Genomic DNA, 70,854 nt, shown 5'->3' on the forward strand with positions numbered 1-70,854 from the left:
AATACCAATCACTCACTGATTAATGCATTTTACTCCACGCGTTTAATCTGTATTTAATGCGTGAAGTTGGACTTTTGTACGCCATCCTAGCATTCTGAAAGATTTCAATGTTGACGTTCCTCACACACAAAAAGAGGGATTTATTGATTATTTTATAACATGACATTTTGAAGATTGACAGTGGAGGCCCTCCGCTTACTCAATGGGAGCTAATTTTCCCCTCGAGCGGCCCGCTCCTCGCTGACTGCTGCCAGTCGGTTCCAGTCGCTAACCTAACAAGAGGCTGGTGTCAGAAGAAGGAGGGAAAAGGAGGGGAAAAAAGAGAAGCAGCCCAATCAGCAACACTTGTTGCACCTGCGCTACATGGAAATGTAAGAGTTCTGTGTTTGACAAAAATGGAAAACATTGTCTCGTAAAAAAGATTTCAGGGAATATGGATAAGATCATTCAGCTGTGTTCAATCTGCTTCAGGACAAATGCATTTATGAGGCGGCCAAGCGCGGATGGGAGATTCATTTGTAAATTGCACACAGGTCTTTCTCGAGTAAAGCCACTAAAACTCCAGTGGCAAGTTGTCACAGGGCAATGTCTATTTCATTTCACTGTTTTGTTTGGGACTGGGATTGCATTCCTCAGTGGAAATATATATATTTCAGGATATGACACAATTATATTGAAAATGCTTCCCATTGGAAATGTAAAAGCTGCATCTTAATAGTAGCATTGTGATACTATTGTGAACATTTCAAATGTCACAAGAGAATGGACACATTAGTGTGGTACTATTTCATAAATTGCACAATCCCAATAGGCTGTATAGTTCAGTAATCACAACATATACACAGAGCTGAAAATATATTTAACATAGTGAATTGTGTGAATTGGCCACATTTGCAACAACGAGCAAAATGCTTTTTAAGGAGCTAAATCTAGCAATTGTCCTGTACCAAATCCTAAAATGGCCATGAAATATCATCAGAGATAAATACTATCTTCTCCGAAAAGAATCCCACAGCCAGTATGTTCTTTTAATTTCGGTTCCGGGTCAGAATTTTTATTCCTTGTGTTATGATTCTGTATTTTTCCGAGTACCCTGGGTTGCCAGATATGAGACAAATTGGCCCCTCATACACAGCGTGCCGCAGCCATGGATGCAAGCAAACGAACTGGATCTACTGAGATTGCACTAGATTCTACCAGACCTGAAAAGCCTCATCCTCTTTTGGAAGCGCTCCATGTTCGGAGCAGGGCTGAAAGACAGGTAAATCTTGGAGTTGCATTTCAAAGATGGTGACAGTTTAGAGCCTAGAAGGTTTTCAAGACAGATGCCACAAACCACAGCTGCTTTATAATTACAAACAATAAATAAATTGCAATCATATAAATTTGTGGATCGATTACAGTGTAGGACTCGTCAAAGCTTAGTCCAAATAAGAATAATTGCTGTCATCTCAAAAGACAATGTTGTGCTCGGTTTATCTTTTGCTAGTGTTCATTCAGTGTCCACAACCTGGCAACTCTTTGCAAACATTGTAATTTGGATTTCAATACCCATTTTGAAAGCTCTGTGTGAAGGTTACGTATTTTTCCTTTGAGTTACATTTGTTTGGAGGATGGCATGTGAAAAGAAAAAGTATTTAATTTTTTTTGCTGTTTGTGGAAAACTTATAAGGCATTTCATTAATTGATCTTTCATAATCACACACATGAAGGTTTCCCCAAAACCTAGTATAATATATCATAAGTATGTTTTTTTTTAATCTTTATCTGTGAGTGTGACCCACAATATTTTCACTCAACTTTAATAAACATAGTTTGCTTTCATTGCAATTTTTATCCTGGCTCTTTAATGTTTAACTTAAAAATCAGTCTTGCTGGGATTTAAATATGAATTAATTACACATTATAATAGTTGAAAGAGAATATAATTCTATCAAAGTTTCGTTTCATGCCTTATGTTTTTTTTTTCCAGATCCAAAACAAAAGGAAGGACGGTTTTGGTTTTGCTTCGCTGAACATCCGCTACTTGCTTGGATTTGGTGCCATGCCATTGTTGTCTTAAAAAACGCAAGGAAATAGTTGTGAGCTGAGCTGTCCTATAGCTTTGCCGAACAGAATCAGTCTGTACAGTTAATTTGAACATTATTCTTCCCAAATAAACATCCACGTTAAGGACAGGGAGTATACAAGCTGGTTTCACATGCTCAGTGCATTCCTTACCCTAAAATCGGTCACGTTTCACATATCATTTTTAATCATGCCCAGATACACTGCCATTTTGTACAGCATGAAGTAAGGTGAACCGTGCGAGACACTCTATCTTCAAAGGGGAATGCGGAGCATCACTTCCTTGTTGTGCAGCTGTGACAGGAAGTGGCTTCTGTCCTGAGTCCAGACCACTTGAGGCCAACACTGAGGCCAGAGCCAAAACTGGTTTTCGTTTGTTATTGTTTTTTTTGCACAGCTTTCCTGAAGGCGACGGGAACAATGCTGTTAGTAAGTGTGGAAGAATTGCTGTAGCTATAGCTGTTTTGGTGTGAACTCTATGAATCATGCGCTGGTCTGTGGGTCCTACATGTTGCGTGTCATTCCCCAATCTGCGCTCATTGGTTCAGGGTTTTTCAATGTCAAAGTTCCGCATGTTGAATGAATCATTTGGCCATCACTACACAAAATATATATTGACATATTCTCTGTTAAAGTTGTAATTTTAATTTATTCAATTGTTTTGATTGTTTGGGCGACCATTGTCTCGTTATTAATTTCTAAAGAAGTTGTAATTGTCAGTATCCAGCACAGTAAAGTACTGTAGAATGCTTAGTTAGTTGTCACTAATGTGCAAAATGCAATGCATTTTTGTTGTTTAATAAAAGACGAATATGACCGCTGACCGTATAACCCTCCATTGTCAAAGAGCAACACAAGGAATATTATTATCATAAGTAAATATGAGTAGTAATATGAGACTAGAAGTAGTTGAATTATAGAAGTAGCATTATTGCTATATATATATATATACATATATATAAACATACAAATCTATACAATAATAACTTAATAGTCTCCTAATTTGAAAAATTTGCAATCATGCCGGGTAAGATAAATTGCTTTGCTTTATGGTTGTTTTACTCTGGTATAGATGGTCCTACTATAGTATCTACTCTGGCTCCATTTGTGTACTACACCAGATAATCCCCCATAGGTACATCATCCACTCAGCTGCCTTCTCTCTAATGCAATGTTAGTATACTATGCTATGTTGGTACAGTTTGAGGCAATTTACACCATGATGTTAATTGGTACCAAGCATTGCCATCAATTATTCAGGCCGTAACCCACTTTGTCCTACTAACAATAATACATGCCTTGTAATCTAAAAAATAAATATATCTATTTATTAATTTCACCTTTATTTTTTTTCGTATTTCATCAGGGTTTCAAGATACGCGTGAACATTGAATAAATAATGTGTTTTTTCCCTTCTGTTTTCGTTCCAAATGCAAAAACCGCAGGATTGCTCAAACCTTCATAGAAAAAAAATTTACCAAAAAAATTATCAAATCTCAAACTGCTTCGGAGATCACGGAAGAAGTTTGCGTGCTGCGCCTGGTAAAACCACGTCTCCGCGTCTCATACACACACACACACCAGCTGGGCCCTGTGAAACCTGAGCAGCACGCTTGCTTTGTCTGCTCAACCCCTGCGCACTGAAATATTCAGGAGCCCCTAAGTTCATGAGACGATGGCTGCCATCTGTGCCCCCCCCCCCCAGCATCCAGCCCTCCCATCCAGGCTCCCCATCAGGGCCCAACCTCTGAACACATGTGTGTGCAACCCGTCCAAATAACATACATCTCTGGTTTGACTGTATACAGTGTTCTCCAGCTGAAATAGCTCCCCCCGATAGCGTCAACAACGCCTCTTGGTTTTTTTCGGGTGTGTTTTGTTGTTTGCGCGCACCCACAGACTCTCTACCACCACCGCAAAGTGTCTGCCACGGCGTAGAGACGACCACATCTCCATATTCATAAGGGAGGAGAGGGAGTGCAGGGGAAAAAGGAAAAAGGAAAAACATTTACACACGACGCTGCTTTCTCACCGTCTCAAAGAAATCATCACTCCAAGGTGTTTTGATTTTTGCTATTTTACTTTTATTTTCTTCTTACGCCCCGACGTTCGTTACGCCGCGAGCAAGCTGCCGTTACAAGCTTAGCAAAAGAAATGCCTTCAATATAGGAGAGATTTCCTGAGTCAAAACAAAAAAGGATGGAGAAGGAAAGGAGCAATCAGCTCAGGTTTGTTCCAGATAACATCTCCTTCCTTCCTCGTCATCGGGATGGAGTTGTTGGCGTGGGGGGGTTTGGTGTCAGAGAGAGAGAGAGACATTCAGATGTCTCCGGGTTTTATTTCTCTCCACCAATCGCTTTCCCCAGTACAGAAATGCAGAGTAATTCTAATGGCTGGTATTGGGGAGCAGCTGCCCTTTTTCTCCCTAACAGCAAGGCATGAGCTGCTCAATGCCTGCGCTGCCTGAGCAATTCAACCCAGAGCCCCCAAAGGCAGTCACGTTCCACGGTTCAATGCAGGCCACAAAGAACTCTTTCCACCGACCCCACCAACCCGCACCCCGTCCCCCCCACCCCCCCATCCCAGTGGGAACTATTCAAGTGTTTGTTGTGCGGGACAACATGAATGAATCTCCATCACACCTGAATACCTTGTGGTGAGCCTCCCTCGCACCTGAATGTGCCAGCCCAGACGCCCAGTTGTGTCCTGTTGTGTCAGGCAGCGTCTCAGCTCTCCTGGGCTTGTCCTATAGCCCCCTCTTGACCACCATGGCTAATCCACCCTGAACCCAGCTCAGCGTTTAGCCCAATTGTACACAAATTAATATTTATGCTTGTTTGTTTTGTTTTTCGGAAGGGGGAAGGGGGGTGTTGTATATCACAACCTCTTAAAAAAAATATGAGAACGTGTTGTGTGGTTTAATTTCCCTGGCAGTGTCATTGGGGAGCCGAAAAAAAAAAAAGAAGGTGATTCTGAAAAGAGAGAGTGGAAAGATGTGCCAGCAATGTACAATCAACAGCCCTTTGTTGGTTTGTGAGTTATGCTTTTGCACCGTGACGTTTGTTGGAGCAACGACCGACATCCACCCATTCTCATTTCCCAGCCGAAGAATAGGGTCATTACAGCATGGCTGGTGTTGAACTACCCGAAATAAAAAGTGCAGGCCGTGTTGTTTTATTGCTTATCATCAAAGACACAGTGCGCAGTGTATACTCCAACACAAAGACCCTTATCTCTCCCTTGCTCTGGTGCCTCCGTTTTTGGTCACATCACAGCAAATTATTTTAAGCACGCTGATCGAAACGCCATCGAAACGTTGTTCTTTTTGACGTGTTACACACACACACGTGAACACATGGACAAAAACACACACAAAAAATTTTAACAATAGAATTGAACGATATTTGTCCCGAAGTATTTACACAGCGTGGGTCTTTTGAATGCACTTTCAGACCGAGAAAGTAATGTTCGCCAGACTATAAAGTATAAAATAAAAAAGGGAAAATATTGAATAAGTGCTATCCAAGTGTCTTTTGTATTCCCCAGATGTAAAACATAAAAGCCAAACAAAATGGTTGAACTATGTAATTTTTCACTCATTGAAGTGATGGTTATAAGTGCGAGGCCATATTATAGCAGACAGAGAATACATTGCAATTGTGTCTATCCCCTAATGGTGTCTGTGTCTCTCACACCCATACACACACACACACACAAACACTCCCTCACACACACCAAATGTGTGAAGCTGCGACTGGATTTGCATCCAGCTGACAAGAACGCCACCTGAATAACCATAAAACATTACCGCACATCATTCAAATAAGTGTCCAGAGAGAGACATGCAAACGCGGACAGTAAATATAAAACTCACGACTATAACTCTAGAAGTCTGTACTTATTAAACATCACAGTCAATGTCAAACCCTTCCACTTTTTCTCTCCTTCAATTAAAGGGACGAAGGCACATTATGTTTACAAATCTCCTTAAGCCACGGTATATTTTACCCCTCTGGAACATCGACATTGGACAGTGAAGGACACAAAACACCGAGTAATATGTGTGTGTGTGTGTGTGTGTGTGTGTGTGTGTGTGTGTGTGTGTGTGTGTGTGTGTGTGTGTGCGTGCGTGCGTGCGTGCGTGCGTGCGTGCGTGCGTGCGTGCGTGCGTGCGTGCGTGCGTGCGTGCGTGCGTGCGTGCGTGCGTGCGTGCGTGCGTGCGTGCGTGCGTGCGTGCGTGTGTGTGTGTTTGTGCGCGCTTGTGTGTGTGTGCACGTCTACGTGCATGTAGACCATACTGAGGAAAGGGAGGTTTGTGTGTGGGAGTGGGACAGAGGGTGGGGGCTGTCCTTCGGTCAAGTCAGTCCGTCAGTCAGTGTTGTTTTGGCCCAGTGTTTACATAGCCTACTGTACCGCCGACGGCTCCCTGGAACAATGGAACAAGGTTAGCCTGAACATGGCGGAGACCAGAGTCACGTTGCATGTTAAAAACTCTTTATTTTTTGGCCAATTTCAGCCTTAAAAGAAAAAAAGGTTACGAATAATGACGGTGAAATAAAAGTGATCTACAGAGGCCAGGAGTGGGCTCGGGAAACAACGGCGAGAGTTGAATGTTGGGAGGAAAAAAAAAGGAAAAAAAGTGTGTGTTTCAAAAAGAGACTCTCTGTCGTGCTTAGACACCGGCAAGGCCTCCTCATTCTCCCTCTGCTTCTCCTCCTCCGTGTGTGCCTCTGAAAGCTGATTAAAGATCAGGCCAGGAAGGGCCAGGTTTAGGGAAACAGGAAGCCTGATGCGGGGAAGCGGCCCACGTCACCAGCCACACACCCACCCAACCACCCCCTGCTTGCCTCCACTAAAAGTGAAATCCTGAGCCAGCGCAAGAGTATGGACTCCTTGCTCAAGTCCCCGATGAAACTTGTACTTTTAACAGGTAAGGGCTTTTTCTTATTTCATACCACCAAATGATACATTATCCGCATAACACGGTGGGCTTTCAGGTACAGAGTGATGCAAGCAGCTGGGGTTTGGGGTAGTTTAACGTTTTGTAACCAGATGTAACATACATCAAAACACTCCAGGTGGCTTGAAGGAATGGTTTCCCCACTAAGGGCCCAGCTCCCATGATAAAACTGTACGACGACACACTCACAGTGTGACCGTGGAAGAGGAATAGGAACCGATCCTAGGCTGGCTTTCGCGTGTAACCATTGGAGACCAGCTAGGATAGAATTGGCTAGGAGAGTAGCGGCTTATGTCTCTGAATCCATGGGGGCTCGAGAGTTACCGGGTTCGATCCCTGATGTCCGAAGCGGTCCAACCTGACTCTACAGGGGGTCCTAAAGCGAGACCCCCCCCCCCCAGCTGCTTCTTAATGACCTGCATCCCCATCTCACCTTGAGCTCCTTTAGTCAAACTGCTAAGTGAAACTAAACAGCGAACCGGTTCGCCGGATTTCTACCTGAGCCGTGATCCCAAATGCGTCCGTCACCCAAAAATTGAGATGGTGTGTCCCCTCTGTTTGGCTGCGCAGCATGGGTCTACGGTGCGGTGAAACTGTGCCGCGCTGACAACTGCCCCGAATGTCACTTGCTGGCGGTGTGCGAATCCCACAGCGGACTGAGGGGCTGCTACTGCAGACACGGATACACCGGCGACGGCATCAAGTTTTGTAACGGTAAATAGAACCAGCCATTCACCCAGCCGTGACTGCAAAACAACGGCCTTGACACAGACAAACGTCTGGGGCTTGGGGGGGGTGGGGTGGAGTGGGCCACGACTCCCTATAGTCTGTGTGTGTGTGTGTGTGTGTGTGTGTGTGTGTGTGTGTGTGTGTGTGTGTGTGTGTGTGTGTCTGTGTCTGTGTGTGTGTGTGCGTCTGTGTCTGTGTCTGTGTCTGTGTCTGTGTCTGTGTCTGTGTGTGTGTGTGTGTGTGTGTGTCTGTGTGTCTGTGTCTGTGTCTGTGTCTGTCTGTGTGTGTGTGTGTGTGTGTGTCTGTGTCTGTGTGTGTGTGTGTGTGTGTGTGTGTGGATTTACACTACATTGGTGTTTTATGTGAGGATTTGATGTTAGAAAGAGCGATCGTCATTACGCGTGGAGAACTTTATTTCTGAAACATTAGGCGGGAGATGTAATTGGGTTTTGTGTGCGTTTGTGCTCTTTTGTGCGCATATAACCGCGCGAGTTGGCAAAGGAATGACATGTTTTTAGCAAAATGCTTGACTCACAAGGTTGATACATGTATCAGTGGAAAAGTAATTACTTTTAGGCCTGGATGGCAAAAGAAATAGCTTAGCCAGTGGATGATTTGAAATTGCAACAACAACAACAAAAGCTATTGGAAATAGATGCCTTATATCACAATTTTCTCTACTTCTCACATCAATGGATCTGTGGCTTTCGGCAGGTGTTTATCTCTTTAACCAGTTTGAAATATTGGCTTTTCTTAAACTACTTGTTTGCTAAACATAACATGTAAAAAGGTAATAACCACACCTGTTGGGTTTACAAGTGTAGAGAATTAGAAGTGGATTGGACACGTTGCTAAGTGAGAGAGAGGACTTGTGATTCTGCCAGAGTAAACACAGCTTTTTTTTTCAGGAAAAACATGATTAATCTTTTTTCTCTTTTTTCTTCACTGCTCAACACTGCTTAAATTATGAATGTAGCACTGCCTTTTCCAGACATCACATACTCAGTACAACAGTATTACTGCTAGAAGTAGTAGGAATACGCTGGATGGTCCGGTCTATATCCCGATGAGAGTGCGAAAAAAACATCAACACATCACCCTCTATCCTATCATCACTGCACTCTTTCTCCCCATCTCTTTCCCGAATTTGAACTCAAAACCCTCCTCCTGACATTCAAATCCATCTTCGGCACACCACCCTACCAAAAGAAGCCCTCAACACCCCAAACCCCTCCCGCAGTCTGTGGCCTGGCAACCGCCTGCAACTCCTCACCCCCAGGACAAAGCTCCATGGGGGACTGGACGTTTTGCTCTGCCGCCCCCGTCTTTAGAAGGCACTCCCTGGCCATCTGAGGGCACCGTGACCCTGGACCGTTTCAACTGACGTGTTTGTATCGGACAGTCTTTAGTTCGTTTTTCATTAGCGTTTTGTAACCACTTTACAGGACCTCCGTCTCTCCTAAATGATAAGAGCTTTATAAATATTATTATAATTATAATGATGAATAATACTGTTAAAACGATTGCATTGCATGAGGTTTGATCCGTGCACACCATAACAGCTGCGCTGGGGTTATTTTGTAAACGACGTTGTATGAAGTAGCTTGTTGCTCAGCGACTACCAGCTGGCATCCAAACCTCAGTGAGGTCATCTCTAATAAAAGTACGGAGAAAAAAAATGGAAAAGCAAATTAAATAAAAAGATATTCTTCTGTTACTGACCATGAACTTTCGATGGGCCTGTGCTTTCTTTTTTAAGTAGCCGCTACTTAAATCGCGTTCTTGGTAGCTTTTCTAGTTTCCTTCCATCTTTGATTTTAATCACGGTCAGGTTTACACATCTCAGGGGCCTAACAGAAAGGTGAGCAATCTGAGCACGGAGCAGTCGCTGACCTCCAAACAAACGCACAGACCGACGCAGGGGCGGGGTTTGGAGGGCTTCTGTGTATGATTAGTGCTGGGCCGACCTGAATGAAGTGATGTCGCGGCCGTTGCCTCTTTCTTTGGTTCTTTCTTCCTTTCCTTGGTAAATGCTATGCCATGGCGTAGTTCATGGTGTCTGCACCTGTGGGCTTTTCTACTTCAGGCTTACTCGTATCAAGTAATGAGTTGATTCAAGGAAATCTCTCATCGACCCTCGGAGACACTCAATCAATGGATGGGGGCTTGGATCAATCCAAATCACGCCAATTAGAGATTATCTCCTCTAAAAAGCAAACCCCTTTATTCCATTGTTTGTTTTTTTATTGTTTTTTATTCTCGCTTAGTGGATGTTGAATCGAATGGAGCAGAGAGCACATTCTTGTACATTAGTTGCAGTAGGAGAAGACACCAAAGGGGTTTATTTGAGGGTTCCTGTGGGCGCTGTTTGTGTGTGTGCGACAATAACGGTTCAAAAGGTTCTGGAATGTGGTGAAGATATTTCCCCTGAATCCCGCGTCTCCACCCATTCTGGGAGCTCAGGATATCCCTTACTGGACAGGTTTTTATGCACAAAGTACATGGGGGAGGAAGACTGATGTGGCCATTATGGCTCAACTGAAAAGGAGACAACAGCAGAAAGTCTGGGAGGGTCAAGTCCAGCAAAGTGGGACTGGGGGGAAGGTCATTTAAAATGGACGCCTTGACAGCGCCACAGAAGAAGAAAGGAATAGAGGCTTTCTTATTCACTCCAAGTGATTTATTTTACTTCTTTTTTTTTCTCCCTGACGACCAGAACCGATTTGAAAGGTTATTAAAGACCTTTTTTGCACAAAAAATAATGAAGACGATTTGTACAGTGTGGTATGCATCTCCCTCCGAGAGCGATAAGATGAGGAATAATATTCTCTAGGACTTACTAATAATGCAGGCTACCAGAGGACCAAAGGAATACGAGTCAGCCCTGTGATGGCGTCAGCTTTAATGAAGTTGTTCCACAGATTAATGATTTAATTAGTAAATCACATCAAAAACTACCCTGAGATTATACCCAGAGGAGGCCCACCACTTAGCTCATGTCGTTTGGTTGATTCAGAAATGACTCTCGGTATAAAACAAAATGTTTGATATTGTCAGCACACAAAAAAAACTTTGAGCGACACAGAAACCCTGCCAATTGTCTGTTCCCATCTCCAAGTTGTACTTCTGCGTCTGTTGCTCTGCGTCTGTGGCTCTTTAGCAATCTACGTCACTTTAGCGCGGAAGGGACAAAGAAGACGCCCTTTTAAATAAATCCGCAAGGTTTAGTGTTGTCGGGCTATCTGCGATACGGAGAGACGCGTCTTCGGAGCTATCAGATGTAGCACAAAGATAATTGCAAAAACCACCAGAACTATTTTCGGAGACATGACGTTAGGAATAGACGCCGGCCCAGGAACATTGAGATACCACAACCCTTACACCCAACAACCCCCCCCCCCCCCCACCCCCCCTCCTCCCCCTTCCCAAGTAGGCCAGCAGCTTTCGGATTGTTTCTTTTTCCTTCCGCTTCCTCCTCTTCTTTAGGCTTTTCGTTTGCAACTAACCCAGATTTTTTTTCCATTTGATTTCCACGTATACTCCTTCCTCCTCTTCCCGCTTCGCCACAGACGACAACGAATGCAACGGGACCAATATCTGCGGGGAGTGGGCGGGATGCACCAACACCGACGGCAGCTACAACTGCACGTGCGTTCCCGGCTACCATTCCACTGGGCTGAACGGCAGCACAGATTGCACCGGTAACGTCCCTCCCTCAACCTCCCCAACTCCCCCAACCCGCCCCCCCCCCCCCAGCCCCCCTGGGTGCGTGAGGGGAGGACGCTTAAGGACAATCCCGGACTGATTGGTCTGAAATGACAATGGATCGTTTAACAGCTCACTGTTTTGCCTTCATGCACGCGCCGCCAGTGTGGCGTCATTCTCTTCCTAGCGTTTCAAAACTGTGCAACACAATGCGGTGCAATGGAATGCAACCCATTACAATATCGGACACGTACACACAGACACACGCACACAGACGCACACACACACACTCTTAAAATTCCATTACGACACCACATATTTGCATCTCGTTTATATCGACTTTGTGGCTTTTAATCAGAAGGATGGAGCTATAAAGTTGTGCCATAAACACAGCTCTTGTGCTGACCCGAGAATTTAACATCACAACAGATTTCACAAATGCTGGCTAAATGAAATGAAATGACACCCAAAAATATATATTTAAAGTTTAAAAAAATTATCTGTTTTTTGGTTTTTTTTTGTGACCATTTACAACCTGGGCGCTGCGGTAAAGACATTGATGAGTGCGAGGCGGCACAGCGGTGTGGCCCGTATTCCAACTGCCACAACACAAACGGATCTTTCTACTGCACCTGCCAGCGGGACTTCAGCCCCTCCAAAGGGCCCGCACACTTCCAGCCCGACAACGGCACACACTGCCGAGGTATACGCGGGACAATGATGTATATACTTTAGCTCTGTAAATGCTGTGCTTCCACACATTTGCACACACAGGCACACAAAGGCTCACGCACACACAATCGCACACACGCGCGCGCGCGCGCGCAAACACACACATATTCAGACCCACAGAGACCCACATGCACACATAGGTACACACCTAGGCACACACAAATGTAGGCAGATTCACACAAATTCACTCGCAGACCCATACAGATACATAGCAAACGCACACACACACACACACACATTTAGGCCCACGTAGGCCAACATGCACGCAAACTCTCTCTCACACACACACACACACACACACACACACACACACACACACACACACACACACACACACACACACACACACACACATACACCCACAGCATAATAAGAGCTACACAAGTGGGAGCCTCATTGGAAATCATCATGCAATATTCATTTCCCAAAGTTTAAGGCTATTGGGATGATAAAGAAAACTGACACATATTAAGCACCATACAATTTCCAGTGCAATTTAAAAACAATGTGTGAATTTATTTTGCCTGTGAGATCACAAAACCCACTTATCAACCTAACACTTTTACTAATTGTTGCTTTCAGTGCACCCTCAGAAAGACTGCCATGACAGCGCCGGGTGCCTCACACAGACTGTCAACAGAACTCTTGAATACGTGAGTGCTGCTATTCTCAATGGATGGTGCTTTAAAACATAGTCGGACACTGCCCTCTGTTGGTGAGAATGTGTCAAGACATGAATTTTTTTTTTTACAAGATATCTGAATCAAAGAATTCAAAGCATGGGAATTTTACATGCAGTATCATTTTAAGTAGCTTAATGAAAGGTTATTTTGATTTGCTATAATGTATTGCAATGTTATTTGTCGCAGTTAGCGACAAAGTTCTACTTGCCCTACTGCATCTCTCACCATTTCCAGATTTATATGTTGCAAATAAATAGATACATTTATAGCCATATGAATAGGGACATTTTGTTTTCGTCAGCATACCATCCAAATAAAATTCATAAAATTATTGTTCTACACAAAAAAATAAATTGTTCTATATTCTAGCATAAACACCAAAGATATCTTCTGCCTCTATCAAAACGACCATCAACTTCTTGTAGATGATAGCTTTGGGATTCTAAAAAATAAAACTTCAAAGCCCAATCTCTCTTTTTTTTGACGGTGTTATTCCTTTTGAAGATCGCCAACTTGACGGAGCCCAGGAGCATGCTGGGAGAGATCACGGCGAAGACGTCCGGAGACCTGACCTCGGTGGAGGTCATCTCGTACGTGGAGGCCTTGTCTCGCTCGGCCTGGCGCTTCGAGGGGAATCATGCCGTCAGCGAGCCCAGTGCTGTCAACGCCACTCTCACTGTGAGCTCCGTTTTCTAACGTTTTGGAGGATATGCTTGAAAACAGTCTGAGATTAAGATGGTTAATTGAAATGATTAAATGATTAAAATCATTTTAGGAAAACATTTTTCAAGCTTACTCCTTTATACGATTGTTCTATTTATACTACTCATAGCTCACTCAAATAAATGAACGGAAAACAATACAATATCATACAGACAGACAGACATACATGCATACGTATACATACATACATACATACATACATACATACATACATACATACATACATACATAGTATGTACATATGTATATACGGATATATGTCTGTTTGTATGGACATATCGTCTATAAGTATATACATGTATGTATGTATGTATGTATGTATGTAATACATACATACATACATGTATACATATATACGATATGTCCATACAAACAGACAGACATATATACGCGTGTATACATATGTACATACATACATGCGTACATATGTATAGTTATATACAAATGTATATACATATGCACATACATACATACATGCAAACATACACACCTACGTACCTACATACATTGAACGTGCCTTTCATCTTAATTGTTATTCAGAGCACACCTGAAATACAAACCATACCGCCATGCATAAAAACACAAAGCAGTCCCCATACGACACGTATTCATACATTCCTCTGGCGCTGGGGGACAGCAACTGGTGGCGGCGGTGAACAACCTGGTGGAGAAGGAGGAGCTGGTGGCATGGAGCCGGATGGCAGAGGAGCTGAGGGAGAACACCGTGACCAAGCTGCTGCACGCGCTGGAGCAGAGTGCCCTGGCTCTGGCCCGGGGCAGCAGCGGCCCCACCCAGCTGGACATCAGAGCCAGTGAGATGGGTGAGAGGCCCGCCGGGTTATACCTCATACCGGTTCACATGTGGACAGTAATGCTTTACTATGATCCTAATTAATGGCGTGTAGTTATTTAGGTTGGGGTCGTAAGGGTGTTACCGTGAGTTCAAATGCTGGTCATTCGTCACGAGCAGCAGGAAGGGGTGAGGTGTCTTTCTCGGTGGATGCCGCATGGTACTCTGTAGTAATGTGGGATAGGACCCAGGGTTGGGTGTCCAGCCCCTGAGAATCACCAATTTTGGATAGTGTGCATATATATGATTATTAATGAGTTGCATTTTTCGAGATTCTTATGACTATGTTCTTTGCATTCCCTTTCTGACACACAGAGTTGAAGGTGGTGACGTTCGACGCCGATCAGTCCCAGGAGCCGCTGTCTGTGTCCCTAAGTGGAGATCTTATTAAGATTGAACCCAAAGATGGTCTGAAAGACCGCAGTAATGGTGAAATGTTTATTCATATATTTATTTGCACAAAATGTATTTTATTATACCGTTTGTGTGTGTGTGTGTGTGTGTGTGTGTGTGTGTGTGTGTGTGTGTGTGTGTGTGTGTGTGTGTGTGTGTGTGTGTGTGTGTGTGTGTGTGTGTGTGTGTGTGCGTAAGTGCGTAAGTGTGTGAGTTTTCAAGATACACAACGATTTTATTTTATATATAGATTTTTTATTACTTGTGGGTCACAGTCAGTAACCTCCTGAGTCACACGAGTTACGGTAAAAAGCGTCCCCGTCATCGTTTCAGGTCAGCTAATAAAGTCACTTCCTTCCTTCCTCCGCTTCCTCCCTTCTCTCCTCGCCTTCCCGGTCCGTCAGGAAGCGTCTCGGTGGTGTTTGTGCGATATGACAGCCTCGGTGACATCCTGAAGCCCAGTTCGGACCCGGGAGTCACCGACTACTCGCGCTATGCCGGATCGGGGGAAATCACGGTCCACTCCCAGGTGGTCGCGGCCGCCATCAAACCTGCTGACGTCTACCAACTGGAACGCATCACCCTCACTCTCTGGCACAACGAGGTAAAGGGGGACCGCGGTCGCTGATACCTTTAGCTGCATACTGCTGAGGCTAGCTGTACTCGTACGGTTCTCACTGCTAATATAGCGTAGCAACCGTGGTGTGTGTCACTTCGGATCTGAGAGCAAAACTTTAAAAAGTTACGATTTGTTTTGTTTTTACTCGCCTGCCGGCGTTTTTGCGTCTTTTGCACTTCGGCTTGTTGTTGCGCGCTTTTAAAGTCGTTAGTATCTGATTTGAGAGGTCATCAAAAGCCCATCACTCCCATCACTCCACCGTGATGATGACAGATCCTGCTTGACGTTATTGTTATAGAACGATATTGTTATAGAACTACGCAGTGCTTTGTTTTTGTTTTTTTCTTAATAACTCGTGAATATTTTTCCCACTGGAACTATTGGGGAAGTGTTTTTTTATTGCATTATTAATGTCAATTACAGTCAATTACAATATTTGTTCCATCCATGTGTTTATTTGCTTTTTTTGTCACGTGAAGATGCACAACATAATGGTTACTCATTATAGAAAACTGATAATACCTTTAATATTGCTCACGTATAAATAACTAATTTATTCTGAATTGCATGCATGCTAAATCACCGTAAACATTCTCTTACAAACCAACAAGCCTGCCTTGCTTGTTATAGCTGCTGAAAATATTTGTATTTTCTTCTCATAACATAATGTTGTGTTGCCATTCAAATATGAATCATCTCCACGCAACGTTGAACCATTCAAGGATGCATGAGGAATATGCTAAAAGGAATTATACGCAAATATGTACAAAGCCAACTGTGAAATTTTGCACAGCAATGGCTTGGCTGCAGTGGAAGGGGGCAGTTGAACTGACAACTTCTTCCACCCACAATTGTTTCCAATGTGCAATGTTTATGATGAAGACTAGAGCTGCAACATCATTGATAGATTGATTGGTAGTAAGCATCAGGATAAGATAAAAGGATAATAATTTGGCAAAGGAAGGCAAGGCCACTTTATTTATATAGCACTTTTCATACACGAGGCAGACGAGGCAATGAAATAATAAAATAAGATAGATAACTTTAAGATTTAGCAGAAAGCTAAAGCAAACCTACAATATGTTGAAGTAATAATATAAAATAGATACATAAAAGAAAATGCAAAGCCAAAAAAATGAAAGTCCAATGTATTTAAGGTTTAGCAGAAAGCCAAAGCAAACATAAAGTTATATTACTGCATCAATAATATATACAGTGACAAAAGAGTGGTTGTGGTCTACACATAGTCCCTTAGGTTTGCTCTAGAGGTACCACACCCAGCACACCGAAAACAAACTGCATTCTCACACCAACCTCACCCTCCTCTCTTCACCCCGCTCAGCCTATCGACGTGGACGCCGACGTGACCAAGTGTGCCTTCTGGGAGTACGACCCGGACACCCTGCAGGGCCACTGGGCCACCCACGGCTGTACGAGGGAGCAGGTCAACAGCACCGCCACCACGTGCTCCTGCGACCACCTGACCCACTTCGCCATCCTTATGTCCTCCGGGCGGGCCAACGTAAGTACAGAGACGCTCGGACGCGGGATGGGGGTCAGTGGTTCATACTCCCGGTTACGGCTGAAAGATTTGGGCAAATAATCGAATTGCGATTATTTTGTCCAATATTGCGATTGCGATTTAGTGTGCGATTTTTCTTTTTAAAGTTCCTTAGGTTCTGTATTATCTACCAAACAAGCAATAAATCATTCTATAGCAGGGGTCGGCAACCCTAGGAATGCGTGCCACCACTGGCACAGGGCAGCATAATCATTGGCACACTAAAAAGAAAAAAATAAAGTATTTTTTATTTTTATTTTATTATTATTAAAAAATTCACAGCCCAATGCGGCAGCATAATCTTTTTTTTTTTGCACTTTATTCTGTTTTGGGCATTTCCTCCCAGTGCAAATATGTTTAAATTAGTTCCAGAAACCAGTGTTCTGAAATGGGATCAATTAATAGTTTTTAAACCTATGTAGTGAGTAATAGAGAAAATATTGTCGCAAGTGGCCTTCATGCATCGCCTTCATATGGTCTTGCAAAGCTGTACATGTTTTAAAGATATTGATGTGGATGGTTCCAACATTCTCATATATTCTCGTTTTTTACATTTCTATAGTGCAAATATGTTTTTGAATGAGTTTCTGAAAATGGTGTTTCAAGATGGGACATATGTAATTAGAATTTGTAAGCCCATGTTGCAAATATAACAACCAAAAGAACATTTAAAATGTTGATGCATAATTGTGGACTATATGGAAATAGTACAATTCCAGGTCTTCTGGAAATGTTTTTGGTCGCTGTGTCATGATTCAGCTCAATTTTATATATATTGTTGCGGCACACTAATTAACGAGGAAATGTCAAACTGGCACTGCATGTTGAAAAGGTTGCTGACCCCCCTGTTCTATAGTATGACCAACACAACATTGGAAGCAGTCAACATATAAACTGCTCTTTCGGGCTTATGTGGGGGGATGAATTAATGCATGGATTGATATTATAACATCTTTATTTAACTTTTGATTCCTAGCCTTAATTGTTCAGCCCTACTCCCGCTGTCACATGACTGTACGATATGCATTGCCCCTTATATGGTCACGTGTGTTTTGGAGCACTCTGAAAGAACCTTTCAATGAGAGCTAGATTAGTAAATACTAAAATACTAAATAGATTCAGGGAACTTTGGATGGGCACAAATGAAAAAATGAAGTAAAAGTAAGAGGATTATATTTGATAAAAATGTAATTAGACCGTATCATTGTTGTAAAACAAAGTAAGCCCTCACTCTTCCTTTCTTTTATTGTCTTACTTATTTTACACAGACCTTATGGGTGGTTAGCCTTCAAATAATTGATTGCCCTTGATAGTTGCCTAAAACATTCTAGAAATTCGATTTTCTATGAATTCCCTTAAAACATATGAACTAGAAATGGCGAGAAAAAGATCTAACACACTCGCCCACGGTTCAATCCAACCAGGAAATTTCTATCTAAAAATCGTTTTATTCTTGGCACTTTTGGCCCTTTCACCTACGGAAAGGAAAATCTACGCATCCTCTCTGAAAATGTTTAAATAGCTGTAGCCCATAACTCAGCCACTAGAGGGTGCTGATGTGAAAACGTACACAGTGCAGGCCCCAATCCCAGCCATCAGCGTGCAGCTGCGCCGGCCCGCTATACCTTGTAACTGTCATCAGCATTTTGCTTGCTGCTTTTGCGTAGCTCAGCGCCTCTTTTTTCTGGCAGTGAGCGCCTCGTGTTTTTTGGCAGAGCGCCCCAGACGCCCCGAGTTGAATAAAATGTCAACTCAAGAAAAAAAACGCCAACGTCACTGCACATTTAGACTGTACATACTGGAGTTGTTACATTGTTACAGCTTCGCTCTGCTTTTTTCCCAGGCTTCAACAGCAAGGCAGTGCAGTGCGCCTCACGTTTTACCGCCTGCAAACGTTTTAGTTTATCGCCCGCCTCGAGCTGACAAACGGCTTTAGACCGCTGTTGTGTTTTGGGTCCTCATTTGATTCATATTGATGCATTTCCTCACAGAATTTCACAACCAAAGCTGTATGAATCAATCTCTCCGTGATAAACGACCCCAACGTGTTTTTAACATATTTCCTCCAGCTGGTTGCCCACTCCAACGTCCTGATGCGCATCACCCAGCTGGGCATGGTCATCTCCCTCATCTGCCTCTCCATGTGCATCTTCACCTTCTGGTTCTTCAGCGGGATCCAGAGCACCCGCACCACCATCCACAACAACCTCTGCTGCAGCCTCTTCATGGCCGAGTTCATCTTCCTGGTCGGCATCAACATGAACACACACAAGGTAGCCGCGCGTAGGAGGAGGAGGAGGCCGGAGAAAGGGGGGGGGTGTGTGTGTGTGTGTGTGTGTGTGTGTGTGTGTGTGTGTGTGTGTGTGTGTGTGTGTGTGTGTGTGTGTGTGTGTGTGTGTGTGTGTGTGTGTGTGTGTGTTAGTGTCTTCATACCATTATAAGTACAATTACACATTTGGAGATGGAGATGACGGCAGGCAAACACACACTCACTCATTCACACACGGTACCATGTTGTTGGACAGAAAGCGTGTGCGTGGTTCATGAGTGTGTACCAATAAACCTACCATAAAACACATGGAGATTACCTAAACAAATACGCCACACACACACACACGCATACGGCACCACGTTGATAATAACATTATTAGCCAGGATTAGTATGTTTTCTCATTTTTCCTCACTCGCTGCAATGTTATTAAATTCCACTAATTTAATTTGTCTGCAAATTCCAGTTCAAAGTAAACAGGCTTTATTGCTTCAATCAAGGGTCTCTATTTCCAAGGCATTGTTTTATTTCCACAAAGATGATCAAAGTAACGCATGCTCATTAAATGCAAACGGCAATTCATTTAAACCGTTGAGTGATATCATAAAAGCGGTTTGTTCCAGTGTTAATGCCTCTCCCCGGTTTATCTTATTTGCTCTTTCGCCGCCAATTTCTTACTCCCCTCCCTCTCCTTCTCTTCCCATATCCCACTCTCTTCTCCTCCTTTGTCGTAACACCTCTCTCTCCCCCTCTCTCTCCTCCCTCTCCTCCCTTTCTCCCCCCCCCCTCTCCGTTCCCTCCTCCATTTCTGTCCCCCTCTCCCTCCTCCCACTCCCTCGCTTTCTCTCCCACCCTCTCTCTCCCTCTCTCTACCCCTCTCTCTCTCTCCTCCCTCTCTCCCCCCCCTCTCCCTCTCTTCCCCTCTCTCACCCGTCTCCAGCTCTTCTGCTCTGTGATCGCCGGGCTGCTCCACTACTTCTTCCTGTCTGCGTTCGCCTGGATGTGCATCGAGGGCATCCACCTGTACCTCATCGTGGTGGGGGTCATCTACAACAAGGGCTTCCTGCACCGCAACTTCTACATCTTCGGCTACGGCAGCCCCGCCGTGGTGGTGGCCATCTCCGCCGCGCTCGGCTCCAAGTACTACGGCACCGATAAAGTGTACGTGGGACGCCGACCGACTGTGGTTGTTTTTGGATTGATCGATTTTTGATTGATTGTAATTTATTTCAACTATGCAAGAAAAACATGAATCATGAATTGATATTTTTTCCTTTTTTCTTAACACATTTGAAAAGGAGTAAACGTTGTCCACAAGCACAAAACATGTTTTCTAAAGATGAAGTATATGCAGTGCATAATATATAGCATCTACATATAGACACATATATACATACAAGTACATGCGTCCAAATACACATGAATTCAAAAACATTGTTGTTGTTATTGCTGTTTATTCCATGAGGCTGATGGGGGTGCATTCTTTGGGAGTCCCTTGAGGGCGCTTGAGGACTCGTTTTCAAGGCTTTGGCGCTCAGCCTGTCAACAGGTGACAGGGAGGTCGTGGTTCTGCTGTGTCCTCCTCATTGAGGGAAGGCTGGAGATGAAAGGCATCGGGGAACGCCGTGCGTTTGGTTCAATTTATGTGGGGAAACACACCTGAAGCCTGAGCATTGTGTAATGGAAACTGTTGTTAGGGTAACTGTGTTGCAAAGTAACGTATTTTATTGTGTTGTTTTATAGGTGCTGGCTTAGTACAGAGAACAACTTCATTTGGAGTTTCATTGGGCCCGCGTGTCTGATCATTTTGGTATGACGTATATTTTGATGCATCCTTTTTTCATTCTGATTTGTGTTACTGTGTGTTTATTAAAGACTAATTAAGATGTGTTGTTTTTTGTCCCGTCGCTCAGGTAAATCTTCTCGCTTTCGGAGTCATCATCTACAAAGTTTTCCGACACACTGCTGTGAAAAAGCCAGAGATCAGCCATTATGAAAATATCAGGTAATATCAGCAATTATGAAAACATCTGGTCAAATCAGCCATTATGTAAACATCAGGTAAAATTGGACTTAACAATGACAAAAGTGTAAAAGTATCAAAGATGATCTATACTAGTGGGGAATGAAGATGTGATATATTTCAGATATTATCTAAAGCAGTGGTTCTCAAACTTTTTACCATGAGTACCACCTTAGAAATGATTTGGCTCTCCAAGTACCACCGGAATTAAAATAAAGTGGCGTAGGCCTATAACTACATCCAGTTTACACAGAAGGCATTAATATTAATAATATGATTTATTATTCACATAACTTTATTTGACCGAAGCAACCAACTGTCTATAAACTGTCTATAAACTCATGTATTGTATTTAAACACTAGCAACGTGACAATGCTAACAATTGAACTGCATCAATAGGCCTACCCAGCAAATGGGGATATCATCTGGCATAAAACATAACAGTCATTCTATTGAGGATATTAATTTTAAAAACTGCAGTCAACCAATCATGTGAGGTAAATTGTACCGCTTCAAAAGATTCCACATGAAGAATTGAACATGAATATTCAAATACTGGAGTCAAACAATCCTGTTATAAGCAATTGCAGTGCATTAATCATGCACAGCAAAGAGGGAAATCATGTGTACAGCTAAAACACTGTAATCAAACAATCATGAGTAAGAAAGAGTGTATTATAGAAAAACAACGGAAATATTTAATCTTCAGTATTAAAAATACTGCAGTAAGCGCCATAAGGTCAGAATATAAACTATGTTTAGGTTTGAAGGAGCATGTACTCAGGCACACATTGAAAATGAAGAATAATAGCCCCTACTGTGACCTTTTCAAAGTGATGCATTCAAAGGGAATATACCCATAATAATAAAAAAGAAATTGGTAAAGGCGACTCTGGGTATGTCATGCTTAGTGAGAGGGGTGTGGATAACTCTGTGAACAGAGTTATCTGATGACTGGGTCGATTGAGGTTAGCCTTAGCCTCAGACTTGGTTCAGCATCCAACCTGCTTCTTTATTTAGTCTCAATGAAGGCGAGGGAAGAAAAGACTTACTCACACAAATGCGTGGTCGCAAATGGAATGAGAAAGCGCACGGCCTCGTCTGAAAGCGCAGGTTATTCGCTGCATCCAAAAGTCCAGCAATGTCCGGCCTCTGAAGGCAGTCTTCAATGTCTCGTCACAGGAAAGTTCAATTAAAAGTTCCTGCTCAAGAGCCGATAAGTTCTCCTCCAGAACGTGAGAAGCCTTAATGAGTTTAGTGTGCTTATGTGTTTAGTGTGTGTATGGGTGTACATGCAATTATTTATTTTTTAACGATTACTTCAACTTTACAAAAAAAATCGTACCAATAGAGGGCGCTCGCGTACCACCAGTGGCACGCGTACCACAGATTGAAAACGACTGATCTAAAGCATTATATGATGTCATGCATTATTCATGTAATGCAGATATGGTGTATCACAGATGTACTACAGATTTGATGTAAAGATTATGTGATGTAATGCAGATGGGACGTAAAGCTTTATTGTGAGCTAATACATATGTGATGTCATGCATTGGATGATGTCATGCATTAGGAGATGTAATACAGATCTGATGTAATATATTAGGTGATGTTACACAGATGTGATGCATTCGATGATGTAATAAAGATGTGATGCATTAGTTGATGTAATACAGATGTGATGCATTAGAAGATGTAATGCAGATGTGATGCATCAGGTGATGTAATACAGATGTGATGCATTAGTTGATGTAATACAGATGTGATGCATTAGAAGATGTAATGCAGATGTGATGCATCAGGTGATGTAATACAGATGTGATGCATGAGGTGATGTAATACAGATGTGCTGCATTATGCGATGTCCTCATGGTGATGTAAAGTGTGCTGGCGCCCCCCCCCACCCCCGCAGGTCCTGTGCCCGCGGGGCCTTGGCCCTCCTCTTCGTGCTGGGGGCCACCTGGACGTTCGGCTTGCTCCACATCCTCCACGAGACCACCCTCACCGCCTACCTGTTCACCATCGCCAACACCTTCCAGGGCATGTTCATCTTCATCTTCCTCTGCGTCTTGTCAAGAAAGGTGAGAAAAGAATACATACCGTGGGAAAATATTTCAGAATTTCATCAAGCATTACGTTGTGTCTGTACATTCACATTTGACACGTGTACACATTGCATTAAAATAAAAAAATATGTATATATATTGCATAGATAAATATTTATTCATCATTCATTCAGACTTGTATACTGTCATACATTTCCAACCACGAGTGTCGGTTTCAACGCTCTGGTCCCCCGGCAATAAACATATCTTCACTCTTGTTTATGCCATTTCTTACTCGCTTTATTGAGCCTTCCACGAAAATGTCTTGGTTACTTCCAACCTGTGAGAGAACGGTGATTGAAGAACCGGTTTTGCTTCCCAGACTATTTATATTAATGTGGTCGCCGGGAAGCTGCGATCAAAGTGCTCAGCCCTGACGATCTGACAAACAGCCCTCGCCCTTCAGAGTTCCATTGAACGTGGATCACATCGCACAACACTCGCATTGAACGGTTGAACAACACACAACATTTTCAAATTATGTTCATTATGTTTTCTTTTCTTTGACTGTGCAGGTTCAAGAAGAGTATTACAGGCTTTTCAAAAACGTTCCGTGCTGCTTTGAATGCCTGAGATGAGCCATTGTGATCAAGTTCAACACTGCATTTAACTGAACCTTTACCAAAACCAGTCTTGTTGCATAAAAGGATAGCACCGGGTATATAATGAAAGACAACTATGTCATACAGAATTCTATGAACTGTTTTTCATGGTTTCATGGTGTTTTTATTTGAATCATTTTCCAAATGGCTTACTTTCTTTCGCCTTTCTATTCAATGTTATGCAATACAGCTGTAATTGTTGTCATGGTGATCCGGTTAATAAATTATATTTGTGTCACATTTGAAATCTTCCCACGTTTTGCAATTTTTTATGGTAAATTATTTAAATAAAAGTAATAAACTAGTGTGTTTTATTTATTGTTTTCTTCATTTGTGCATGTACATTGGATCCTTGTACATTGTACTTTTTGTCTCACCTAGGCCCTAACTAACGGCTAACGGTGTAGCTGAAAATCATTAATTCTGGTAAGATAAAGTAAAGATCTAGCATCAAAGATGTCTCCAAACAAGAGAACCTGCAACTAAACTCTTAAGGTAAATGGCTCCATCTAGTGGAACAAATGAGGTGCGCTTCTAAAATGAGTTTTCTAACTATTTGTGTTTTTTGCAGTTGCACGGGGGTTCCGGGGGTCCCCCCCCCCAGAAAATGTTGAATTTGGTAGATTTGATTTCCTGTATTCTTTTGCATTTTGGGGATGGCCTTACCTATTATATTCATTTAGATTGATAGCCTACATCCTGACTTGGAAGGCATGGACAAGCTTACACTGTATATACAGACCAACTTTATGGCCATTCCACCAGCCATTGCTATTTGACCCATTGTTGTTATTCTGATACTGAAACAAATCATGACCGTTTTTTTGTCTAAATGTCTACTTCAAATGCCGTTAGAAATATGGGACGGTTGCTTCATTTTGTTTATAGGCTACAGGCCGAAAGACTGAATTTATATGCAACTTACTTGCTCCTTTTGAGTTTGCTTGGGGAGTCCAATTCCTCCACTGAAATGGGTGGAAAGTTATTACAACTCTGCCAGTTAGCGATCTATCTCTTCTCTACATGTGTTACGCGAATGCCGTGGAGGGAGGTAGCCTATTTGATTGATTCGTTGAATTGTCCAATCAAGGAAAGCGATATCCTGGGGCGCACACTAGTGCGCCCCGAGGGTGAATGTTCTTGCGTGAAAGAAAAGCTGCGTGAAAATTTACGAGCTTACTTTGATTGTGTGTTCCTGAATCCTCGGACGCCAGCCTTCTGAGTCGGAAATCTCCCAGCTTTCTTGCTGCATTTCTCGGAGGCAAGCCCCCTTTTCGTCTTAAAGGTCCCATGACATGCCAGCAGGTGTGGTGTGTTTAGTGTTACAAGCCATTTTGGAAATCGGCCCCTTATGACATCACAGGCGGGCGTGTCCACCTAGATGTGTGCTGGATAGATCAGTCTACCAGCCTACCCATGGACTCAAACGTTGCTCATCTATCCGTCATCTCATCTATCCGTTGCTCATCTATCCTAGCCCAAATCATTGACGTTCAGACACATTTAAATGGTTGCTGGCATTGGGAAGTCTTCACTTGCTCACTTGATAAGGTTATCGGTGAAGGCTTTTTTTAACCATAAAGGCTTTATACGTAGTTCGCTGTTGTTCAAAATCGACTTCCTCATTCGATCTGTCAAGCAGCTCAATCTTTACTCAGTATAAGTGCACAGGATACCGGCTCAGTATGAGTATAAGTACACAGGATATTAGCTCAGTATGAGTATAAGTACACATGATACTGGCTCAGTATGAGTTTAAGTACACAGGATACTAGCTCAGTATGAGTATAAGTACACAGGATACTGGCTCAGTATGAGTGTAAGTACACAGGATACTGGCTCAGTATGAGTATAAGTGTATAAGTACACATTCCAGGTTTCAGGGAGCATCTCACTTTATTTTGAGATGCTCTTGGATTCGGTTACGCCACTCTAAAATAAATTGTCCGTGAAATTAGCATTCCTCTAAGATTCCATGTCGGCAAGTGCTTGAAATGAAGTCAGGTTGTGACTCGACATCTAGCCTACTTGCCTCGACTCAGGTCGAGGGAATGTTTGCTGGGCTCTTAATGTGTTGTGTATTGTGTCTATTGCTGTAGTGTTGTTTATTTGCCTTTTGTTTGAGTGTTTGTATGCATTCATTTTTTCAAAGCGTCTTTGAGTACCAAGAATAGCGCTGTAAAAAAAATACCTGTAGGCTACCACCAAACAGGTATAGCCTGTACCTGTTTGGTGGGCGTTCTTTAACTGGTAATTGTAATCCGATCCGACAAGACGGAACTGACCATGCTTATTTGAATAGGTGGTGCCAGTAAACGTAGGCTACTGACAACAACACATGACCAAATTAGCACAAGGACTTTTTCTGAAGACGAAGAACAACACCATCTAAACGACTCCCACAAGCCCCAAAAACATTATAAGGTGAGTACAACGAATAGAAGAAAGGTGATGATTTTTTACTAATGATTAGCCTACTATCCATAATACATACATTTAGGCAGACCAGATCCCAATTCACCAGATGTGGGACAAAGGCTACCTTTGTGTGGGACAATGTGGGATACCAATGCATTGAGATAGTCTTAAAAATAGTCTATATATATATAGAGACTATATATTCTTCTGCCCCTTTGCTTATACCAATATGCTTTGCTATCTGGTTGATTCAATAGGCCTATACGTAACAGCCTGCAAATAAAAACGTAACAAAAATATCTTATTTAAATGGCACTTTTCCAAGTTCTCTCACATGAGAAAACATAAGCATGGAGCTTTCTTTCATACTTTTCAGATGAAAAGACTCGCCTGGCACTGGTTTCACACAGGGAAAGATATAGTTTCCCAGTCTTTATTGTACTTGCATTTCCTCTTGCCGTAGCCTACGGGTAGTGCTTTCCTCAATCTCCTGCTGCATGCCGTTCTTTAATTCAGACGTGAACAGAAGTGTTGGTGGGCGCGCCCTTAATTTGCGTCCGCGTCCAAGTTCGATTGACATGATCAAACGGCCCGCACCGTCCCCTGATGACAGCCCCACTGTCTCCGCACACAGCTATTTGATTGGCTCTGTGAACACATAATCCATAACATTTTGAGCTGATATGTTTTCTATATTTACTCTGAAGTCTGTTTGAATGATTCCCCAAATGTACCCCTCTAACTGAAATGCATCTTTCGGGGAGATTCAATTAACCACACAAAGTCCGTCATCTAATGAAAAATATCTATCCATCATATTTTTTCATGCTGGCTGGAGGTTAATATTTCCCAATACCTACTCATCTGTAGTATGTATATGCTCCACCTTTTACCTAAACATCACCTGCCCCTTCATATCGCTTAACGGATACGTGACTCCATATCCTTCAGTTAGTTTCTCAGAGTCAAAAAGAGAAATGATGTGTCTTGTGAATAATGTATTTGGAGGAGGATATTAAGTATTTACTACAGGATTGTGATTTTACCTTCGGTACTCACATAGAATCCACATGTGTTTGTGTCTAGGTCTCAATTCTACTATGAATGAGGAGAAAGAGGAACATGGCCGCAAGAGCAAAGACCAGAAGAGGTATAAGAAGAAGATCTCTAACTGCCTGTGACTGTTGTCCATCTCAGAGCTCAGCAGTGATATATCATGAGACTTTCGTTAGTCCGAATAAAAGCTGTTTGTTTGTTGTGTTGAAGCCCAGAGCAGCAGGAGAGAGCCTACTCCCCTGGACCCAGCTGTGTCTCCATGAAGAGTGACTGGTCTATGCATCATCCTGTTACTTTTCAAGATGAACACCCTTACAGAGAGGAGAGGTAGGAGTTTAAAACAGATCAGTTTGTTGTTATCAGACTTTACTGGTACTAATGTTTACAGGTCAGGAGAAATACGTGTGTGTGTGTGTGTGTGTGTGTGTGTGTGTGTGTGTGTGTGTGTGTGTGTGTGTGTGTGTGTGTGTGTGTGTGTGTGTGTGTGTGTGTGTGTGTGTGTGTGTGTGTGTTGAGGAATGTAAGGATTTATCCAAGATAATTAAAATACAGCATCTATAAATCCACCTTACATTCCGGTTCTTGTTTTTCTAGAAGAGTCCAGCAGGAGAGAGCCGACTCCCCTGGACCCAGCTGTGTCTCCATGAAGAGTGACTGGTCTATGCATCATCCTGTTACTTTTCAAGATGAACACCCTTACAGAGAGGAGAGGTAGGAGTTTAAAACAGATCAGTTTGTTGTTATCAGACTTTACTGGTACTGATGTTTACAGGTCAGGAGAAATATGTGTGTGTGTGTGTGTGTGTGTGTGTGTGTGTGTGTGTGTGTGTGTGTGTGTGTGTGTGTGTGTGTGTGTGTGTGTGTGTGTGTGTGTGTGTGTGTGTGTGTGTGTGTGTGTGTGTGTGTGTGTGTGTGCTGGGCCGTTGCACCAAATCCTGGGCCCCTATACAAGAGGTACTGATGGGCCCCCCTGCGCTGAATCGTTGACGGGGGGGGGGGGGGGGGTAGGGATCAATTGTTGACGGGGGGACAGGGGGGCGGGTGGTAGGGAGCAATTGTTGACGGGGGGGGGGGAGACGTGGCCGTGTGCGACTCCTAACACTATGGGCTGGTAGATAATTTTTTCTTTTTTTTTTTTTTTTGCCATGGGCCCCCCCTCTGCCTTGGGCACCCCACAACTGTCTCACTTTCCCCCGCAGTCCGTCGGCCCTGTGTGTGTGTGTGTGTGTGTGTGTGTGTGTGTGTGTGTGTGTGTGTGTGTGTGTGTGTGTGTGTGTGTGTGTGTGTGTGTGTGTGTGTGTGTGTGTGTGTGTGTGTGTTGAGAAAAGGTCCAAGATTATTAAAACACAGCATCTATCAATTAATCACCTTACATTCGTGTTCTTTTTTTTCTAGAAGTGTCCAGCAGGAGAGAGAAGACGTGGATAGTAAGAAAGTGGAGCAGGTGATGTGGGGAGGTAAGAGACTCTTATATTAAGTATCAGTTTAAATGGTTTGATCCAGATATGCAGGGGTATTGTGGGGGGATCAGGTGGAATGGTTTCATCCAGATATGTAGGGTTATCGTGGGGGTATCAGGTGAAATGGTTTGATCCAAATATGTATGGTTATTGTGGGGTTATCAGTTTAAATGGTTTGATCCAGAGCCATTATAGGTCAATCAAAGGGGTGGGCAACTTTCATAGTGGGAAAGGCCACTAAAGTTTCATACATTGTCCGCTAGATTGCGCACCTGCCCTCTCACCAGTAGCATACTGTCAACCCCACAACTCAAAATGCCTCTACTAGTTCCAAATATATTTATAATAATACAAAACATTAGCAATTATTATTGAGTGTAATTTCATTTCAAATTATTTGAGTGATGCTTCTATTTCTTACTTACTATGTATGAATTTAAATAAAGCGTTACTAATTAACACACACAAATCCACATCCCTGAGTGCTAAATAAGCATTTCAGTGTATTATTGTGTCCTAAAAGTATGACAAAAGTAATTTATAATGAAGGGTTTTTAACTGCATCTCCACATGCCTCTGACGTCTTTCAAATTGGCATGTATGATCAATTATCCATTCAAATGCATTTAATAATGCTTTTATTACATTCATGTATAACTTAATTAAAGCTCTACTATGCCTGCTGCCACAACGTTATTGGACCATGTGGAGGCGGGACAACATTACAGAAGCACTTGTTGTTTAAGAGCGCGCTCTATTGGTGGATTGTAGTAATTACAACGGATCATGTTAATTTGTGTCCTTTCACTATCATCTATCCCGCGGGCCGTATTAAAGGGACACTGTGTAAAAATTACTCCCATCTAGTGGTACAATTGTATATTGTACTAATAGTGCTCGCTTGTTCAAAAGCTACGCTAGGCAGTATGTGCCAAGAAGCTGTGTCTGTGTCCAATACTACCTCATCGAGTCATTCGAGTGATGATGAGGTTCGATATTTCAAACAAATTTCAAACTGCATTGAATCATTAGTGTAAGCTAATGATGGATGAGTAATTGCTCCTCGAGCAAGATAGTGAATTATTTCAGTCATCATTCACGCTTGCTCAGAGTGAAAACGTGTTTGCATTTCCTGTACCACGTAGTGCTTTTTGTCCCTCTCGGCAGTTCATAGACCGGAAGAACATGGTAGCCTCCATGAAGCTTACCCGTCCTATGTAACTACATATTAATTATTCTTCGCTCAGGAGGATAAGTGGCAGAGATAATTTTACACCAATGAGGACTTATTTATGAATGAATACGTTGATATGAGGTAATAAATGACTTGATGATTACACAGTGTCCCTTTAAGTGACCCACGTCAACAGTTGCCAATGTCTGGTCTCTGAGGTTAAAGAATGTTAAACAATAAACTGCAGATCAGCAGCAGAATAACTCTTGAGATATCATCATAGAAAGTCACTTTCTTCTGATATTCAACAATGATATCACTACTTAGCATGTTATGAGACTCATAATATGTATCTTTGCATGATATTGATGAGAAAATATTGTGTTCGAATATGTGTACTGGTTTTTCTAATCTAGGAACTGTTGCGGTCGAGTGCCAACATAAAATCAAGTCTCGTCTGAAGAAGAAGTTCAGGTGTGTGTTTGAGGGAATCGCTAAAGCAGGACAGCCAACGGGTCTGAATGACTTCTACACAGAGCTCTCCATCACAGAGAGAGGCAGTGGAGAGGTCAACCAGGAACATGAGGTCAGACTGATTGAAAAAGCTTCCAGGAAACTAGCAAAGGAGGAAACACCAATAAAATGTGAAGACATCTTTAATCCCTTACCTGGACGAGATCAGTCAATCAGAACAATCATGACAACTGGAGTGGCTGGTATTGGAAAAACCGTCTTAACACACAAGTTCACTCTGGACTGGGCTGAAGGAAAACACAACCACGACATACACTTCACATTTCTCCTCACTTTCAGAAAGCTGAATTTACTGAAAGGGAAAGAGATTAGCTTCGTGGAACTTCTTCATCACTTCTTTATTGAAACCAAAGAAGCAGGAATCTGCGGATACGATAAGTTCCAAATCGTCTTCATCTTGGATGGTCTGGATGAGTGTCGACTTCCTCTGGACTTCCAGAACAACCCGGTCTGGACTGATGTTACAAAGCCAACCTCGGTGGATGTGATGCTGACCAACCTCATCAGGGGCAACCTGCTTCCCTCCGCTCGCATCTGGATAACCACACGACCGGCGGCAGCCAATCAGATCCCTGCTGAGTGTGTTGACATGGTGACAGAAGTGAGAGGGTTCACCGACCCACGGAAGGAGGAGTACTTCCGGAAGAGATTCAGAGAGGAGACACTGGCCAGCACAATCATCTCTCACGTCAAGGAATCTCGAAGCCTCCACATCATGTGTCACATCCCAGTCTTCTGTTGGATCACTGCTACAGTTCTTGAGGACTTCTTCAAAACATCCCAGAGAGGAGAAGAGGTGCCCAAGACCGTGACTCAGATGTACAGCCACTTCCTGAGGGTTCAGTCCAAACAAGGGGACAGGAAGTATCGTGGGAGAGCGGAAACAGATACAAACTGGAGTTCAGAGAGCAGGGAGATAATCGTTTCTCTGGGAAAACTGGCTTTTAACCAGCTGGAGAAAGGCAACCTGATCTTCTACGAGGCAGACCTGGCAGAGTGTGACATCGATGTAAGAGAAGCCTCAGTGTCCTCAGGAGTGTTCACCCAGGTCTTTAAAGAGGAGTGTGGGCTGTACCAGGACAAGGTGTTCTGCTTTGTCCATCTGAGCCTCCAGGAGTTTCTGGCTGCCCTTCATGTCTTTCTGTACTTCATCGACACTGGGATCAATCTGCTCTCAGAAGAACAACCAACCTCTAGGGATAATGAACTCCTCCTCTACCAGAGTGCTGTGGACAAGGCCTTACAGAGTAAGAATGGACACCTGGACTTGTTCCTCCGATTCCTCCTGGGCCTTTCTCTAGAGACCAATCAAATGCTCCTACGAGGTCTACTGAGATGGACAGGAAGTGGCTCACAGACCAATTGGAAAACTGTGTCCTACATCAAAGAGAAGCTGAGTGAAGATCTCTCTCCAGAGAGAAGCATCAATCTGTTCCACTGTCTGAAAGAGCTGAATGATAGTTCTCTAGTGGAGGAGATCCAACAGTACCTGACATCAGGAAGACTCTCCAGAAAAAAACTCTCCCCTGCTCAGTGGTCTGCTCTGGTCTTCATCTTAATGTCATCTGAGGAGGAACTGGACGTTTTTGACCTGAAGAAATACTCTGCTTCAGAGGAGGGTCTTCGGAGGCTGCTGCCAGTGGTCAAAGCCTCCAAAATATCTCTGTAGGTTTACTATTATCATGTAATACAATTCGCCCAACACCATATACTTAATTCTAGAATATAAAAGTTAAAATAACATTTAAAACATCTCTGTAAGTCCCCTTATGAGGACCCTTATTAACATGTATTACAAAACACACAACCCAATATGAACAATTAATATTAATTTAGAAAACATTCCACAGAGCTATTATTATATTTATTACAATGCTAAATTAACCTTTTTAATATCACATTTTTTCATTAAACGGTTTTAGTTCTAATAAAACATTTAAACACAGTTCCTAACATGCCCCCTTTTATTTTGTGTGAAGGCTAATTGACTGTCAGCTGTCAGAGAGATGCTGTGAAGCTCTGGCCTCAGTTCTCAGCTCCAACTCCTCTAGTCTGAGAGGGCTGGACCTGAGTATCAATGATCTTCAGGATTCAGGAGTGAAGCAGCTCTCTACTGGACTGGGGAATCAACACTGTACACTGGAAACTCTAAGGTCAGTTTAACTCAATGTGCAAACAGTTACACAAAATGGTTCCATATCAGTCATCATCATTTTTATTCCGACAGCTCAATATATAAATTGATAGGAATAACTCAACACATTTCTATTTTTGTTGCCATGACAGTATTAGGTCTACGTTTTTTAATTATATTTTACTGATGTAAGATGTTTGTTGTTTTATTCCTATTCTACTCTTTACCATGTAGTCATGAAAAGTAATGTGGTGTTTACAGCTGTTTAGTAAAGTTTTATAACAGCCTCTTCCTAAAACAGGCTTTTTCAGGTCAGTATAAACGTTTTGTTGAATATGTGTACATATTTTTGATGGCTAACTATTACCATTTGAAGATATATCTTTTTACATTGGCTGAATTGCTTCTGTATTCATAATAGGGGAAAAAAAAGAGTAAAAGACTTGCGTTGTTAAAAACAGTTCCTCACATGTTCCTGTTTATTTTGTGGGAAGGCTGAATGGCTGTCATCTGTCAGAGCGATGCTGTGAAGCTCTGGCCTCAGTTCTCAGCTCCAACTCCTCCAGTCTGAGAGAGCTGGACCTGAGTACCAATGATCTGCAGGATTCAGGAGTGAAGCTGCTCTCTGCTGGACTGGGGAGTCCACACTGTACCCTGGAAACTCTCAGGTCAGTTTTACTCAATGTGCATACAGTTACATAAAAAGGTTCCATATTAGAGAACATGTAACAGATTTAAATCCATACAAATTAAAACAAACTCCTAAATATAGCATATTCATTAGAATAACTAATCATAACTAATATTAACTGTGTGTGTGTGTGTGTGGGTGTGTGTGTGTGTGTGTGTGTGTGTGTGTGTGTGTGTGTGTGTGTGTGTGTGTGTGTGTGTGTGTGTGTGTGTGTGTGTAGGTTGTCTGGCTGCATGGTCACACAGATAGGCTGTGCTTCTCTGGCCTCAGCTCTGAACTCCAACCCCTCCCATCTGAGAGAGCTGGACCTGAGCTATAATCACCCAGGAGACTCAGGAGCTGCGCTGCTCTCTGCTGGACAGAAGGATCAAAGCTGGAGACTGGACACTCTCAGGTATGGGGAGGACAGCTAAACACTCAGTGACAATGTCTCCAATAAGGATGAAGTGGTTCCAAAGCTGTAACTCATCTGGTGTAGAAAGCTATGAGGCAGAATTTTAATGTAAATATTTCCATGTTTAAAGGTTGGGTAGGTGATTTGCGAAACGCCAGCAGATTTTGAAAATACACAACTCAAATGGTCCTACCCCCTCTCCTTCAACGCTGACTCTGACTCCACCCATTCCAAGTACCTGGACGCGCAATCATGCACGAGCGCGAACAGAGATGCGCGAGAGCGAGCCAGGCTAGCGTAGGTTTTCGTTTAACAACATGGCACTACATTCAGCTGTAAGTTGCACCCAGTACCGCGGGAAGTAGGGGTGCTGGGGGTGCTGCAACACCCCCTGTCCGAGGCCCTGTCTTATCACAGAAAACGATCATTTCTAAAAACTCCGGCCAAAGTGGAGATTTCTGAAAACGCCGGTTATGTGTTGTCGAGTCAACGGGGAGAAACGGGATTTTAGGTTCTGAAGCGTCACATTATGCACCAGGAAATGCTTAACGTCATGTGAGCGCCCGCTGTACCGTATTGGTCCGAATATAAACACAAACCCCATTGTAAGACGACCTATATTTGGAAAAAAGATTTGAAGACCAGATCCGGTTTTTATGAATAAATAAATTGTATTCATTGAAATAATATACGAAAATAAAAAGGCATCGAATAAAACACTGCATTGCCACTAAACAGTAGTGCAAATAGGCCGTACTGATGTGTACACCAAAGACTATTCCTGACACTCCTCTGCCCCGCTGTGTTCGCTCTGGCTGTGGTCGCTCCGAACTGTTTCGGCCCGTGGCAAAGCGAGTCATCCTCGCTGCTGTCCAAGGCATTTTGAGACGCAGCATTTATTTAATGCTCATATGACCTAGTGCTGAAAAAAGGTTATATGAAAAAGTGTGAGGGTAGCGGTGGTGCGCTAAACTTGTTCTGTGAGCAGCTGGATGTGAACGATCGATTTTCAACTGTGCGCGCATGCACTGGTGTAATTGAGCTGCGCTGCTATACATCTTTTTTATCAATGTGAGTTGCGAGTCTAGTGCAGACTGAGTTGTTTTTTTTCCAGCACCCCCTGCTGAGAATACGTTCTCGCTGCTATGGTTGCACCAGATGTTATAAACATTAAACGGTCACATAAATCATTACTATTTTTAGAAAATGTATGTTTGTTTCATATAATTGTATTGGAAGTCCTGGTTTTCACTAGGGTTGCCGCGGTGTGGACATTTTCACACCGAGTAATACACTCGTCTCCACACCGGTATTACCGAGTATAAACGGTATAAACTTTGAAACTAGGTCAACCGCCACACAAGCATCAGTTTTTAGACCCTTCTCGTCCTTCAGTTGCCGCCAACGTTCGAAAGCAGTGCCTAGGATTATTCTTGATTTCAGTTTTTCTCTTTCAGCGTTTTTATTATCAATTACTCTCTGAAAAAGAGTTTTCCTTCTCTTTGCTGGTGGTGGTGGTGGGGATGGTGGCGTCTTGTCTGCCATGGAAATTGTCTTCTACTGCTAGGTCCAAATGTGGATTAACTAGTTCCAGTAGCTACCGCAGGATAACAACAAACAGGAGCTTGCTCTGGGTCACGAGTACTGCACGAAGGGGTCGCGCGCGGGGCGCGGGGGAGGGGGAGTGCAGTACGACCGTTTGATTGACGTACTTACTGTCCAATTCAACGAGGTGGCAATCCAAATGATTGGCTGGAGTTTTTCGAGCCCTGCCCGTTCCACAGATGATTGACTTGTTTAATTTTCATGTCAGTACTTCTAACTCAGTGGTTGTAAGCGGGTTATGATAAGGATTTCAAGTAATTTTGCAAAAATGGCCAAAAAAGCGAATCACCTACCCAACCTTTAAATAAACATGCTGCTCTCACTTTGTTTACCCCCAGTGTGGAGCACGGTGGAGTGTGGAGGCTGAAGCCAGGTCTAAAGAAGTGTAAGTGTCTGTTTAGTTTGATTCATCACAATACAAACAAACTATTGAGATGGAAAGTCCATCTATACAGCAGTAGAAGATATTTTAAAACAATTTTTAGGCTTACTATTATAAATATTAGTACAGTTGAGTATCGGTATTCGGTATCTGGTAAGGATTAAAAAACGATTGCTTGAATTATTGCTTGTGAAGTCCATTTCAGTACCTATCAGATGATATATTTTTCTATGTTAATGTTTGTGTGGATACATCATCAGCAAAAAAGTGGCAGATAGGGAATAAGAGGTATTCAAAAAAAGTAGTGATGATGATGAATAATGGGATAGCAGCCTAATCAAGTCCTGTTCTACCGTCAGATGCCTGTGAACTCACATTGGACCCAAACACAGCCCACAGACATCTCTCTGTGTCTGAGGACCACAGAGAGGTGACACAGCGTGGGAAGGCACAGATATATCCTGATCACCCAGAGAGATTTGACGACTGTGAGCAGGTGTTGTGTAGAGAGGGTCTGACTGGCCGCTGTTATTGGGAGGTAGAATGGAAAGGAGATGTTTATATAGGAGTGACATACAGAGGGATCACGAGAGGATTAAGTCAACACAGCGAGCTTGGAGGAAACGACAAGTCCTGGAGTCTTCATTGTTCTGTTGATTGTTACTCTGCCTGGTACAACAACAGTAGTACAGTCATAGATCTCCCCCCAGCTGGCTTTACCAGAGTAGGAGTGTATCTAGACCGGCCCGCTGGCACTCTGTCCTTCTACAGAGTGACCCCAGATGTAGGAGGGTCCTCAGACACCCTGACGCACATCCACACCTTCCAGTCCAAATTCACCCAGGAGGACCTCCTCCCTGGGTTTTGGTATGGGAGATCTGGATCCTCTGTGTCTCTGTGTCGGTGGTAGTGACACACACACGCTCTCACTCCCTCACACACTCACTCACTCACTCACTCACTCACTCACTCACTCACTCACTCACTCACTCACTCACTCACTCACTCACTCACTCACTCACTCACTCACTCACTCACTCACTCACTCACTCACTCACTCACTCACTCACTCACTCACTCACTCACATTAAAACACACACGCAAATCTTTATAATGTTGATGCATGATTTTGGACCATATGGAAATCCCAGGTCTTCAGGAAATGTTTGTGGTCGCTCTGTCATAATTCAGCTTAATATTCAATATATTGTTGATAATGGCACACTCAGAAAATGAAAATGTCATCCGGCACTGCATGTAAAAAAGGTTGCTTGACTCCTGTTCTACAGAGTGTCAGATGTGGCAGGGTCCATAGAAACACTGACACACATCCACACCTTCAAGTCCACATCCACAGAGAAACCTCCTCCCTGTGCTAGGGTTATGGGGTGAAGGTTCCTCAGTGCCTTTGTGTGGCCTGACATTGACATTGACATTGGCATGCGTATAAATCACCTTAAAAGGCTAACGTCTTGTTAGGGGCGGGTTCGTGGACGAGGCAGTCGAAAACAGAGAGAAGTTGTTACCAGGGGAAGCGCAAAGTTGGAAAACTGTCTCGAAGATGTCCGAACAGTTGTTGGTGGATTTGTGTTCTTTGGCGTAAATCAGTTTGGGGTTTTCTCTCTTGGAGGAATTTGTGTTCACACTACCTCAGCAACGATCTCGCAAGGAGTCCTAGCCCTGCTGAGATTGTTTCCTTCCTGTTCGCATTTGAACTACTGGGCAGAGCAGCAGGGCTAAAACTAAAGGCTATGCAAAGAATCGCTTTTCCTATATCGTCTCAGGTCGGATTGTGTGCTCACTCCTATAATCACAATAGCTTTTCTGTATATGAATGAATTGTCACCCCCACCAAATATACGTCGGTAGCTAGAGTTTCTAATACCAGCCCTAGGACTTGTGTTACACATATTGTTTATTTGTCTTATTTTATTGAATCCGTGTTTACTGTGGGGTTTAAGTCTGTTTTTTATTAACCTGTATATATCGTGTGTAACGAGGCAGAGTCCCGTGTTTGTTTTCCTTTTTGCTTTGTTTAATAACCTTTTAGTTCAAGTTTTGGTTTACTTATGTTAGATTGTAACCTGTGTGAATACTCCTGTTCCTGTTGCCTGGTTTAGTTTTGCTGTTGGACTTTTTGCATGTGAAAATCGTTGCTTCTTGGAATACCTTGATTTAATTTACTACGTCGATACACTTATTTTTCTAGAAGTTGTTTGCCTGATCTTTTACTTTTCTGAGTGAAACATGCAGTAGCTTAACGTTGGCACACGCATAGTAATAGTAATATAGTAGTGAGTAGGGGGTTGTTTAAAAGTGAAACGTCATGAAACGTTTGTGTTTGTGAGGACCAGTTATCTTGGATTATATGCATCTGGACCCACGGAGAGACATACAACACTATTATATTTGTGTTGATTAAATACTTGCATCCACTCCAAATGCTACATTTTATTTGGCTTCTGAAAAGTGTAGCATGATAGATCATCATAGGGTCACCTAAGAAGGTCATATGTTTTGAAAATGGAAAATGGAACACGATTTAAAGCAGATTTGATATTGTTAATAAATGCAAGTAGCCTTTGGGAAAGACTGAGGATTGATGTTCCTGTTGTGAATGACTTTAAACTGAATAAAGATATACATTTTTTGGTCGTGTTTATTGTCGTCTTACTTCTCTATCATACTTAAACAACTCAGTGAGCCAACTGAATGTTCTTGTGTGTTCCGCCGATGACTTGCCGTTTCTTAAGCTAAAATTTAGCAGATGTTTCTCCAGAGCCCAGCTGGAATTTCTTTCCAGTAACAGTTCAAAGATTTAAAGGTAATAATATAAAAAAAAGAGCTTTCAGCTATAGCTCCTCCCTGCCTTGACACCTCCTTCATTGTTTTCCTTATTAGTGCCCTTTATCCCTTTTTGTTTCCTTGGTTACTTCCCTTTGAAAAAGGTACCCAAAGTGGCAAGCAGTGGGTTAAAATGTGCTCCTAAACGGTAAAATCCCTTTCATTACTCACCTCAGCAATGGAACTCTCAATGTCCCTGCATTCTTCCCCTACCTCACTTTCAAGCTAGATGTAAAGAGAGGTGGTGGAAGGATAATTATTTATTGAGAAGCATATATTCTTTCAAATACAACTGATTTGAAATACCATGCTGGGACTTTGCAAATTAGGCTACCCAAAGTTCGAAGCAGCATGCCCAAAATTGCTCCTTAAACAACTATCTGATGGGGAAGCAACTGCAAACAATATTTGTGACCCAGTCTATTCATGGGACAGCCAGGCTTTTATCTTTCAGAACGGGGAGCCCCTGGCCATGACAAGGGACTCAGCTGTAAGCTTAATGAAGTTAACTGATTACTACCAGCGATTACTTACTTTTCAAATATGCAGACGGAGAGATAGCTGATGCTAGTCAGTTCCACACTGCTCTGAAGCGCTGCATTGAAAAGTGCCAGGATGATTTCTACCAAAAGGTTCAAGAGAAACAAGCTGAAGTCCTCATCAAAGAGCTGGAGCAGGAAATGAAATTGGTTATGAACGATGGTCACAAAGAACGACTGAAATGCTTTATATTTGCCCATGTAAAGGTGTTTCAGCTGGTAATAGACACTGGATGGGATATATAATCTATGTAATGTGATACTCATGAATGTTATCAACTCATTTTAAGGCAAATAAAACATTTCAGTACCAAGAGAGGGCTTGAGATCATTTTCTGGCAGGAGGGAAACGACTGAAATGTCTTATATTTGCCTGTGTAAAGGTGTTTCAGCTGGTAATAGACACTGGGTGGGATATAATCTATGTAATGTGATACTCATGAATGTTATCAACTCATTTTAAGGCAAATAAAACATTTCAGTACCAAGGGAGGGCTTGAGATCATTTTCTGGCAGGAGGGAAATGACTGAAATGTGTCATATTTTCGCTTTAAAACGTATTACAGCTATATTACAGATAAAAGAGACTGGATTTGTTCTTATCTACCCCACATAGCCTACATGAATGTTATAGCGTCAGTTTGAACCCTAATCTATTTATTCTTCTTGAAAAATGGGTTAAATAAAAGCCCACCAAAAATTCCAATATGAGACATATTACAATGATTTTGGATTCAATTTAAAGGAAAATGCCCCGTTATTTCAGGCTAATTTCACTTCATGGTTATAGTTCACAACCCCATAGGGTCACCCAAGAAGTTTCAGAACATTCTGAGGTGGAGTTTCAAAATAAAAGCCCACCAAAAATTCCAATATGAGACATATTACATATGATCTTGGATTCAATTTAAAAGAAAATGCCCTGTTATTTCAGGCTCATTTCACTTCATGGTTATAGTTCACGACCCCATGGGATCACGCAAGGAGTTTCAGAACATTCTGATGTGGAGTTTTTAAAATAAAAGCCAACCAAAGTTTCCAATATGAGACATATTACAATGATTTTGGATTCAATTTAAAGGAAAATGCCCCGTTATTTCAGGCTCATTTCACTTCAGGGTTATAGTTCACGACCCCATAGGGTTAGGAAACTTTGGTTGGCTTTTATTTTGAAGCTCCACATCAGAATGTTCTGAGACAAGTTTCAGAACATTCTGAGGTGGAGTTTCAAAATAAAAGCCCACCAAAAATTCCAATATGAGACATATTACATATGATCTTGGATTCAATTTAAAAGAAAATGCCCTTTTATTTCAGGCTCATTTCACTTCATCGTTATAGTTCACGACCCCATGGGATCACGCAAGGAGTTTTTAAAGTACATACCACAATGGCCGTACACTTCCTTTGATAGTATTTGCTTGTATTGACTGTATTTTTGTATGTACCCGACGAATGCTTTTATTTGAAACTAGTTCTGAGACGCTATTACCGTAATGGCTAGTATATACAGGTACGGCAAAAAACTGAGTCGGCTGGCTTGACCGCCGATCTTGATGAGTCGGCTGGCTTGATTCAATTTAAAAGAAAATGCCCTGTTATTTCAGAATCCTTTCACTTCAGGGTTATAGTTCAAGACCCCATGGGGTCAGGCAAGAAGTTTCAGAACATTCTGATGTGGAGTTTCAAAATAAAAGCCAACTAAATTTTCCAATATGAGACATATTACATATGATTTTGGATTCAATTTAAAAGAAAATGCCCTCTTATTTCAGGCTCATTTCACTTCAGGGTTATAGTTCACGACTTCTTGCGTGACCCCATGGGGTCTTGAACTATAACCCTGAAGTTAAATGAGCCTGAAATAACAGGGCATTTTCTTTTAAATTGAATCCAAAATCATATGTAATATGTCTCATATTGGAATTTCTGGTGGGCTTTTATTTTGAGTTTCCAATATATGAGACAGATTACATATGATTTTGGATTCAATTTAAAAGAAAATGCCCTCTGGAATTGGAATGTTTGGTGGGATTTTATTTTTAAAGTACATACCACAATGGCCGTACACTTCCTTTGATAGTATTTGCTTGTATTGACTGTATTTTTGTATGTACCCGACGAATGCTTTTATTTTAAACTAGTTCTGAGACGCTATTACCGTAATGGCTAGTATATACAGGTACGGCAAAAAACTGAGTCGGCTGGCTTGACCGCCGATCTTGATGAGTCGGCTGGCTTGACCGCAGTTAAATCTCGGCCTGGTCTGGTGGGGTGATTGACGGCGTATACCGCCGCCACCCACTGAGTGGCGACGAAGAGCATCACTCTCTCCCCAATCAGCAAGATGGGAGACACCTGGCTGGACAGCCAGGAAGAGACTTTAAAAGGAGCATGAGGACTGACATTTGGGAGGAACGGGAGTGAGAGAGAGAAGGAAGCACTCAGGTCCGGGAGCGGCTAGAGGCGCACGGAGAACCTAGAGACGGCGAGTATAATGTATTGTTTAAGATGTATGCAATAAGTGTGTGTGTAACCCGGGGATTCCACCGGGCGCGTTACGGCAGCGCAGCGGCAGCCGTATTCACGCGAGATCACGCGATAATCCTAAACCTAATGTAGGCTACTCACCTTCCACTCCCAAAACTACTGCAATTAATTGCCACGCTTTGTCCTTCCGGTCATTGCCCTTATACAAAGGATGATTTTGTACATAAATGACGTTGTGATAGGCTACATGAGCTGAGTATTGTGTTTTATTTTGAAAATTGACGGGATTTTTCACTTCCTGGCCTGCTCGATCTGCTCTGTTGAAATTGACGCGGTTCAGCAACGGCTTGCGGCAAAAATAAGAATGCTACGGAATGATAGCGCTGCGGCACGGCGAGCCGCTCCTGGGACGCTGCTGAGACGTTCCGCAGCCGCGCCCGGTGGAAATGGTCTCATTGATTAGAGTGGAACGGACCTATCTGCTGCGGTGACCGCGGCCAAGACGTGCCGCGGCCGTAACGTTGCCGTAACGCGTCCGGTGGAATCAGGCCGTAAAGGTCCACACTGCTCTGAAGCGCTGCATTGAAAAGTGCCGGGATGATTTCTACCAAACGGTTCAAGAGAAACAAGCTGAAGTCCTCATCAAAGAGCTGGAGCCGGAAATGAAATTGGTTATGAACGATGGTCACAAAGAACGACTGAAATGCCTTATATTTGCCCATGTAAAGGTGTTTCAGCTGGTAATAGACACTGGATGGGATTTAATCTATGTAATGTGATACTCATGAATGTTATCAACTCATTTTAAGGCAAATAAAACATTTTAGTACCGAGAGGGCTTGAGATCATTTTCTGGCAGGAGGGAAACGACTGAAATGTCTCATATTTCCCCGTGTAAAGGTGTGTCAGCTGGTAATAGACACTGGGTGGGATATCTATGTAATGTGATACTCATGAATGTTATCAACTAATTTTAAGGCAAATAAAACATTTCCGTACCAAGGGAGGGCTTGAGATCATTTTCTGGCAGTAGGGATACGACTGAAATGTGTCATATTTTCGCTTTAAAACGTATTACAGATAGACTGGATTTGTTCTTATCTACCCCACATAGCCCACATGAATGTTAGTGTCAGTTTGAACCCTAATCTATCTAATGTGATAGGACCTACTCATGAATGTTATCAATTCATTTTGTGAATAAAAAAAACTTCTTCTTGAAAAATCTATAAGCTGGGAAAATAATGCATGGTAAGAAAATACATGTTTTATGGTATAAAAAAGACACTCAAATTTTGATTACAGTGGTTTAAAAACATAAAGGATAATTGACTCACGGACAATATTCCTGTAGTGCTATTGACGAGTATAACTGATCAGACGTCGATCCCCGTACATGTCTTGTCACCTTAAAATACCAAAATACATGTGTTAATCAGTGGCGTCACTATGCTGTTTTATTCTGGGCTAAAGCCTCGGATGTTATTTAAATAGCCCCGAATATAAAAATAATAAATGTATAAACATTTATAAGTAGCCTAGTCTAGATATTCCTTTTGCCAAGAGAATAAACGAACAACCTGTTTACCACCTCAAGTTAATTAACCTATCCTATCCCCAGTCAGATCCGTGCGTGTGTGTGTGTGTGTGTGTACGTGTAAGGTCTGCCTCACTTGTAGGCCTATTCATTTTACTCTGAAATAACTTGAATGGAACTTTAGATGTTTGGGGATAAGCAGCACAGCAGTCAGGTAGATATTTAAAGCTATAAACCGCGTATTTCGTTTATTTAGATAAAGCATTATGAAAAAGTTTGCATTTACAATAAAGCAGGCCTACAAATAAATTTGGCGCGAGAATTCTCTTGAGTAGAGGCAATAAAAATGCGATATGCATGGAAGAGAAAAGGATTAGAGGGGAGAAGGAGAAGAGAGAGTATTTAGTGACTACTGTATGGAGTGTATCTATTGTTTGTGTGCGTTGTGGCATCCCGCCACTTAAACCTCGGCCCGGGCGGGTCCGAGCTGGGGTGATTGACGGCGTATACCGCCGCCACCCACTGAGTGGCGACGAAGAGCATCACTCTCTCCCCAATCAGCAAGATGGGAGACACCTGGCTGGACAGCCAGGAAGAGACTTTAAAAGGAGCATGAGGACTGACATTTGGGAGGAACGGGAGCGAGAGAGAAGGAAGCACTCAGGTCCGGGAGCGGCGAGATGCTCACGGAGACCCAGACGGCGAGTGAAATGTATTGTTTAAGATGTATGCAATAAGTGTGTGTGTAAACTATCCATGTAGTTTGTATCTATATTAAGTAAATCTTTTGTGTGTCTTTATCTTTATGGTGTGTATCTATATGGAGTGTATCTATGGTGTGTGTGTATCTATATGGTGTATACCTATGGTGTGTGCGTGTATATTTATGGTTTGTATCTGTAGTGTGTGCGTGTGTGCATATGGTTTGCATCTATTGTGTGTGCGTGTGTGCATATGATTTGCATCTATTGTGTGTGCATATGGTTTGCATCTATTGTGTGTGCGTGTGTGCATATGGTTTGCATCTATTGTGTGTGCGTGTGTGCATATGGTTTGCATCTATTGTGTGTGTGTGTGTGTGTGTGTGTGTGTGTGTGTGTGTGCATATGGTTTGCATCTAGTGTGTGTGTGTGTGTGTGTGCATATGGTTTGCATCTATTGTGTGTGCGTGTGCATATGGTTTGCATCTATTGTGTGTGCGTGTGCATATGGTTTGCATCTATTGTGTGTGTGTGCGCATATGGGTTGCATCTATTGTGTGTGCGTGTGTGCATATGGTTTGCATCTATGGCGTGTGTGCATATGGTTTGCATCTATGGTGTGTGTATCAATATTGTGTGTGAATCTATATGTGTGTCTGTGGTGTGTGCGTGCATATGGTGTGAATCTATATGGTGTATTGGTGTGTGTCTGTATGGTGTTTGTGTGTATTGGTGTGTTTGTCTGTATTGTGTGAGGTCATTTAAGATCAAACACAGAGCTGAAATAGCCTCTCACTGTTACCGTTAAGTGCGACCAGAGGGCGACGAACCTGCTTTGAGTTTTACTAAAAAGCTCCCCTTCCGCAGCTCGCCTGCCATGTGGTTTTCTTCAGCAGTTAATTGGTTGCATCTGGTGCGTTTCACTTGAGAGGGAACCGGACAGTACGTTGTTGTCCTCCACTGTTTGGCAGTGTAGCGTCTCCCAAACGCCGTATGTTGTTGTGTTTCCAGAAACCACAACGTGTGTGTACCGTTTTGTTGAGGTCTGTTGTGACTTATTTGACATCTCTTCCCGTTTCACAGGTTAAAGACTTTTTGAAGTAAAGAGGAGCATCTCATCTGAACCTGATGTGAGTAGAATTGTGTGGCAAAGCACAACTGACGTGACTTGTATGTTGAATATAATTCACTGATAATGTGTGAAGGAAATCTGGGATTGTGGTGGTTTAACTCATTTGAAATTTAAATAATGATTCTACCTGAAAGTAACATTTTAGAGACTATACATTCAAACTTGTCAAAGTAAGAGGTAAATCACTCTTGACTAATGACAGTCAATTAATTAGTATAACTTATTTAAAAGTTGGATGTTCCCAAAAGCACTGAAATTGTATCCATTCATTTATCTGATTTAATGGAGATGGTAGATGTTGAACTGTGGGACAGTGCCCAAGTTTGGGGACCATGAGTAAACTGTTCCTTCCTTCAAAGGTCTATCAAGGATATTTAACTGCAGTTCTGTGAGTATCCCAACTTAACCAAGAAGATGAACTGCAAACTGTAAGTCATAAGTTTCTCATTACTCTTGGGCACATTGATGTATTTTGGCTTCCTGGTGAGTTAACCCCTTACCTGAAGGTTGATCTGAGTAGTAAGGATGTTTTATTGGTTCATGGGTTACTTAGGTGTTTGGTTTATGTTGGTTTTAATGATTTGTTAAAATGGTTACAGGCGCCAAGTTATTGTTGTAAGCTGGAGTAATGGGTTGGGTTCTGATGTCTTCAGTCTTCTTTCCAGCTACTTTCCTGAGCTCTGCATCTTCATCACATGAGTGTTGCTTTACTGATGAGGGTGTGGTCTGAGTGAGTGGAGGTGCATACTGGGATACAGAGCTGTCTGAATTCTACAGATCTGTAGACACGCCCCCCCAGGGGAAACCGAGTGTTTGAGAAACCATCGTGACGTCAGTTACATGGACTAGAATGTTCTTTAAGATGGAGACAGGGATTCAGAAGGAGAAACGCCAGGGGGAGATGAGGGGGCTCCTCATCTCAACAGCTAAAACACAACTTCAGTCTGACACAGAGAACCATGGAACACATTCAACAGTCCCCTCCAGTCATCGTGACTCCTCAGGGACAGTTTCATTTCCAAGAAGATCTTAATTGGGGCCAATCCAAGATGGATCCTGCTCCTCAAGAGCCACCCCCCCCCCCCCCCTCCACTGGGTGGTCTGAACGGATGACCTCCTTCCTGTCCTCAGGCTGACTAAAGCTGCACCGTTTGGATCTGTGAAGGCCCCTCATTCAGGAAACCACTGGACTACAAAGACGTGACTTCAGAGACGTTGAATCAACCTGGGACACATTTTGGAGACGCCAAGCATAATAAATCACCAATGTGGGACGCCACTGAAAAATGTTGCACACAATTTACTTCTCTGGAGACATTGGTTGTTCTGTTCTGGGTGACCTGGCAGGAGAGCTGGGGTTGGATGATGGAACATTATTTGGCATGAGGTTTTTACCCTGCATGATTGTTTGGCCTTTTATGGCTCAGTTGTGTGTTTGGGTTTGACATGAGATGGATGATTTTTGAGCATCGCTATGGTTCTACTGTGTGTCTCCCACTCACACCTGGCATGAGGTTCTACGTGCGTGTCCTGGGTTCTGTGTGTGTCCGGCTTGCTTTGACAGTGATAATGTTCATACGGGGGTCTGTGTGATTGGCTTGGGATATTGGAATGGTCAACTAAATCATACCTGATGGAAGGCCACACGTTTACTTAAGGGCCTCCAGTAGACATGAAGAGCCCAGAGCGACGCTGCTGAGCGATATCAACACACTCGGCAGGAAGGAGGGTATCCAACTCAAGTGTAAAAGGATGCAAGCGGCGTGTTCAGATCAGTGACTTCAAACTAGGACTACACCAATCAGGATCAATGGAGGATGGACACCTCAAGGAATTCCAAAAGGAGTCTGATGTTGGAAAGGGACCTAAATGGGTATTCAAGATAACCTTCAGACCTGTAATGAGATGGCTCTTCCTACCTGGCTGGATTGATGGAGAGCCCTGTGGATCTTGTCTTGCTCTCAGTTGCACGTCTTCTCAGGCTGAACAGTATTTGTTTCGGACAGGACTAGCTGAACGATTGGTTCCCTTAAATCAGAACCAATCTGGGAACGCCAACTGGTGCGCTCTTCGAGCTGAAGTTGTGCTCTTCGAGCTGAAGTTGTGCGCTTCAGCTGAGGAGGTAAGGAAACCTTCACTGGGGCTTCAAGGTGTAAAGAGGAGGATGTTTCAAAGTGTTCCATGGTACTCTGATGAAGACCGTTGTTGTGTTCCACTGGCTGAGAAGAAGAACCCTCACATCTTCCTCTTGGCCTTTCTCCTCTGAGAATCCTGGCGCCATCTTGAAGGATATTCCAGGTCATGTAACTGATGTCATGACAGATTCTCAAACACTTGGTTTCTCCTGAGGGGCGTGTCTATAGAACTGAAGACTTCAGAAAGCACTGTATCCCAGCATGCATCTCTGCTCACTCAGACCCCTCCGCATGAGTAGGATGCAACACTCTAGTGATGGAGATGTAGAGTTTTATAAGTAACGAGGGAGAGGACAAAGGTGTTTAGAACATAATGGCATGTCTAGTCTGTAAATCTTTAAACCATGAAGATGGTTGGATAGTTCAGGAATTGGGCTTTTTACTATGGGCGGTCCTTTCACTCAGATGCCCACTTCTCACTGGACCTGTACATGTGTTGGCTGGCTGGCATGATTTGCTGTTGGTGATGAGGCGGTCAGGGTGACGTTGCAGGGCTATGGTTGGCTCTCGGTGAGCTCAACGTTTAGATTTGCTCTGTATGGTTTGTACCCTGAATAATCTAGATAATTGTAAAATGTAGACACGGAATTGTATTGAATAATTTTAGGTTTAAAGTTGTTGTGGGACGTACATGGTAGTTTGGTTCCTTTTACGGTTTTGAGTGATATAACTTGTACACACTGGGTGCATAATAATGTAAAGGTACACTGAATATTAGTATTGACCAACAGCAACAAACTGATCTCCTCAAGGTAAGTCTGTTGGCTGTATTTCAAGACCATCGCTGGACTTCAGGATCTTCCTCCGTTCAGCTCAAGGTGAGGCGCTGGTTCTGTTTTTTCTTTGGTTGGTTCCGGCCGGAATGTTCGGATTCCAGTCGGACGGTTTGTGCTTCCCGCCGTGGAAGGTTCTGAGTACGGTCACTTGATTTAGTCCCAATGGTTAGCATAGAACGTTGTAGTCTTGACAACCATAAGAAACCACCTGGCAGTTAGTTGGACGGAAGTCCCCTGAGGTAATCTGGCAGAACGTTCTGGATTGTATTTGCGTAACCTCGAGCCGTTGCCAACGGAAATAGTTTTTCAGTCGTTTGCATTGGGAATTGTTGCCCCTTATCTTAAACAACTCAAGTTTGATATTAAATACATACCGACACGTACGTCGTACAATATGTTGATAATTTCCGATGGTTGCGGCGTACTTTTAACCGATGACGTGACGGGACTTTCGCTGCGTACAAAACGGCGTTCTACTTGCGGGCCAATTTTTGACATCAGTGACGGCTGAAAATCATTTCAAGATGGCATTTCAACGGAACCCAGCACCTGAATATGGCTGAGTATATTTGATTTAATATCGATACGGCTTAGTGTTCTTTGTTACTTCAGCTTTTGTACGTTCTAAATATCTGCTGTCATTAATAGCCACAGAAGTTAAACCCTACCAAATGGAATGATGTTAAACAACGACTTTGGTGCAGAGTTACCAACTGGATAATATCAAAGCTAAAATAATGGCCGTCCTTCCCACATGTTACAGTAGAAGATACTCTAGAACTGTACAAGGTTAAAAAGGTAACGTGTAGTTTGTCCCAAGGTGTCTGCCTCCTCACCCAGAGCAAGACATCCACCTCCTCACCCAGAGCCAGACCTCCACCTCCTGAAAGTCCTCCAGAACAGGTCAGTGCTCGTGTGTGTGTGAGTAGAGTCTGCTCAGGTCAGTTTCAATGCATGGCCTGAACCACTTATATTTTTTTCTGATATAAAGCTGTAGCTGAAAGGTGAGGCTGGGACCAGAGGCTTGTTGTACCAGGATGGACCAGTGACTGAGGCTGGAGACCAGGGGCCTGCAGCACCGGACCAGAGGGTAACCATCACCAAGCTCATCTGAAACACTAAAATCCACGGTAGTTTAGGTCTGCTTTTGATCATCTAATGACTTTAAATCTGTGCCAAGCTGTGATTTGAGTTAATTCATACGGGGGTTATGTAAGAGTCATATGAGCCATTATTGTTACTAGTGGTGCTACGACCGTAGTGGATGAATTGCTGAACGAGACAAGCTGCAGACGTTGTCTAATTTAAGTGTTTAAATATGTTTTACATTTTTCTTCACTTTTACAAGTGAACCTCGGATGCAGGTGGTGGGGTGTGTTGCTTCCCCAGGTGATTTACTGCTGGGACCAATGTTTGTAACCAGACCAGGAATCTATTTCTGGGGGAGCCGTGCTGAAGGAGCTGGTGGAGGAGTCGTGCTGAGGGCCTGCCTGCTGGAGGAGCTGGTGGAGGAGTCGTGCTGAAGGCCCTGCCTACTGGAGGAGCTGTTGGAGGCCCTGCCTGGTGAAGGACGTCTGTCGTGGGGTAGATGGAGCTTGACTCTGAAGTGATCATCACACTCACTGCCACTTCTCGTAGAATACTGCTACCACAAACTACCGGCTTTTTTACCATATATACCAGACGACTACATCTGTTTTACCACATGTTGAAGCAAAACTTCCGCTGTTTGTTCCAGACCAGGAATCTGTCGGAGGAGAGCTGCTGGATTCCTCGTAAGTTTGTATTTACTTACATGGTTGACTTGGAGGGGAAAATACAGCTGTTCCTTGGACATGCGTTAACCAACTACCGCTGTGTTTTCCTACTAGAACATGTTTCTGGAGCGGAGGCGAGCTGGTAGGGGAGCCGTGAATCTGGAGGATGACCATCACTCTACCAACAAGGATTGTAAGTTTGTATTAACCTAACAAAGTGGAAGTAAAGGGCTTAAAAATAAGACTAACTACATGTTTTTTTTACCAGACGTTAGGGCAAGACTCGGCTGTTTGTTCCAGACCAGGACTCGGGCTGTGGTGAGCTGATTGAGGAGCCAAGACTCTGGAGGACGACATCACTCTACCAACCAGGATCCTCGTAAGTTTGCATAAAATAAACAGAGTGGACTTGTTGTAACGCAGGATTAGTTTGTCCACTACAAGTTGCGGCATACTACTGTGGTTGTTTACCAGACAAACTACAACTGCTACTTTGTTACGCGCCATTAGAGCCCAACTACAACTGTGTTTGTTACCTGATATTAGAGACAAACTACTGCTGTGTTTGTTACCTTTCATTAGAGACAAATTACTACTGTTTGTTACCTTACATTAGAGACAAATTACGTTTGTAACCAGACCAGGAATCTGGAGGACTGATGGAGAAGCCGTACATCTGGAAGGCAAATCCTGAGGACGACCAGGACTCTACCATCAAGGATTTCTCGTCAGTTTGCATTATCTGGACATAGTGGACTAGGTAGGGGGTTGGGGGTTCAACTCTCAAACCAATGTTGCCGGGTTCAAGTCCTCAGAATACAGTGATGCATCCTTGAGCAAGGCGCCCTAAAGCCTTCCTGCTCCTTAATGACTAATCTTTGGTTCAGATAATGTTGCATCTTTTGAATATTGAACCTAATCAATGTCCTTGTTTGGTCCGGGCAGACACGCCTGAGCTGAACCTCACCTGATCCTGTTTGGCCGGGGGTAGACACACCTGAGCTGAACCCGCCCTGATCCTGACATCCTGCTGGTCCCGTCTCCTCAGTTCATCTGCGCCTCGTCCTCCAGAAGACCTGCTGAGCTCAGCAGTCTGAGGCTGATGGATCAATGACCTCCAGTGGGAGTGATCTCCTTGACCCCACATGTAACCGTGTGCTTCCACACGCCTTTCCCTCACGTCTGTCACTAACCTCACTACTTCACTACTCTCTACTGCTTCCTCTTCTTCCTTCTCTGTTGTTCGAACCTTTACACTGAAGGCGTGTCTTCCTGCCCTCAGAGGGTTCAGCGTTAGGGTTTAGAGTCAGGGTTTAGAGTCAGGGACAGAGCTGGTCAGGGAGGACTGCTTTTACACAAACCTCTTCACTCCCTTTCGGAATGGTGGTGACATTTTGAAAAGATTCATTTGGGATAATGTTTTCCTCTGCTTTCCTTTACAAAATTGTATTAAACTTCTGTCAACCAACTGTTTGTAACCAGACCAGGAATCTATTTCTGGGGGAGCCGTGCTGGAGGAGCCGTGCTGAAGGAGCCGGTGGAGGAGTCGTGCTGGAGGAGTCGTGCTGGAGGAGTCGTGCTGGAGGAGTCGTGCTGGAGGAGTCGTGCTGGAGGAGTCGTGCTGGAGGAGCCGTGCTGGAGGAGCCGTGCTGGAGGAGCCGTGCTGGAGGAGCCGTGCTGGAGGAGTCGTGCTGGAGGAGTCGTGCTGGAGGAGTCGTGCTGGAGGAGTCGTGCTGGAGGAGTCGTGCTGGAGGCCCTGCCTGGTGAAGGACGTCTGTCGTGGGGTAGATGGAGCTTGACTCTGAAGTGATCAACACACTCACTGCCACTTCTCGTAGAATACTGCTACCACAAACTACCAGCGTTTGTACCGTATATACCAGACGACTACATCTGTTTTACCACATGTTGAAGCAAGACTTCCGCTGTTTGTTCCAGAACAGGAATCTGTCGGAGGAGAGCTGCTGGATTCCTCGTAAGTTTGTATTTACTTACATGGTTGACTTAAAGGGCAAAATACAGCTGTTCCTTTGACATGCGTTAACCAACTACCGCTGTTTTCTTACTAGAACGTGTTTCTGGAGTGGAGGCGTGCTGGTAGGGGAGCTGGTAGGGGAGCTGGTAGGGGAGCTGTGAATCTGGAGGATGACCATCACTCTACCAACAAGGATTGTAAGTTTGTATTAACCTAACAAAGTGGAAATAAAGGGCTTAAAAATAAGACAAACTACATGTTTGTTACCAGACGTTGGGGCCAGACTCGCACTGTTTGTTCCAGACCAGGACTCTGGCTAAGGTGAGCTGATGGAGGAGCCAAGACTCTGGAGGACGACATCACTCTACCAACCAGGATCCTCGTAAGTTTGCATAAAATAAACAGAGTGGACTTTTTGTAACGCAGGCTTAGTTTGTCCAGTACAAGTTACGGCATACTACTGTGGTTGTTTACCAGACAAACTACAGCTGCTACTTTGTTACGCGCCATTAGAGCCCGACTACTCCTGTGTTTGTGACCTTATATTAGAGCCCAACTAGTACTGTGTTTGTTGCCTGATATTGGAGACGAACTACTACTGTTTGTTACCTTACAATAGAGACAAATTACGTTTGTAACCAGACCAGGATTCTGGAGGACTGATGGAGAAGCCGTACATCTGGAAGGCAAATCCTGAGGACAACCAGGACTCTACCATCAAGGATTCCTCGTAAGTTTGCATTATCTGGACATGGAGGACTAGGTAGGGGGTTGGGGGTTCAACTCTCAAACAAATCAATGTTGCCGGGTTCAAGTCCTCAGAATACAGTGATGCGTCCTTGAGCAAGGCGCCCCAAAGCCTGCCTGCTCCTTAATGACTTATCTTTGGTTCAGATAATGTTGCATCTTTTGAATATTGAACCTAATCAATGTCCTCAATTTGGTCCGAGCAGCCTGAGCTGAACCTCACCTGATCCTGTTTGGTCGGGGGTAGACACACCTGAGCTGAACCCGCCCTGATCCTGACATCCTGCTGGTCCCGTCTCCTCAGATTATCTGCGCCTCGTCCTCCAGAAGACCTGCTGAGCTCAGCAGTCTGAGGCTGATGGATCAATGACCTCCAGTGGGAGTGATCTCCTTGACCCCACATGTAACCGTGTGCTTCCACACGCCTTTCCCTCACGTCTGTCACTAACCTCACTCCTTCACTACCCTCTATTGCTTCCTCTTCTTTCTCTGTTGTTCGAACCTTTACACTGAAGACGCGTCTTCCTGCCCTCAGAGGGTTCAGCGTTAGGGTTGAGAGTCAGGGTTTAGAGTCAGGGACAGAGCTGGTCAGGGAGGACTGCTTTTACACAAACCTCTTCACTTCCTTTCGGAATGGTGGTGACATTTTGAAAAGATTCATTTGGGAAAATGTTTTCCTCTGCTTTCCTGTACAAAATTGTATTCAACTTCTGTCAAGTGTTGTTATATTAAAATCCCACATTGACTTCTACATGTTTGGTGCGGTTCATTTAATTGTCCTTTAACTTGGTAAATGTCAAGCTAAACTCCTTCAATACATTTAATATACATTGTTATTCAGCAATTTTCACATAATCCATTTTGTAAAAACATTAAACCTCCATATTACTACAAATTTCAAGCCTATTCATGTATTTAACAATGTACATACTGCCCTGCAGGCCATTCTCTGCTACTACAACACGTTCAATCCACCAACCCGTCTCGCATCAATATACTATAGCTACGTTGGTTCAAACGGAAAATGTAAGTTTGGTGTGAGACTGTCTAGCAGAGGGAGCTGTCGTACACCTTAATTATACAGGAATGTCTGTATTTACTAGAGCTGTCAGTTAAACGCGTTATTAACGACGTTAACGCAAACCAATTTTAACGGCGTTAAAAAAATTATTGCGCGATTAACGGAATTATTTTATAAAAAAAAAATATATATATTTTTTTTTTCTTTGGCTCAAAACAGAAGCAATAGCCTGACTGCTATGTTCAAATGACATTTGTTCAAAGCAGTCGTTTAATTGCACTATAGGCTCTTTTTTTGTATCGTCCTGTTTTGATCAGTATATGCCGACGTTATCAATAAAAAATCATTTGCACAAGGCAAGCTGATGCACTTCACCATGTTGATAAGATAATTAAAATGAGAAGAATTATGGGACAAAAAAATCAAGGGATATTTAGCATAGAAAAATAATTTGCGATTAAATATTTTAATCGCTTGACAGCTCTAGTATTTACATTTTAAAATGTTCATTTGCTGGTCTAGTTTGTCTGCCAATAACTCTGCCTCCAGCAACAGGATTGGTCGGAGCATATGAAGTGAAGGAAATAAAAGCCCAACAAAAGGCCTCCAACGCCCCCCACTCCAGCTCATACTTGGCCAGTATCCTGTGTACTTATACTCATACTGAGCCAGTAACCTGTGTACTTATGCGCGTGTCCACTGCAGGTTCCGGTACGGTTCGCTTCGTATCAGTCCGGGAAGGAGGGCGCGACAAGCTCAGTTCCGAGGTCGCGTTTCCACCGCCGACAGTACCCTTTATGGTAGGCCGGATGTCGATCGCCGCGGCAGCTACGTAAACATCGTAAACAACGTCTTCCTCCCCAAGAATGCAGAGGAACGTCTCCACCTCCTTGTTCGCCCGAGCAAGCGTTTTACGCGACATGTTCATTGTAAAGAATAATACCTCAAGTTTTTTGTTTTTTTCCCCACATCGCCCGGAAGTGACAGTTCTGTCGACCAATCAACGGAGGGGGTGTGTAGCTCGAATTTTCCGGTACCCTTTCAGGCATCTCGTCTCATTTTCAGTACCCCAACGGCGGAGTACTGAAAACGAGGGCAAAACTAGTACGGCTCAGTCCGGGTCACGCCCACTTTTGGCGGTGGAAAAGCAATCCGTACCGCACCTTTGCTGACCGAACCGTACCGTACCGCACCCTGCAGTGGAAACGCGGTATTATACTCATACTGAGCCAGTAACCTGGGTTCTTATACTCATACTTAGGCAGTGTCCTGTGTACTTATAATCAGTGGCATCACAAGGCTGTTTTATTCGGGGCTAAAGCGCCGGATATTATTTAATTAGCCCCGAATATAATTTTTGGGAAAAATTAATAACATAAAAGAATAATATTTTCTCTCTCTCTCTCTCTAGTCCCACGTGCATTCATTTACTCTGAAATAGCTTGAATAGAACTTTAGATGTTTGGGGATAAGAAGCAAAGCAGTAGCTTTTTAAAGCTACAATAAACCGCATATTTTTGTTTATTTAGGTAAAGCATTCATAAAAAAATGTCATGCACAATAAAGCGGACAAAAAAAATCAATAAATTGTATGCCCAAAGGGATACTTTTTTTTCCCCTCTGGGCTAAGCCCCGGATGTTTATGCAACCTAAAATCGCCCCTGGTGTTAATACAGCGGACATAGTCCTGTAGTGCTATTGACTACTATGACTGATCAGACGTCGATCCCCGTACAACGTCGATGTCTTGTCACCTTAAAATACAGATCTGTGTTAATACAGCGGACAATAGTGCTGTTGACTAGTATGACTGATCATACTTTGCTGCCGCACTCACATTTCGAGGCTAGCTTTAACAGGCTGTGCGTGCTCCCGCGGCTGAAATCACTTTCTGGCAGCTGATCACTTTTTGGCACAACACCGGCGGTCGGGCCTAGCAGAGAAAGGGGAGGTAACCTTTCACCGTATCTTTATGTTTATGTTTTATTGAACATGTAAAAATAATACAAACAGAAATAATGAGAAAGAAAATGCAAGAAATAAAATAAAAACAAACACATGGGATCCTCAGGATCCTAATCAACAAATAATAGATAATAAAGTTTATATTATGATGTTCAGCTCGTCGGTTAAAACAAATCAAAGCTTTTGGACAAAACAATAGCAAAATATTTGAACAGATTAATCGAAACCATCAAACAAGAAATATAAAAAAAGAAATTCACTGCTCCAGCTCATAACAATTCTTTATTTTTTTCCGAAGATTCTTTTTTTTATATAGTCCTATAGATAGTGGTACATTTGTCAAATGTACCACTATATATATATTTTTTAAATATATATATTTTTTTAATATATATATTAAAAGAAATAATCTTCTGAAAAAAAAAAAATGTCATTTGCATTGGTTCTTATTGGTGGTTTGTTGAATATACAGGTTCCTCTTTGATAAATGACCGTAAGAAAGATATGAGGCCGTTTATCAAAGCCGTTTGCCGTGTTGTTGCATGTGGAACCACTGGGGGGCGATGAATCCACTCCACACATTTATAGGCCCATGAGCGACACACACACATCACAATACAGAAGTAGAAAGAGAACCAACAAGAAACCCATTTAATGAACGCACAACATAATGAAGGATTCATCAAGGTAGGCTTGTTATCCTTTCCCCAAAGTGACTGAATTACTCAGAGTATTGAAGACACTTGTCACTAGTAGTGACAAGTGTTATTAAAAAAAACAAAATATTTCATTTTTTAGCTTCATAATAGCCCTAATAACTATATTATAAAAGCCCTTTTCATTGTTGCATGAATATAGGTTGCGTATATCCAGCTATATATTAAAGCTCCCTTTATGAGGTTTTCTAACATAAATATGAGTTCCCCTAGCCTGCCTGTGGTCCCCCATTGGCTAAAACTTAGGTTCGGTGTAAAACGAGCAGTAGGTGATCTGCTCGCCTTTGAAAAAACGGAGGCTCAAGCGCGCTGATTTGGAATGTGGTCCAACATGTCGTCATAACAGATCTAAGCTCCTCCCCTTTCTCTGCCTGACCCGCCCAGAGAATTTTGGTATTTCCACAACAAGACTCGTAGTGGGGGTAATCTCAGCCATGGTTGAGAATGAATTGGGGGGAAAGGAACCTTGGCATTGACTCCCTGAAGTACATGAACCACGACATGGAGGAGAAAGGGATTTTTGGCCTCGAATGTCTCCCTTAAGCCCCACTTCCCGCTGCCGAGGGACCAACGCCTCGGCGCTGCAGGAGGCGGTGGCGCCTAGGCGCTGACCGCTGCCGAGGCGGTGGTCCCTCGGCAGCGAGGCTCCGGCGGGAGACAACCGCGGGCAACAATCCCTTTCTCCTCCATGTCGTGGTTCAGTCTACTTCAGATTGATGTGGACGTGGAAGAACCAGAGACGTCGCGTCGGAGAACCCTACGCGGTCGTTTGATATTCATAATATTGTCTGGAGGCTCACACAGCTTTTGGCCGTGATAATATATATTATATGATATGGATATCCATGTGTAATATGATATTATTTAGATATAGAGCTCCAGGACTCACGTGTGTTTTAGGATATTAACAGAACACAGCTAAAGGCTGTGTGCGCCTCGCCAATACACCACTGTAATCAGAGCGCTTGGTACCGTGGCACATCAGCTCAGGGCCACACCCCCATCCTCCTCCTTGACCTGCCTCTCTCCTCCTCATTTGCATTAAAGCTACAGACACCGAAACGGCGCATTTGGAGAAAGCTCAATGTGCTACTGGCTCGTAGTGACTGTAAATCTGCACCACGGCTGAATTTCGGGAACGTCTTCAAATACTGTGTTTGGGGCCTACTAATATCTATATTAAAGCATCCATAAAGTAGCATGCCATGGGACCTTGAATGTTTAGACATTAGTTGTTTTTCAGTTTTTTAGTTTACAGTGAACAAGGCTTGTTGGGCTTGGGGGAAAGGTCAAGTTATCGCGGTAACTCAAATAATCAAAGTAAAACGAATTTTCTTCTAACCTTACAGCTTCCTGAAAAACGATTAGTGTCCACTAAAAAATGTGCAAGACTATAAGTTCAACGTGTCTGATGATCATCATGCCGCTGGTCTGTGCCACTGCTTAACAGGAGTGTTGTTTATTTACTAGGTCGTTTGTGTCACTCTCACCGGTCATCCTGTCTCGTCCAACATATCAAACCTTGCCGGCACGCAGTGTCCCCTACCCCCATGTGTTTACTTGTAACTGCTTGTGAAGGGGACAATGCACTGAGCCTCCACTGGAGAATGATGAGAGTGTATATAAAGAAGGGACATGAGGAAGGCTAGGGCCAGTCCTGATCTTCACCATGCGGGGCTGGATCTTATGTTGTCTTGTGGCTTTGGCCGGTAGGTGCTTTATGAGTTTGATATTAATTTATTTTCTGTTTAAAGTTGGAAGCCTAGACATTTTATCTTTTTTTTTTAAATTGTATAAACCTTATTTTAAGGCATAGATATTCAAGATTGTTCATTATTTATCTGTTTTTGATTGCAATATATTAAAATATTTTTTTCACACATTTTAGCAAGTCAGAGTCTTCGTTATGGTGAGTCCAATGTTGATTTATCCAGAACATTATTCAAACCCATGAATTACGTAAACAGCAGGGCACAATAATATTATTTATGTGGATTTTTAGATCTGAGCTTGGAACCGAAGAAAACATACGAGTACAAATATGTAGGCCTGGTGAATTTTGGACGAGGGTTGCCGCACCTTGCCGAGTCCGGGGTAAGACTGACGTGCAAGGTGAAGATCTTCAGTGCATCTGCACAAACGTTCATGCTCCAGGTAATACACCCACTGCTACAATCAGGGTTGGTAATATATACAATATATTATAACCAATTTTTATCATGTTAATGACAAAAGTTTTATCATCGATTTCTCAAGACCTTTACAAATATCACATATTCAAGGCTACATAGTAATGTAGCCTTGAACTTCAATGAAATCCTTAATTGTGGTCGATTCTAGCACTGTTTGAAGTCAGTTTTACCTGCAGGATTAATGGATCTAAGAACATCAAATTGTATGCTTTATGGCTTTGAGCAGCGATGAAGGATGAGAAGATGTCAAACTTGTGGATTCAATAATCCCTAACCCTAATGTTGTTGGCCATGAAGAACATGTATCAAAAATACCCCACATTCACCAAATAAATGATGTATTCATGCATTCCTTTTGTATCTCAAAGGAAGCATAGCACAGAACATGCAACGAAAAATAACATAGAGACCTGATACGATACCGCATGTACTTGGAATGGTATGGAAGGGCTGTTGCAACTAACTGTCTCTCTCTCTCCCTCTCTCTTTCCCCCCAATCTCTCTCTCTCTGTCCCTCTTTTATTTCTCTCTCTCCTCTTTCTCTCTCTACTTCTCTCTCTCTTATTTCTCTCTCCCCTCTCTCTCTCTCTACTTCTCTCTCTTTTATTTCTCTCTCCCCTCTCTCTCTTTTATTTCTCTCCCCCCTCTCTCTCTCTCTCTCTACTTCACAGGTTTCCGATGTGGCCTTCGAGGAGTTCAACGGCGTCCCCGGTAAGAGCGCCTTCGTCGGGGCCCTCAAGCTGGCCGCACGCATCTCGGCTCAGCTGGCCAAGCCCTTCATGTTTGAGTACGCCGGGGGCCACGTGGGGAACATTCAGGCCCCGGCGGGCACCTCCGACACCATGGTCAACATCGTGAGAGGAATACTGGGATTCTTCCAGCTCACCGTGAAGACCACCCAGAACCTGTACACCGTTGAGGAGGTTGGGGATCAAAGTACATCATAATAATGTTTTTTAGGATTCATAATCATAACATTTTACAATGATTTTATAATAACAGTTATTACGATCATAATAACCTAATCGTAACATGCTGTTTGATGGATGGCTTTCTTCAACGCTCCCTTTTCATTCCTGACGATACATCACAGAGTTGATCTCACCTCTTGTTCTCACATGAGGAGGCTTTTATTTAAAGCACCTATTGAACTGCTGCTTAAGCGTTTGATAACAAACCTGAAACTCGTAGCATGGCAGGCCCCAGCGTGAATCGAACCCCCTATCTTGTGGCTGTTAATTATAGATTCACCGTTCCAGAACATGAAAGCATGACAAGCCGATTCTTAATGGTGTGTGTGTGTGTGTGTGTGTGTGTGTGTGTGTGTGTGTGTGTGTGTGTGTGTGTGTGTGTGTGTGTGTGTGTGTGTGTGTGTGTGTGTGTTTTTGTTATTTTGTGTTGGTTGGTTGTGTCTGTGTGTGTGTGTTTTGTTATGTTTGTGTGTGTTGGTATGTGAGTGTGTGTGTGTGTGTTTGTTGTTATGTTAATTGGTATGTGTGTGTGTGTCTGTTTGTTTGTTGGTAGTTTTCTGTTTGTGTGTGTGTGTGTGTGTGTATGTAAGGCTGCAAGGCGGCTCTATAAAGTAAGGCAAAGCATTAAGCGCTGTACGTTGTTTGTGCCATACAGCTGGGGCTCCACGGGCTGTGTCAGAGCCACTATGCAGTGGAGGAGAACGCCGCCAAGGAGATGATCATCACACAGGTCGTTGACATCACTGTCTGCAAGGAGAAAGCTGTACTCTACCGCGGAATGGCCACCGCTGTCCCAGACCAAGTGGCGAAAGAGGTATCAATATTCCCCCAGCACTTGTGAATCACATGAGGACTCCTGAATCACATCAGGACTTACCCGTATTGCTTTCAGATATACGTGTAAAATGTGATATTCTCCTGATATTCTCCTGATGGGCCGTATGTCTGAACAACATATCCATATCTCAGTGCATACATGAGGTGTTTACATTTCATACTTCACCAACCGACCCATAACAAGAAGATAAACTACAGACAATAGCTATTGTGTTGAACGAAGAAAGAAAGAAAATGTTGAATGAAAAAAAGAACATTAAAACAGGGAGTTAATCTTCTGCCACGATTGGTGGTCCGAGCCCTGCCCGTCCTTTATTGAATAATATTTTGATACAGCTATTAGTATACCTGTAGATAAATACACCCGTAGACACAACTGTACATACTGTGGCATCCCGCCACGTAAACCTCGGCCTGGACGGGCCCGAGGGACCATGAGGGACGGGATATTCCACCCACCAGCCGGCGACGGAGAGCATCCCTTTCGCCTCCCCAATCAGGGTGATTGATGGACACCTGGCCGGTGGCAGGGGAGCCATCTTAAAAGGAGGTCCAGGACAGCACAGGACGGCACGGGAGCAGGAAGGAAGTGCTCGTGGCAGCGAGAGAGCCTAGAGGCCCACGGAGGCCCTAGAGACCGCGTCTCCTTCATGGTTTGATTTAAGTGGATTGTAAATAAATGCCTGCAATGACTAAAACCCCAATGCCAAGCGTGTTTTGTCCGTGGAACCCGGCCCAACCGAGCACCGGGTTGCCACAATACGCATACAAACAGTGTCTAATGTATATAAACTGAAGATGCAGTATAGATACACTGCAGCATCCAAATACATGTAAATTCAGCGGAAATAAGGGAGGTTTATGAGTAGATGGTTGATCTTCTCTGTTCTCCGTGTGTGTGTTCCTGAATCCAGAAAGGTGAATCCATCATGGCGACGGTGAAGTACGTCCACACTGTCAAACCGACCGCGGCCGGGGGGGTGATCACCAAGGCAACAGCCCTAGAGCATCAGCATTTCACCCCCTTCAACGTAAAGGGCGGCAGTTTCAAAATGCTGGCGACGTAAGACGAGATAGATCTCAGGGTGGCATCTACCCTTTCTACGGTGGTTCCTTTTTCGTCCAGGTCCGAGATATACGTGCTTCTGAGTGTCCTTCTTCTGGCAGGAAGGAGCTTGTCTTCATCAGTGTGACGAACACGACTGAGGCCCTCACCTCCGGCGCCATGGAGCCCAAGGGAAACATTGTGTACAAGTTTGTGAACGACCAAGCGAACCTCCCCATTATGATGCAGAACCTGGACAACCCCATACCCAGGGTAAGGACGCGACGTCTGGGTCAACATGTTTCATATGACATCAGGATGCTATTTATCATGATGGATTAGGTGAAATACTAAAGACAGAGATAGATTAAAGATTCAAAGGTTTTTATTAGTCACAATCTCATACAGGATGTGCAGTGAAATGTTTGCGTGACTTACTTTCTGTGCTTAAAAAAGAAATAAAATACAATAGAATAAAAATAGAATAAAATAGGATAAACTCTGGGAAATGTACTGTATTGTGCAGTATGGCTAGGCTAAAAGTGTCAAAATGCCAGAGGAGTTAGCTAAAGAACAAATTTGACATTTTGATCATAATCATTTTACTTAATATATGTTGAATAGAGGTAGGCGGATTGGAATGGAAAGTATGATTATTTCTAATGAGAGCTTTTCAATGAATAATACAGGCATCATAACAGGCGTATGTCACAAATGTACAGATTTGTGTGATGTTTGTTTATTTATTACATCATATATCTTCTAATTGATCTCTCTCCTAGATTGTGGAGCTGGTCAAGCGTTTGGCTGCGAATAACATCTACCAGGTGGACAGCGAATCTACTGAAGACGTGATGAGGGCCTATCAGCTCCTCAGGGTCGTCCCCTTCGAGGGACTGGACACCATGTGGAAGCAGTTTGCAGGAAATGCTGAACATAGGTAGACGTTCAACCCCACCTTCAATGTCACAGCAAGCATTGAACTGAACTATTGGACAACACAAAACCTTTGTCAACATGCAGCCTCCTTGAAAATAATTGTAAAAGCCTCAGAATGCAGCGATTAAGAAAAAAGAAAAAAGACGGTCTGAGCCGAAGCGAATACCCCACTCCCTTTTCTGTGCACCCAACCATTCCCATGATGTTCAACGTCATATCAAGAATTCAGTTGAACTAGTCGGAAACACAAAATCTTAAGCCACCTGTGGTTCCTAGAAAATAATTGTTAGAACTGTACACCCACCCATTCCCACGACTTGGTCCATCTCTCGTCGTGGATCAGACGCTGGTTCTTGAACCTGGTGGTGGAGGTCAATGACGCACGCGTCCTGCGGTTTCTGGAGGTGCGCTTTAAGGCCGGAGACCTGGGCTCCATGGAGGCCTGGCAGACCCTGGTGCTGGCCTTCAACCACCTGCAGGTCCAGCCCGAGCTGATCGAGATGGCCAAGGTAAGGTTTCGACCACGTCGTCACCGTGTTTGAACACAGGACCACGACTCAGGCTTAGCTATGGTTCTACGTCGACACAATGCAAGGGGGGTTTACGGAGCCCTTGCATCCTTGCGGACCCTCCTCGCGTCCTGACGTGCGCCTCCCAAAAATTGGAACCTTGCATCGAGGCGACGCATCAGCGAGGGCTGTGATTGGTCCGCTCACTAAAACCCGACGCAGAACCAAAACAGGTTCAGGACTGCGTTGAAGCGTTAGCGTGGTCATTGCGTTGCGTCGACGCGGAACCATAACTGAGCCTCTACACGACGCGTGGTGTGTTTTCTCTTTTGGTTCACCCAGGGGTTCCTGACCATTCCATTCAGTAAGTCGGACCAGTTTGTGTGGCACACCGTGGTGCTTTCGTATGGATCCCTGGTGTACAAACACTGCGCCTACTACACACCGTGCCCCGTCACTGCTGTGCAGGTAAACCCACACATTCGGGCAATCAAACCCATGCATTTTTCATTCTTCAAATCGTTCAGCTTTGGTAGCTTTCTGTCATTGATTCCTGGCATGGTAAAACATACTTGTATATTTTTAAACCTCATCATATCATATAATACAATATGATTTATAATTTATACATTTATAATATATGTATTAATTTATTTATAAAATTCATATTTTATAATAAAACAGATGACATAATGCATACATACATATTATATTATGATGAATTCATACATTACTATTGTGGCGTCACATTCATTCCAGTTCTCATATAAATGGATATCTCATTGATCAACATTGTAAACGGTTAGTAAGGCAAGGCAAGGCAGCTTTATTTATGTAGCACTTTTCATACACGAGTCAGACTCAAAGTCCTTCACATTGAAACAAAGGCCCAATCCCATTTCTACCCCTTACCCCTTCCCCTTACCCCTCCCCCTTGTTTTGAAGGGGTAAGGGTAAGGGGGGAGGGGGAAGGGGAAGGGGCAAGGGGTAGAAATGGGATTGTGCCATAGTCATACAATAAAAATAAATAACTAAAGGCAACGTTAAATAAAAATGCATTAGTAACCTTCTTCCCATTGGCTGGGATCCCGGGGGGGCCCTCAGCCTCTGTTGGACATGGCCCTTGACGGCCTGGCGAGGGCCAGCGAGGCGGACATGGTGCTGGCCCTGAAGGCCCTGGGCAACGCCGGACACCCCGCCAGCATCAAGACCATCCTGCGCTTCCTGCCCGCCGTGGCCGCCAACCCCGTGGCGCTCCCCGCACGCGTGCAGAGCGCCGCCGTGCAGGCCCTGAGGCTCGTCGCCGCCCGGGACCCCCACACGGTAACCGGGGACCCCCCCGACCCGCCGTACCCTTGATATGATTAATGATGTGTTTATTGATATGATCATCAGATTGTGATTGTCGTACTATAAACTGCTGCTCGTTATAAACTGTAGATCGTTATAAGCTGTAGGTTATTATAGCAGTTTGTTATAAACTGTAGGTCGTTATAAACTGTAATTCGTTATAAAGTAGGTCGTTATAAATTGTCAGTCGCCGTTACAAGCATGCACCTTAGACCGCTATGCTGTGATCAAATAAGGCTGATACTTTGAATGATAAGTCGACAAATTCAAACCATTCAACACCTTGTGGATTCTTCACAAGGGAACAAGGGAACAGCTTCATATTTAACCTTTATTTTCTGACACGTGTCGAACTGATCCCTCTTCTGGGTTCCTTCCCTCGGGGTTATGGGAGGTTTTCCCTTTCCCTTCAGAAGGTCTGGGTGGGGTAGGTGGGTGTGGCTGTATAATGTAGGGCCTGTGAATCCTTTGTAGACTGTCACTGTAATGAACAATCCTGATTCAGCCCATTTGGAACCAAGATGTCCACCATGGCCAACGTTGGTCCGTCCAATTGAAAAATGGATTTCCCTTGACATCATGTCCCCCAATCTGGCCCCCAGGTCCAGGAGATCGGCCTGGGCCTGTTTCTGCAGAGGGACGTCCCGGCTGAGCTGCGCATGCAGATCTTGGTGATCATCTTCCAGACCAAGCCCCCCATGGGACTGGTCTCCCTGCTGACCTCCCACCTGATGGAGGAGACGGACCTGCAGGTGGCCAGCTTCGCCTACTCCTACCTGAAGAGCTCCGCCCGCTCCACCGCATCAGACAACAGCTACTTGTGAGTGAGGCGTCTGAGCGTATAGCTGTGTACAGTGTATAGCTATCGTCTGATGGGCATGGTTTGATTTTCTTACCCTCAACAGTGTTTTATTATTGTGCTTTTTTAATATTGGCTGAAAATATTGCTTTTAGGAATAACTCCTCTTTAAAGTTGAGTGGGTTGATAAATGTGTACAGAATAATGTCATGCTCTACAAATCCAGCATTATTTGTGTAAAATGCTGAATTTATTATTGGTTAATCCCATCCCATGCCTCACATTCCAACCCAGTCTCACGGAAATACGTGACACTGTCACGTCACGTCATTTAATCTATTCATTCGTGATCTGGGACACGTCATTTCAATTTTTTCGTGCCAAAAGCACAAATTTCAAACTCATTCTAAATAGAAGAGATGAAGCAGCTACCTTTTTTTCCGTCGCGGTTTGCCTACAGAGCAGCCCACCTGCATTAAATATACCGTGAATTGTCACAATTTCTCAGAATTAAAGGTGAAAGTAGAAACGGGTGGCCAAAAGCTGTCATATTGTTAGAAATTTGTGCTTTTGGCACGAATTACGTGTCGAATTACGTGTCCCAGATAACAAATGAATAGATTAAATGACGTGACAGTGTCACGTATTTCCGCAAGACTGGGTTGCACATTCAACCATCGAAGCGTTTCTTGTACACCTCCAGAAATCAGCCAGTAATGTGTATGTTTAGCGTAAAATGTAACACTCTCTCTCTCTCTCTCTCCCCTCTCTCTCTCTCTCTCTCTCTCTCTCTCTCTATGTCTCTATGTCTCTATGTCTCTGTCTCTATCTCTCTATCCCGTTTGTTCTTCTAGTTCAACCACCTGCAACATGGCTGTCAAAATCCTGGCCCCCAAATTCGGTCGCCTGAGCTTCCGTTTCAGCAAGGCCATCACCTTGGACTGGTTCAGCGGTACGGAGTCCTAACATCAAGTGCATTTGGGACGCAGGATAGTCGAGCAGTAAGGGCAGGGTGTGTTCCCGCAGGAAGGTTCTGGGTCTAAACCCAAATGTCCTCAGTCTGTCAGTAGTCATCCCTGAGTAGTCAACCACTCTCTAATGAAGGACACTGTAAATCGTTTTGGATTAATGGGACGCTCAATGACTTAATATCATTATTGCTCAGGTGAAACGCAGTGTTTGCGATACCGAGGTCACCGGGATTGCCTCCCTGTTTGTTAAAGGTGACATATTGTATCACCAGGTGCTTTAGCCGTTACAAGCCGTTTGGAAAATATGCCTCTTCTGACATCACAAGTGGGCAAACATCCCACCTAGATGTTTGCTGGATAGATCAGTCTGCCAGCCTACCCAGTGGACTGTAGCAAACGTTGCTCATCTATCCGTCATACGTCTAGGTGGACACGCCCACTTGTGATGTCAGATGAGGCCGTTTTTCCAAATGGATTGCAACTGCTTATCACACTCACACCTGGTGGTATAATACATCACCTTTCGATCCCTTCAGATGAATTCCTAATGGGCACCGCCACAGAGTTCCTGATGCTCAAGGACAAAGCAGACATCTTCCCCGCTGAGATGACAATGAAAGGGAAATACTACTTTATCGGCAGGATTCTGCAGCTCTTGGAGGTACATGTAGGATAGGTTTCATATATTTTTTAACCGACTCATTGAATGAAATCTGTTCAAGGCTGAAAGAGACTGCACCCTCTATAGCTCAGGGTTTCATGATCAATTGTGCTATTTTTTCCCTTCTTTTCGTTCACACTAAAGTTTGGCATCCGACCTGAAGGGATCAAGGAGCTGTTTGGCGCCGACATTCCTGGATTCACTGGCGACTTGGGTTTGACTGACTTACAGGCGGTTCTTAAAGTGGTGAGCTGCTCACTGACGTTCAACAAAGAATGTGATTCTTACAAAATGTTTTTCATCACATGAATAGAAGAACGTGTATTTTTCCAGTGTGTGAGCACCACGGTGAGATGTGAAAGATGGACTATGTGTCAGTCCTGAACTGTGATTGTGTTTTTCAGATCCAAGGCTGGGAGAAGCTACCAAGTGATAAGCCACTAATGACATTTTTCTCACGAGCCTCTGGTCAAGAATGGTTCTTTGCTGATTTTAAAAAAGAGGTTGTCCAGAGTTTGATCAAGGTAAGAAAATAAATACGAAATGATAATGATAATTAATAAATAATTATGATCAAATTGAACAGCAGAAAATTACTCATGCGGTACAGTAAACATTTTTGTAATCACTCCAACGTTGATTCTGCAAAGGTCAGGACACGGAACATAATAATCAATAATGTTGTTTTGCTATTTTTGCACACAGGCATTCAGCCCCACTGCTTTTAAAGACAGTCCTATCTTGGGAATCATTGACGACCTCAAGAAAGGTTACTCATCGCATATGACCAAGGCTTTCCTGATCTTCGAGACCCGCTACTTCCAAGCCAGCACCTTGGGCCTCCCCATAGAGATCAGCAAATACTACGAATCAGTCAACGCCATCACAGCTAATGGTAAGGAAGCTGTCAGTTTTTAGAGACTAAATTAATGCATATCAAACCCTAACCCTGACCCGGAACAGCTAGCACTAACACTAAATCAATTCTTAACCCTAAAAACTAACAGCTATCCCTGACCTGACCCCTAACCCTAATACTGGACCTAATCTTAACTGTAGTCCTAACCCTAGTACTGAACCTAAAATATAGCCCTAACCTTAACCCTTACCCTAGTACTGAACCTAACATATAACCCTAACCTCAATCCTAGTGATATCAGGACTAGGGTGGTAGATCATTGCTAATATAAGGTATAGATCTTTGCTGATCCATTTTAGAAAACCGGGGTTTGTTTTGGAGGGTCTCACAAGTCTCAAGCAATCATTAAATCATCTACTTAGTCTAGTAGAGCGACTGCGATTGTGCTCATTGGGTCATTGACATAACAGGCAGATCTTGTTAGATAAAAAATATGTTCTTTGGAAGCAGATCCACTAAAGATAAAGTTGGTGTTGCAATCACTTTCAAAGCCAGAAATGGGTTAACGGGTCCAAAAGGTTGGGAACCACTGATTTAACACTAGTCCCAACCCTAGCCCTAAACATAACATATAACCCTTATCTTAACCCTAACCTAAAACCCTAACATATAACCCTAATCTTAACCCTTACTTGAACTCTAGCCCTATATTTAGCCCCAAACGTAACATAGAACCCTAATCTTAACCCTAGCCCTAAACCTAACATATAACCCTAACATACCCTAATCTTAACCCTTACCTTAACTCTAACCCTATCGCTAGCTCTAAACCTAACATATAACCCTAACATACAACCCTAATCTTAACCCTAACCTGAACCCTAGCCCTATCGCTAGCCCTAAACCTAACATATAACCCTAACACACAACCGTAATCTTAACCCTAACCTGAACCCTAGCCCTGCAATAATAAACTTGGTCTGTTTTTCAGTCAAGGCGGCAGTAAGCCCACCAGTGACGGACCATCTCGGACAACTCCTGACGGCCGACATTTCTCTGGAGACGGACGGTTTCATCGGGTATATTTATTCCCCAAAAGTTTTAAGTTTACACGGCTTTATGGCACGTGATACGTTTCCACTCCACTGTTAAATGTCCACATGTGGACATTTAACATTACAAAAAAAAAGTAACTGATATGTATTGTACGGTAACTAAACATGAATTATATGTGTGTGTGTGTGCGGGCGTGTGTGTGTTTAAAACGACAAAAACATTCAGTTGTTCCAAAGACTTATGGATGTTCCACGGGATCAACACCGAGCTGTTCCAGTTCGGTACAGAGCTCAAGACCAAAGCCCCAACCTCCATCCCATGGAAGTTCTCCGCCAAAATGAACATCGCCGAGAAGAAGTTTGAGCTGGACTTCCCCCCTTGCCGAGCACCTGTAGAACTCGTCTCCATCAAGTGAGTGCAGGCATCCATCCATTTCATCCTTTCAACTCCCTTTATTGAAGCTTCTGTTCTGGAATTTAACATGCACAACATCATGTTCAATGTCCACCCAAACGCGACTTTAGAGTTGTCTTTAACTTTAAATACATGCCGTTAAAGATGATATATTATACCACGTGAGTGTGATTAGCTGTTACATGCCGTTTTAGAAATCTGCCTCTTCTGACCTCACAAGTGGGCGTGTCCACCTAGATGTATGAAGGATAGATGAGCAATGTTGGCTACAGTCCACTGGGTAGGCTGGTAGACTGATCTATCCAGCACACATCTAGGTGGACACGCCCATTTGTGCTGTCTGACGAGGCAGAATTTCAAAAGGGCTTCAAACGGCTAATCACACTCACACCTGGTGGTATACAACGTCACCTTTAAAGGCACCCAGTGCAACTTTCGAGGCTTAAAAATAAACATTCAATTTCTAGTATTTTTTACACGTAGTAAGTTTCAATAACTCCATACCATTACATACCGACATTCAAGCAGCAAAGATGAGACGTCGTTGTGTGGTGAGAACTGATAGAAAATCGATAACAACAACAATGCCGCCATTTTCTTTATTTTTTGTAGCCTACAATAAATAAAGCAGGCTTCCAGTCAATGGAAAAATGGCTTCTCCCCACCGGCGATTGTTGTTGTTTACGATTTTCTATCAGTTCTCACCACACAGCGACGTCTCATCTTTGCTCCTTGAATGTCGATATGTAATGGTATGGAGTTATTGAAACTTACTACGTCTAAAAAAGACTAGAAATTGAATGTTTATTTTTCATTGAATGTTTACATAAAGTTGCACTGGGTGCCTTTAAAGACGTGCTCAGGTGGGTTCAGGTAATCGCTAAGCTCGAGGACGCCTCAAGGTAGACGACCTTCAAGCATACAACCTCACCACTGCCTCGCTGTTTCGCAGATCCGACGTGTACGCCGTATCCAGGAACATTGAGACGCCGGCTCTGGCCAAGATGACCCCAATGATGCCCAACGCCAGGGACTCCAACGACGAGGTCGTTCTCAACGGCTCTGCCATTGTAAAGAGCGAGCCGCAGGTATGACCACCGTCAAGAAGCCCTTTTTTTAAATGACTTCGGTGGCTCGAGGGCTCTCTATGCTACGTTTCATCCCCTCTTTTTCAACCTACTTTTCTGTCCGTCTCCGCTGACTGGTCCGTGAATGCACTAAAGCCCATACAAATATATTGGAGGAAAATACTTTCCATTTTAAATGGGCTTTTTGTGACCGGTAGTATAAGCATCTTTGGGGAGATTACAGAATTAATGGCGCTGGTAAGTAAGATATAAGAGCTATAATCTCAGTGTAATTTGTTAGAAAAGTGCTGTAGGTGAGATATAAGAGCTATCATTTCAGTGTAATTTACAATCTGTCCCCAGCTCTTAGGGAGTGAAATGCCCAATCAGGGCATCAATTTCCTGATCTCAAGCCTCTGGGTAGCGGACTCCATTTCCCCTGTCATTCACAGGTGCACGAATGCAACACAGAGAGCAGGAAGTGGGGGACCAGAGAGGAAGGAGGGGACAGTTTCTATATTTTTTTATATCATTCTCTCTTCCTTTTTTCTGCTGTCTCTCTTTGCGTCTCTTAAATCCGACCTACACCGTCTTTTTAAAAGCAATGTTCTCTGTCATTTAAAAGGTAGTGTTCCCAAACCTGTGGACTCCGGCACCCAAGATGTGTGCTGAGAGTACGGTGTTTGGACTGGGCATGTGCATGGAGTCCAAGCTACAGAGAGCCTATTACCAGGAAGAGTACCCCCTCTATTACTTCCTGGGGTACACGCACCTCGCCATAAACATCGTCCCAGGTACTGCCATGTCTGCTTAACATCGAAATGATGAATTCACACGAAGTATGATACAGTTAACACAGAATCTTTAGATCTTATCACAATTGTAAATACTGTTATATATTTGTATACAGTGAATA

General features: G+C 43.4%; 3 protein-coding genes and 1 long non-coding RNA gene across 12 annotated transcripts in view; all 4 read left to right on the forward strand.

Annotated features, from left to right (window-relative positions):
* Positions 1–6,505: 6,505 nt before the first annotated feature.
* adgrl4 (adhesion G protein-coupled receptor L4) lies at positions 6,506–25,346 on the forward strand. The gene is made up of 16 exons (XM_056604112.1): positions 6,506–6,997; positions 7,598–7,741; positions 11,326–11,457; positions 12,015–12,164; positions 12,776–12,846; positions 13,381–13,554; positions 14,237–14,420; positions 14,765–14,878; positions 15,247–15,446; positions 16,804–16,983; positions 19,092–19,295; positions 20,232–20,452; positions 21,035–21,101; positions 21,205–21,296; positions 23,231–23,399; positions 23,939–25,346. The coding sequence occupies exons 1-16, from the start codon at positions 6,952–6,954 to the stop codon at positions 23,999–24,001; spliced, it is 2,211 nt and encodes a 736-aa protein (XP_056460087.1). The 5' UTR covers positions 6,506–6,951; the 3' UTR covers positions 24,002–25,346.
* A 1,002-nt stretch (positions 25,347–26,348) lies between these two features.
* LOC130393566 (NACHT, LRR and PYD domains-containing protein 14-like) lies at positions 26,349–39,602 on the forward strand. Its single transcript, XM_056604249.1, has 11 exons — positions 26,349–26,449; positions 27,530–27,593; positions 27,710–27,826; positions 28,094–28,210; positions 28,895–28,956; positions 30,550–32,332; positions 32,647–32,820; positions 33,296–33,469; positions 33,713–33,886; positions 35,830–35,876; positions 36,233–39,602. The coding sequence occupies exons 2-11, from the start codon at positions 27,544–27,546 to the stop codon at positions 36,781–36,783; spliced, it is 3,249 nt and encodes a 1,082-aa protein (XP_056460224.1). The 5' UTR covers positions 26,349–26,449; positions 27,530–27,543; the 3' UTR covers positions 36,784–39,602.
* Positions 39,603–45,064: 5,462 nt separating this feature from the next.
* LOC130393872 (uncharacterized) lies at positions 45,065–53,442 on the forward strand. 9 transcript variants are annotated; one of them, XR_008897175.1, is made up of 15 exons: positions 45,065–45,114; positions 45,476–48,990; positions 49,079–49,177; positions 49,511–49,671; positions 49,826–49,862; positions 49,959–50,037; positions 50,113–50,223; positions 50,484–50,604; positions 50,790–50,991; positions 51,327–51,628; positions 51,783–51,819; positions 51,914–52,016; positions 52,090–52,201; positions 52,462–52,549; positions 52,773–53,442. It is a non-coding gene; the product is annotated as an uncharacterized LOC130393872 (long non-coding RNA). The 9 variants fall into 9 exon arrangements; XR_008897174.1 differs by having other exon boundaries at positions 49,079–49,217; positions 50,790–51,628; XR_008897176.1 differs by having other exon boundaries at positions 50,461–50,604; positions 50,790–51,628.
* A 4,458-nt stretch (positions 53,443–57,900) lies between these two features.
* The window catches only part of vtg3 (vitellogenin 3, phosvitinless), a 16,777-nt gene continuing 3,823 nt past the window's right edge, over positions 57,901–70,854 (forward strand). Inside the window, exons 1-21 of the mRNA XM_056604444.1 lie at positions 57,901–57,977; positions 58,157–58,177; positions 58,271–58,422; positions 59,132–59,383; positions 60,087–60,245; positions 61,183–61,331; positions 61,436–61,586; positions 62,096–62,253; positions 62,596–62,761; positions 63,104–63,229; positions 63,866–64,084; positions 64,714–64,931; positions 65,765–65,862; positions 66,418–66,542; positions 66,687–66,788; positions 66,947–67,066; positions 67,248–67,437; positions 68,393–68,480; positions 68,683–68,868; positions 69,824–69,959; positions 70,564–70,732. Coding sequence (XP_056460419.1) covers positions 57,938–57,977; positions 58,157–58,177; positions 58,271–58,422; positions 59,132–59,383; positions 60,087–60,245; positions 61,183–61,331; positions 61,436–61,586; positions 62,096–62,253; positions 62,596–62,761; positions 63,104–63,229; positions 63,866–64,084; positions 64,714–64,931; positions 65,765–65,862; positions 66,418–66,542; positions 66,687–66,788; positions 66,947–67,066; positions 67,248–67,437; positions 68,393–68,480; positions 68,683–68,868; positions 69,824–69,959; positions 70,564–70,732 — 3,025 coding nt within the window. The 5' untranslated portion in view covers positions 57,901–57,937. The remainder of the gene's footprint in view (positions 57,978–58,156; positions 58,178–58,270; positions 58,423–59,131; positions 59,384–60,086; positions 60,246–61,182; positions 61,332–61,435; positions 61,587–62,095; positions 62,254–62,595; positions 62,762–63,103; positions 63,230–63,865; positions 64,085–64,713; positions 64,932–65,764; positions 65,863–66,417; positions 66,543–66,686; positions 66,789–66,946; positions 67,067–67,247; positions 67,438–68,392; positions 68,481–68,682; positions 68,869–69,823; positions 69,960–70,563; positions 70,733–70,854) is intronic.

The sequence above is a fragment of the Gadus chalcogrammus genome, chromosome 12 (genome assembly GCF_026213295.1).
Source record: "Gadus chalcogrammus isolate NIFS_2021 chromosome 12, NIFS_Gcha_1.0, whole genome shotgun sequence".
NCBI lineage: Eukaryota > Metazoa > Chordata > Actinopteri > Gadiformes > Gadidae > Gadus > Gadus chalcogrammus.

Bases quoted from the DNA above. Each gene is read 5' to 3' on its own strand.
- adgrl4 (XM_056604112.1), top strand. From the start codon at position 6,952: ATGGACTCCTTGCTCAAGTCCCCGATGAAACTTGTACTTTTAACAG. The intron at 12,847-13,380 runs GTGAGTGCTGCT...TTCCTTTTGAAG, and splicing joins TCAACAGAACTCTTGAATAC to ATCGCCAACTTGACGGAGCC. The intron at 21,297-23,230 runs GTAATATCAGCA...CCACCCCCGCAG, and splicing joins AGCCATTATGAAAATATCAG to GTCCTGTGCCCGCGGGGCCT.
- LOC130393566 (XM_056604249.1), top strand. From the start codon at position 27,544: ATGAATGAGGAGAAAGAGGAACATGGCCGCAAGAGCAAAGACCAGAAG. The intron at 27,594-27,709 runs GTATAAGAAGAA...GTTGTGTTGAAG, and splicing joins AAGAGCAAAGACCAGAAGAG to CCCAGAGCAGCAGGAGAGAG. The intron at 32,821-33,295 runs GTCAGTTTAACT...TTTTGTGGGAAG, and splicing joins TGTACACTGGAAACTCTAAG to GCTGAATGGCTGTCATCTGT.